The sequence below is a fragment of the Lactuca sativa genome, chromosome 3 (assembly GCF_002870075.4).
Source record: "Lactuca sativa cultivar Salinas chromosome 3, Lsat_Salinas_v11, whole genome shotgun sequence".
NCBI classification, from domain to species: domain Eukaryota; kingdom Viridiplantae; phylum Streptophyta; class Magnoliopsida; order Asterales; family Asteraceae; genus Lactuca; species Lactuca sativa.
In genome coordinates this window covers 173,346,377-173,418,465 of record NC_056625.2, presented here as the reverse complement: position 1 = coordinate 173,418,465, position 72,089 = coordinate 173,346,377, and the positions used below count along the sequence as shown (strand labels likewise).

The following is a 72,089-nucleotide window of genomic DNA, read 5'->3' as shown; positions in this document are numbered from 1 at the left end:
CCAAGAAGAGTTATCACACTAGTAAAGTCGAACGAAAGAAGCAAAGTCGTATCCCGATAGTGAAAGATTCTTTGGAATGCCAAGCGAGGACCTGAGTTCACTTAAGAACACGAGAGGCAAATAAAACTTCTATCCGTAGCATGACTATCAATTATGCTTAAACTCTAATTTCGGGACGAAATTCTCTCTAACGAGGGGATGATGTGACAACCTGATATTTAGAGACAATGTAATGTAAAACCAGTCAAATTTAGGTCGAAATATAACTTTTGTAAAATCTTATTTGGGTTAATTCAAGTGGTAGGAATCGTAACAAGGTTTTCATACATATAAAGAACACAAAAATCCGAGTTATAACGAAGAAGTTATAACCATTCTAAAATTCCCGACAAAACCGACAACACCGATTAAACGAAAAACGCGAAGTTTCAATACAATAGCTTTTAGCCGTAAGTATCTAAATGAATGTTTTAGATATCCCAAAACTACTAACATACGTAAAAAGAACGTCCAAATCTGACTTCGTAAGAGGAAGTTATGATTTTTCCAAGATCCCGTTATAGTAGTAGACAGCTAAAAACTCGAAATAGAGATCGAGAGGCTTTTGCCCGAAACAACCTAAATGAGAATCGAAGTTCTCAACAATAGTAGCGCAACGGCGAAAAGTCTAACGAACACAGACATCGAATGAAGAAGTTATGGATTTCTAACAGACTTTTCATGTCTAGGCCCGTTAAAAATAAATAATTAAAAATAAAGTCAAAATTTGCCGATGAAGTCTAAACGAAAGTTGTGGCGCATAATCTCACCTACACGTGCATATAAAGAATGTCAAAAACGGAGCTCGTACGCAGAAGTTACAGATTTTACAAGTTTGAGACACAAAATTCGAGGCTGTCAGGCTGGCCACGATGTGGCATAGTGACTGATGGGGTTTTCAGGCTTGGCAGAAGACGTCTCGTCCATGGAAGAGGATAAGGATCGACCCCACGACATGGAAACCTTATGGCAACAACGTGGGACTCCAAAAGTTTGCCTATAAATAGATTTCAAGGGTTTTCCGAGTTAGGTGCTCATCTCTTTCCATTTAAGTGTTGTTACTCTGCAAAATTACCTCGATAAACCATCCCGAAGCCCCGGTTTTTACATCAAGTCCCGAAGGAAGTTCTACACTCTTGAGAGTCCCGAGAATCCTGAGATTTTCCCGCGTTTTCAACTCTTCTTGTCGAAGTTCTGCTCGATTCTTCTCTCGACTACTTCAAATGAACCACTTCAATCAAGTGAGTTCATACCCCTATAATCTACACTTTTAAATGTTCTATAAATGTTTTTATATGCTTTTAAGGGGGGAATACAAGTAAACACACAGTTATCCCCGTGTGAAAGACATAAATCTTTGTTATACTTTTTGGTTATGTAATCAATCACATGTGATTTATAACTAACATACAATTGGACTTACTAAACTTTTAGCCGTTCCACCAAATAGAGTACTTCAAATAGCTTTCTTAAACAATTTTACATGTTAAAACACTTTTAGAAACTGTCTTACAAACTGTATGTTTCCTTTTTGAATCTGTTATACTTGTGCTTCAAACAAAGGTTTTCTCACACTTAAACTGTCTTGTCAACGGTTTTCGAATCGTTTTATAAACTGACATCAAGTCATAAATTCTTATTTATTAAACTTTTCAAAGGTTTTACAAAACTTCTTTTAGAATTTTATATTGTTAAATGCTTGCCTATATATGTATAGCTAAATAAGAAAGGTTTAAAAGACTTAAAACGGCTAGCTCGCCTTATTTCTTTTTCTGTTCTCGTTGGGATGTGGCCTTAGGGTATCAGTTATTCGTCCGAATGTCGTCTAAATATTAGTTATATAGATCATGTATACCTATATAGGCATAAAAGTTCCATCAGTTAGTTCAGTTCCGACACTCTTGGGTAGCAAGGGTGTATAAACCTACTTGGACACTCATCAATTACATTCCAATAAACTATTATAGGAATAGTTTAGGGGATACAAAAACATTATTCCTATTACAAGGAATTACACCAGAGTCAGTTCATTCATGAGTCTATACTACATGCTATATGAAGGGATACTCTTACAGAGATTCCTCTTACATGGATACATTTATAAGGATACTCTTACAGGGATACTTTTACATAGATACTATAAGGGGTTAACCACTCCTAGTACCTCTGTTAGCTACAGAGGTAAATGCACATCTACGGATGTCTATGGTTGATACCATTACAGGTATACTTAAGGGACTAACTATTCCTACACCCGGCTGTTAGAAACAGAGGTAAATTACTACTTTCAAAACAGTCAGGTCTTGGTAAAAGACTACTTTCAAAACATTCGGGTCTTGGTAGAAGACTACTTTTTATACTAGTAGGAAATATGGGATTTTCTAGGGTTTTCATACATATACTAAATGTTTCATCAAACATTCACCAGTCTTTCATAACAACTTTTCAAAGCAATAACATTAAAATACTTATGAATTCACCAGCTTTATTGTTGATACTCGCTTTCAAAATAACTTGTATTCTCAGGTTACAAATAGACAGGTACCGATGTAAGGTTTAGAGAAGACGGAGCAGTCAAGACTCGTCTTTTATTTTGAGTATTCATTATGTTGTTTTATACTATGAAAGAACACACATGTAAGAAGAATTATTCTATTAACGCAATGGATAATGTTGTTGTTTGTTTAGTACTTTACATTATTGTGATACATACATGACGTCCTCCACCCCATAACGTTTCCGCCATTCTCGGTTTTGGGGTGTGACAAGGACGAATGTGGTTATAGGGGGCTCCGGGGGTGCCATGGAACAGGTTCGTTTTTTCAAATTTTGATTTAATTTTTTCTTTTTTGTTTAATTGCAATAAATTCGATCATACTTGATCTTATTGTAACGACGTGAAAATTTAAAACAATTTTTCATTTTTAAAATGCATACTCTTCATAACATCTCGTATAAAAATCTCTTTTATTCAATTACAAAGCACAACTCCATTAATAATCCAGGATCCTCATAACTCTTTCTTTGGTGTGTACAATCAAGCCGGTGTCGTCCCGCGATTCCGAGAGGAAAACCTGAAACATATAACACATAACACGGTAAGCACGAAGCTTAGTGAGTTCCCCAAAATACCACACATAACACATACTAGCCACTCGAGGCTATAACTCTGTGGGCCCTCTGGCCCTAACTCTGTGGACCCTCTAGTCCTAGCTCTGTGAACCTTCCGGTTCTAACTCTGATACACACTGATATACACACAACATAAATCATATAGAAATAATGCAGTGCAACACATCACATAAATAGCATACAATAACTCTATCACATAACTCTAATTACCACTCAAGGTAAAGTATAGTGAGAAGACTCACCTCAGATGTCTCGGTAAAATCTCTGACTCGGTAGAAATATGGTCTAGCCTCTGCCTAATCATATAAAGTAAATACTCTCATAAATATAACTCTCGAGACTAGACTCAATCCTCTCTTGGCACCCTCAGAAGGGTAAAAGACCATTTTACCCCTCTCTTGACACAAAGACCCCAATGTTGACCAAACCCTCAAAGTCAACAAAAGTCAACGGTCAAACTTTGACCCGACTCGCCGAGTACATTTGGGCGACTTGGCGAGTCTCCACGTGTCCACTATCCCTCTAGTCTCACATGACACGTCGAGTCTTTCCCCTGCTCGACGGGTTACACCTGGCATGAATCGTGGGGCCACCCTGACTCAACTCGCCGAGTCCCATTATGAACTCGGCGAGTTCCGCCTTGAACTCCAATCCTTTATTTCCCTCTGACTCACCGAGTCATTCCACCAACTCGGCAAGGTCACTGAGTGAACTATGGGAAACCCTAGCCCTACTCGTCGAGTCTGTTCTTGGGACTCAACGATTTCATGCCATGCTCAAGCTCAAATGACCTCCAGAGGTCAGATCCGTTCCTCTAACCCATAGATCTGGCCTCCTTAAGCAATATAAACACATAAAGTATGGATCTTGATGCCCATGCAAAGACCCAATGGCTCTATTTGAAGAAATGGCCTCAATATGTCACCCTAAGCTCAGATTACCCAATGTCACCCCATAAAGATCAAGGAGTTAAGGTCTCTGGACCTCTTTGGATCCAGATCCGAAGCCTCAACACAAGAAGGGACCAATTGCACCATCATTCATACTCTAAATATGCTAGAAACCCTAACTCTCAAGGATTAACACCAAAAATTGAAGAAGGATCGAATATATACCTCAATATGAAGTCCTTAGGCTCTGAAATCCACAGAATAGCACCCTCTTCAGCTCCATCTTGCCTTGGTCACCTTCTTCTTGCAAAAATACCCACACAAGGATCAAAAATGGTCTCTTCTTCCTCACAAACGCGCTAGATCGCTTAGGGTTTCACTCAGGGGTCTGGTAGCCGCAATTGGTGGCTATAAGCCCCTTTAAATAGGTCTCAATCCCCGGGAATTAGGGCTTCATTAAACAGCACGGACTCGTCGATTCCACTACTCGACTCGCCGAGTCTGGTTATTAACCCGGATGGATTACGTGACTCTACTTGGCGAGTCTAAGCATCAACTCGCCGAGTCCCTCCAAAATCTCCAAAATAAAGAATAAATAATGTACCTGGGAATCCGGATGTTACAATTCTCCCCGACTAGAATCAGACTTCGTCCTCGAAGTCTTACTCTGAAAACAGTTCTGGATACTGCTCACGCATCTCTCGCTCCGGCTCCTAAGTCAGCTCGGACCATTTCCGATGTTGCCACTGGACCTGCACCAGGGGCACTTCCTTGTTCCTTAGAACCTTGATCTTCCGATCCATAATCGCCACCGGTCTCTCAACATAGTTCATGCTCGAATCCACCTGAATATCCTATAATGGTACCACTGCTGACTCGTCGGCAATACACTTCCTTAGCTGTGAAACGTGAAAGGTGTCATGAATTTGGCCCAACTTTGCAGGTAGCTCCAACCGGTAGGCTACCCGGCCTACCCTCGCAATCACTCGGAATGGACCAATATACTGGGGTCCCAGCTTGCCCCTCTTTCTATACCGGATCACTCCTTCCAAGGAGATACCCTCGGGAGTACAAAGTCACCAACTTGGAACTCGAGCTCTGACCGTCGTCTATCCGCATAACTCTTCTGACGGATTTGGGTCGTCAGTAACCTCTGCCTGACCTAGTGAATCTGCTCGGTCGTCTGAAGCACAATCTCTGTACTACCGATCACATGTTGCCCTACCTCTCCTCAGCAAATGGGATTCCGACACTTCCTCCCATACAACAGCTCAAAGGGTGGCATACCAATGCTCGAATGATGGTTGTTGTTATAGGAAAACTCAGCCAAGGGTAAATTATTGCCCTCAGACACAAGGGAAAAACCATACTCGTTCAGAAGTGTCCTCCGACATCACATTCGAAAGCCCAAACTTTGTTTCTCGTATCCCTTTTCAATACTGGGAACTAAGTCAACTCCTGACTCCACAGTTGCACCTCCAAAGGTCACCCATAACATGCCCCGAAATGTCTCACCGACTTCCTTCTCACACAACAATCTCGGCCCGGTGACACACAAGTGACGAAGCTCTCTTTACCCCCAACGAATAACACAAACCCACTAAATCATTTCACCCTCGACCTCTGTGGAACACTACTCCCAAGATACATGCGCCTCGTGGTACTTCCCGTACCCGAGTGTTGACCTACACAGGTCTAAGGCATCAGCTGTATAACAATACCTCTCAACTTGGGACCCATCTCAGAATCTAAAATCTCATCTCGCCTACTCAAGGCACCACTAGAGCCAAACTCAAACTCGAGAGTCTGGTCCGAACCAGAATTGGGACCACCCGTCCTTATGAACCACTCAACCCATGACTTATGACTCGTAGCCCATGCGTACGTCACTTCCCCAATTCCTTCTGATTGTAATTACTACACCTTAACTTTGTATATAACGATCCGTGATCATTAAGGAGACCACAGTCTCACTCCTGATCCGAACACCAGGTCCCCAAAAACTCAATAATAAGGCTACCCAAGCCTAATACTCCTTTGTGGCATGCTCTGACTTGCGAATAATACTGCTTCCTGTAGTACCACGATACCTTCTTGCTGACTAGTGAATACTACGGCTCCCCGCAGTATCACAACACCCTCTCACTGACTAGTGAGTACTACGACTCCCCGTAGTATCACAACACCCTCTCACTGACTAGTGAATACTACGGCTCCCCGTAGTATCACAACACCCTCTCGCTGGCTAGTGAGTACTACGGCTCCCCGCAGTATCACAACACCCTCTCGTTGACTAGTGAATACGACGGCTCCCCGTAGTATCACAACACCCTCTCGCTGACTAGTGAATACTACGGCTCCCCATAGTATCACAACAACCTCTCGCTGACTAGTGAGTACTACGGCTCTCCGTAGTATCACAACACCCCCTCACTGACTAGTGAATACTACGGCTCCTCGCAGTATCACAACACCCTCTCGCTGACTAGTGAGTACTACGGTTCCTCGCAGTATCACAACAGCCTCTCACTGACTAGCAGCGCTCCCTCTTATCATCCCACAGTCTCATACTCACGTTAACACCACACTATGTTGTCACACCCCAAAACCACGAACGGCGGAAACGTTCAGGGGTGGAGGACGTCATGTACAGTATCACAACAGTGTAATATAATAAACAAGCAACAACATCATCCATTGAATTATAAGTAAAGTTTAATACATGTGTGTTCTTTCATTGTAATAAGACACCAAAAATATACAATCAAAATAAAAGACGAGACTTGTCTGCTCCGTCTTCTCAAAACCTTGCCTCCGTACCTGTCTACTGATGACCTGAAAATACAAGTTATTTTGAAAGCGAGTATCAGCTTTAAAGCTGATGAATTCATAAGTATATAAGTGTCATTTCCTTGTGTGTGAAAATCTGTTATGAAAGCCATGTAAACCTTTAAATGAAAATGTTAAGGTAAGTATGAAATCCCTAGAAAAACCCTTATTTTCTATAAGTATGAAATGTAGCCTTCTACCAATACCCGAATGTTCTGTATGTATGAAGTGTAGTCTTCTACCAAGACCCGAATGTTTTCTAAGTATGAAGTGTGGTCTTCTACCAAGACTCGAATGTTCTGTTTGTAAAATGATAGTTTTTCCTTTGTGTTTACTAGTACTAAAAGTGCTTAATCTAACTCATCGTTTATGTGAATGTATCACAAAATAAAGTAAACAGGAAAAATGTAATATTGTAAGTGTTGTCACTGGGTACTAGGACCAACACAGCATCGCGTTAAGCGAAATATATAACCTAATGAACATCCAAAGATTGTCCAAAACAAGTATTAATGTAAGTGTCATCACTGGGTACTAGGAGTAACACAATCATCGCAATAAGCAAAAGGTATAACCTAATGAACATCCGAAGATTGTCCAATTGTCCTCTGTAGCAGCAGCAGGTGGGTGGAAGGGTTAGTCCCAAATCGATCTACCTAATATACGTAGTAACCTTAGACCTCCGTAGATGGTCATCGACCACTGGTGCTAATCAGTGGGGTTCGGAATGGTAAGTCCCGCCTAGCTATCCCATTGAACCGAGATAGGAAAGACAATTTACACAGTAAGTACTAATAAATCATCTTCGTAGTTCTAAGTACAAGTATCCAGGTAAGTGAATACAGGATAATGCACCTATGTAAAAGTGTTCCTGTATGGTATTCATGTATGTGTGTTCATGTAACAGGTAAATATATGTAAACATATTCATGTATCATGAAATCCTAAGTACGTGTACTCATGTATCATGTAAGGCATTAGTATAGACTCATGGATGAACTGACTCTGGTGTGATTCCTTATAATAGTAATAATGTTTGATATCTTCTGACTATCCCTATGATAATTAACTGGAAAGTAAGTGGTTGTTCAAGTAGATTTATGCACTCTTGCTACCCAAGAGTATTGGAAACTAAATGAAGGGTGAAAACTATAATCCCTAACATATATATATGAACGTATGTGCATAAGTATAGTTTAATTCAAGAAGGTAAAATAATGGTTTTGCAAGATATCTAGGAGTTTTGAACAATAATTAAGAATGACTTGATTTCATTTTAATAAACATTTCAAAACTAATACTTTTGTTATCCGGGTATTATAAGATAGAAAACCACTTCATGTGTCACCTTTTGAAATCTGTGAAATCTACCGAGTGAAAACACGGTTATAAAATACATAAGATTGATTTAATAACATACTGTTTTCTACTTGTATTCCCCTTCCCCCCCCCCCCCATTAAAGCATTTAAAATCATTTAAAACATTGATTTAGGGGTATGAACTCACCTGTAGTTGGTGATTGGGATGAACGAAGCGGTATAGGATTGCTAGGTGTCAAGCGAGGACTTGTACACACACTATGATCCTAATGAACATATAATCACACATATATGCACTCAATTAGACTCAAATGACTAATTGATAATGTTTAAGACATCCTAGACATAATTAACACTATATATAAGTGTTTTAAGCCTTAAGGATTTCATCTAAGCTATTGTGGGACAGGGTATTTGTGTTTAGGGTTTCCCAAGGACCCTATATGAGAGTTTACTCTCCATAAACCATCACACATGGAGTTTATGGTTGTAAACTCTTGAGTTTACGGTCGTAAACTCCCAAACATGTGTGTTTGGTGTGTTTTGAAGTCCCAAATGCTTTCTAGAATTATTCTAACTTAGTGGCTAAGTCCTTGGAAGGGTTTAAGGTCTAGAAGTACTCCAAATAGGAGTTTACGGCCTCAAGGCCATTCCCCTTGGAGTTTACGGCCGTAAACTCCCTTGGGGTGTTGTTTTTGTTGCTTTCAAGCCTCTTGCACTTGTGGTATATGTTCTAGACTTTTATTCCTAGCATATGAAGGCATTAGGCACACCTTAGTGCCCTCTTTAGGATTTTACGGCCCAAGAACCATGTCTTGGCCGTAAACTCACTTTGTTAAGTGATTTGGGTGAGTTTTGGTCCTTCAATTAAGTGGAAACAATTCCTTGTAAAGGTCTAGGGATTTAGGTGTCATGAAAACACCCCATATGTCCATTTATATGGAGTTTACGGCCTAAGATTCACTTGGGCCGTAAACTCACATCTATTTGTGTCTTTTGGTGTGTTTAAGACCTTATACCACTTGGGAAAATAGTCTAGATGCAAGCCTTAAAGTCCTAGAGTCCTTAAATCACCATTTAGTGTTAGAAAATGGAGTTTACGGCCTATGAGAGTCTTGGGCCGTAAACTCCCAATCTTGGGTGGATTTTGGCTTGTTTTCTTGTCCCTAACATGCATACATAAACATCTAAGGCCTTATCATAACACAAGTTTCGGTTTTGGCTTCGTTTCGGGAGTTTACCGCCCAAGAACACCTTGGGGAGTAAACTCCTAGATCTAATGATTTAGCCATCAAAATCATGTTATAAGCATCTAATAAGCATTCTAATACTACTAGAAAAGGGTACTCACAATCTGGGATAAAAACCGGAAGATCCGTCAGAGAGAAAATGGCTTTTCTCTAGTTGGAATTGTGAATAATGAATTAATTTAATTCAGAAAACTATTTATAGTCCTGAAATATTTTGACAGGAAATATTTTTATTCTCAAACTTGGACTGTAACATTATGAAACTTGGAATGTTCAAGTTTCACAAACCCAGGAGCATCCACTCTCCTGATATCTCCTTAAACGTAAACCCTAATGTACACAAACTTGTTCGGAAAAGTATGAAAATCACTGAAACTGGACTGGCTTCTATTGAATAGATATTGTTCGTACAAATAGAAATTTCGGGTTGTCACATCATCCCCCCGTTAGAAGGAATTTCGTCCCGAAATTAGAATTTAGTCAAGGAAGTATGCACGAATGATGGAGTCGTGAGGAGGAAACTTCCTAATTGATTTGTTCTAGCGCACTTAAGTGAAATCGGGTTCTCGGTTGGAATCCCAACGAACCTTCACTATCGGGCGATGGCGCTGCTTCGTCCGCTTGACCTCTCGGTCGAGGGTCACTACGATTCTAATACGAAGGCGAGGATCTCGACGAGTAGCCTTGCAAGAGTCCTAACAGAAAGGCATGGTTTCACGATCGAGACGCGAAGAGTAGGATGTATGTTACTGAGTTCGCGGAGTAGGTCTAGTTTGTGCGAGGCACAGGACCAATTCTAATAAGAATCTCGGAGGTCCTAACTATATTGGATTTTATCTTTCCACGCTTTACGAAGCGTATTAAGTCGTTCCCAGAGTGAGGTTTCCTAAAGAATTTGGTCTCTCACTTGGAATTCCAAATGTTCTTCCTCTCGCTTACTTCCCAGTCAAGGGCCATCCCTTGCTGGATCAAAGTCGAAAGGGATCCTGAAGTTTACGGGGAGTTCCGAATGGACTATGATAGTAGGTCTGTAAGACCTAGAATTTGGCGAATTTTCCGTCGGTGAATATGGTGCTGACAAATTCCCAACAGTTTTGGATAATTTGACAGAGTACTCAAGAATTCCCACAACACTAAAAGTGTGTCTCAGGAAATTTTGACTCTAAATTCCAAAACTCTTGTTCAGAGAACTTTGCGGAAAGTATCTCCGAGGGTAATGTTTCTATGGGTTCTTTCTTACTACGAGGGTGGATAAGTTGTCATTATATGGAGAAATGACGAACTGATCCCAGTAAGAAAGGCGTACTCTACTTATTCAGCTCATGAATACTATAAGCGTATTGGTCCTATCCGAGGGGTATCACTACGGACTCGAAGTGTCCGCATCGAGTTTGGAGGGTAGTCTTTAGGACATCCTTCCCTAACACTCGAACTGGTGATATTCGGATCTCAGGTCCATTTCTGAAGTAATTCTTTCCCTGTGCTTGCTCAATCGGTTCTTCTAAGCGAGGCAGAGATAACGATTTCTAAAGGAAATCTAAACGAAGTCTCTGGTCGTCGAGGTACATATGACGCCCTCCGTCGACTTGTGGTAAGAATAAGACCGGAGCTCTCAAGGGTGAGAAGCCTGGTCTTCTAATTCTATGGTTGAGTAGTTCGTTGTGTTGTCCGGGTTGTTCTTGTATCTTCTGTAGGTGTTTAGACTGAAGGCGGTCTGGTTCTAAGAGTCATACTGATTCTAAGTTTGTTCCTATGCCAATGCAATTACTCGTACTCCTGGACAGTCTCCGTCCTGAAGTTCATATTAGAATTCATGCGTGATTCATTGATCACAAGTTCGTGTATACGAGTCGTATATAATTAAGACTGAAAAGGTAGTCGAATAACTGATTCTTCCTTAATCTCACATCCCATCAAGGGAAAAGAAGTTAAAGTGGAATCATCAATTCTAAGCCTGTAGAACATTAATTATATATCATTCTCATGCATACATTCTTTAGTGGTAGATCAACCGTATGAATCCTGGAATTGAACTTGACGTACTGCACGAGCAATAATGTGGGGATTCCTTCGGAAAGGAAAAGAACTATAAGGTACTCCTTGTATGAGTACTTCGGTGTTCTGATATAACGGCTTTGCTAAAAGGCGATTTCTGAGAAAGAGATGTACTTATGAAGCTGGTATTTCGAGGATCAAATTTACTCGAGTCGTATGATAAAGTCGGAAACATATGGAAACTAAAGACATTAGATTTGAACATAAGGCGTTACAGACAAAACACAACAGTGCAACCATCAACAGAGTTACTGTACTTAGGATTTATTACAAGACTATTGCTGCTAAACAAGGTATACTACAAAAGACAAGTATACGCAGCACGAGAGTCCCTTAACGGACGGAATCTCGCAAAAGATTAGACTCTGGTTGCACTAGTTTTAAACATGTTTTTGTACATACAAAATACTGACGATTTGGAGGGAACCTATACTATATTAGGTTCCTTAACTGCCTTTTCGCATTCTGAGGTCAAACTCATCCGGATTTGCCGTTGTCCTTCTTCGATGGGCAGTTCCTCTTGAAGTGTCCCATGACGCCACATAGATGGCATATCTGAGAGGTTTGGACATTGGTGGTTGAGGAAATGTGTCGGATCTGGATCCTGCAGTGACTAGCAGTATGTCTGTTCCTGTTGCAGTGTGAGCACTGCATCTCCCTACAAGGTCCGTGGTGGTGATAATTGCATTTGATGCATTTTGGGAGTTTTCCAGCATAAAGTTTGGCTGGTTTGGGGACCATTGGGATTCCCGAAGGGATGGTAGTAGGAGGTACTGATGTCGTAGCTGTGAAGGGTGTTACTGGTGGTTGTTTCTTGTTCGCCTTTCGAAGCGACTTGTCCTTAGAGTTAGTCCAAGACTTTCGCTTGATACTTGGATTGGAATGATTGTTAACAATCCTGCTAACACATGCGGCGTTAGCGTTTAGGTGGGTCAGAATAGCTGACACGGCAGCCGAGACTGCAGCTTGAAAGGTAGCTGCATCAATCTGAAGAGTTGGTGTTTGGTTGATGGGCTGATCGCTTTTCTTGGGATTCATGATTCTGTTACACCGAAAGAAAAATGAATTTGTGAGCGAAAATGGTTGAATCTAAACGTAGTTCGATTGCTCATGTAAAGAATAGAAGTATGTTCTCTAAGGTTCGACCTACATCCCTATGATGCAGTCCTAGTATGGAATGGAAGTATGTTCACGAAGGTTTGACCTACATCCCTATGATGCAGTCCTAGCAAAGATTGGAAGTAAGTTCATGCAATGGTCTCAAGATGTTTGTCGTTCTTGCTGAGGTATCGGTGGTTGGTGAATGACGTGATCCAACCATTGAAAGAGACTTGGAGATGTCTCCGGAGTTAAATTGCTATAGTCCAATGACTTTGACTAGGGCATGTTTCAAATAGGCTCTAATAAAAGTACGATAAGAGTATTCGAATAGAGAACGACACAGAAGTTAGCCGACTGTCAAAACCTTTGATATTCATGACGTACAAGTTCGGGAAAATGACCTTATAAAAAGGTCTTACATCATAACCAGAGAAGATAGTTCCTGACAGTAAAAAGACCTAACTAAAGTACTTAAAGTACAAGATAGTTTCATAGAAAATGCCACATCGGGCATAGACAGGAACAAGTTTCCTTTCTAACAAGGAATATAACGTAACACGTCCACTACTGGCGACGGTCATCCCTCTGGTGAACTCTCAGTTTAGCCAGTTGGCGTTCCACCTCAAGTAGGTGTCTTTCGTACACTCTCTGGCGTACCCGAAGTTCCATGACTTCGGCTCGTGATTCAGCCAGTGCTTGCAGCAGGGTTTCATGGTCTCTCTCCGACCTCTCACGAGCATGTTCGAGGCGACTGGTGCGAAGCATATGAATTCCCCCATTTGTATCAACTTCCGCGATACGTTGTAGAGTTGTCCTGCCCTGAATTTCATTTCGGGCAACTCTTCGGATCAGAATTGGCATGATCCTGTTTGCTGAGCCCCCATTGCTCAGGTCATAGAAGCTTCGGTCACCATTAAATGGCATGGGCTGATCTTGTCCTTGGCTCCAAGTTTCCAAACATTCCACCCACTCAGGTGTCAGGCCATGAAAAGCCGGACGAGGGTTAGGAATCGGAAAGGGAGCTGCCTGGGGTAGGTTCTCAACCTCGGGTTCGGAGATGGCATCGTCTGAAAGGTCGTCAGCATGGTGATCATTCAGAGGGATTGGATGATCATTATCTGGTTCTTCTCCAAACCATCTAGCAATTACTTCGTTCGGAAGGAACAGGTTGTCGTGGGGATGGAATCCAGCCATGTTATCTACGCGAGAAAAGGGATATAAGAAATAGCTAAAATAGACGAACTAACTAAGCTAATTACAGTAAGATCAAATACCCCTATGGTGTTTCTTTATGGTTGTGTTGGTAAGTTTTTAGACTTGTTGCCATATCACAACCATTCTTGGGCATGTGCTAATCACCCTTTGGAACAGCATAGTTGATCAGGCTATGCCACTCCCAAGACTGACCATACATCCCCGAGCTTACCTGTGATATTCAACAATCGTAATACTTTTGTTCTTGTCATTGTGACACTGATTTTAGTATGAATGCAAGCACGTATACTTTGTTAAATATTTTATTATTTAAATGTATAAACTCTTAGGCAGAGTGTTTTAATCCCGATGTATTTATAGTTAGTATATCTTTTATGGGTTGATATACTTAATTCACTATAAACAATGCTCTGATACCAATCTGTCACACCCCAAAACCACGAACGGCGGAAACGTTCAGGGGTGGAGGACGTCATGTACAGTATCACAACAGTGTAATATAATAAACAAGCAACAACATCATCCATTGCATTATAAGTAAAGTTTAATACATGTGTGTTCTTTCATTGTAATAAGACACCAAAAATATACAATCAAAATAAAAGACGAGACTTGTCTGCTCCGTCTTCTCAAAACCTGGCCTTCGTACCTGTCTACTGATGACCTGAGAATACAAGTTATTTTGAAAGCGAGTATCAGCTTTAAAGCTGGTGAATTCATAAGTATATAAGTGTCATTGCCTTGTTTGTGAAAATCTGTTATGAAAGCCATGTAAACCTTTAAATGAAAATGTTAAGGTAAGTATGAAATCCATAGAAAAACCCTTATTTTCTATAAGTATGAAATGTAGCCTTCTACCAATACCCGAATGTTCTGTATGTATGTAGTGTAGTCTTCTACCAAGACCCGAATGTTTTCTAAGTATGAAGTGTAGTCTTCTACCAAGACTCGAATGTTCTGTTTGTAAAATGATAGTTTTTCCTTTGTGTTGACTAGTACTAAAAGTGCTTAATCTAACTCATCGTTTATGTGAATGTATCACAAAATAAAGTAAACAGGAAAAATGTAATATTGTAAGTGTTGTCACTGGGTACTAGGACCAACACAGCATCGCGTTAAGCGAAATATATAACCTAATGAACATCCAAAGATTGTCCAAAACAAGTATTAATGTAAGTGTCATCGCTGGGTACTAGGAGTAACACAATCATCGCAATAAGCAAAAGGTATAACCTAATGAACATCCGAAGATTGTCCAATTGTCCTCTGTAGCAGCAGCAGGTGGGTGGAAGGGTTAGTCCTAAATCGATCTACCTAATATACGTAGTAACCTTAGACCTCCGTAGATGGTCATCGACCACTGGTGCTAATCAGTGGGGTTCGGAATGGTAAGTCCCGCCTAGCTATCCCATTGAACCGAGATAGGAAAGACAATTTACACAGTAAGTACTAATAAATCATCTTCGTAGTTCTAAGTACAAGTATCCAGGTAAGTGAATACAGGATAATGCACCTATGTAAAAGTGTCCCTGTATGGTATTCATGTATGTGTGTTCATGTAACAGGTAAATATATGTAAACATATTCATGTATCATGAAATCCTAAGTACGTGTACTCATGTATCATGTAAGGCATTAGTATAGACTCATGGATGAACTGACTCTGGTGTGATTCCTTGTAATAGTAATAATGTTTGATATCTTCTGACTATCCCTATGATAATTAACTGGAAAGTAAGTGGTTGTTCAAGTAGATTTATGCACTCTTGCTACCCAAGAGTATTGGAAACTAAATGAAGGGTGAAAACTATAATCCCTAACATATATATGAACGTATGTGCATAAGTATAGTTTGATTCAAGAAGGTAAAATAATGGTTTTGCAAGATATCTAGGAGTTTTGAACAATAATTAAGAATGACTTGATGTCATTTTAATAAACATTTCAAAACTAATACTTTTGTTATCCAGGTATTTTAAGATAGAAAACAACTTCATGTGTCACCTTTTGAAATCTGTGAAATCTACCGAGTGAAAACACGGTTATAAAATACATAAGATTGATTTAATAACATACTGTTTTCTACTTGTATTCCCCCCCCCCATTAAAGCATTTAAAATCATTTAAAACATTGATTTAGGGGTATGAACTCACCTGTAGTTGGTGATTGGGATGAACGAAGCGGTATAGGATTGCTAGGTGTCAAGCGAGGACTTGTACACACACTATGATCCTAATGAACATATAATCACACATATATGCACTCAATTGGACTCAAATGACTAATTGATAATGTTTAAGACATCCTAGACATAATTAACACTTTATATAAGTGTTTTAAGCCTTAAGGATTTCATCTAAGCTATTGTGGGACAGGGTATTTGTGTTTAGGGTTTCCCAAGGACCCTATATGAGAGTTTACTCTCCATAAACCATCACACATGAAGTTTATGGTTGTAAACTCTTGAGTTTACGGCCGTAAACTCCCAAACATGTGTGTTTGGTGTGTTTTGAAGTCCCAAATGCTTTCTAGAATTATTCTAACTTAGTGGCTAAGTTCTTGGAAGGGTTTAAGGTCTAGAAGTACTCCAAATAGGAGTTTACGGCCTCAAGGCCATTCCCCTTGGAGTTTACGGCCGTAAACTCCCTTGGGGTGCTGTTTTTGTTGCTTTCAAGCCTCTTACACTTGTGGTATATGTTCTAGACTTTTATTCCTAGCATATGAAGGCATTAGGCACACCTTAGTTCCCTCTTTAGGAGTTTACGGCCCAAGAACCATGTCTTGGCCGTAAACTCACTTTGTTAAGTGATTTGGGTGAGTTTTGGTCCTTCAATTAAGTGGAAACAATTCCTTGTAAAGGTCTAGGGCTTTAGGTGTCATGAAAACACCCCATATGTCCATTTATATGGAGTTTACGGCCTAAGATTCACTTGGGCCGTAAACTCACATCTATTTGTGTCTTTTGGTGTGTTTAAGACCTATACCACTTGGGAAAATAGTCTAGATGCAAGCCTTAAAGTCCTAGAGTCATTAAATCACCATTTAGTGTTAGAAAATGGAGTTTATGGCCTATGAGAGTCTTGGGCCGTAAACTCCCAATCTTGGGTGGATTTTGGCTTGTTTTCTTGTCCCTAACATGCATACATAAACATCTAAGGCCTTATCATAACACAAGTTTCGGGAGTTTACCGCCCAAGAACACCTTGGGGAGTAAACTCCTAGATCTAATGATTTAGCCATCTAAATCATGTTATAAGCATCTAATAAGTATTCTAATACTACTAGAAAAGGGTACTCACAATCTGGGATAAAAACCGGAAGATCCGTCAGAGAGAAAATGGCTTTTCTCTAGTTGGAATTGTGAATAATGAATTAATTTAATTCAGAAAACTATTTATAGTCCTGAAATATTTTGACAGGAAATATTTTTATTCTCGAACTTGGACTGTAACATTATGAAACTTGGAATGTTCAAGTTTCACAAACCCAGGAGCATCCACTCTCCTGATATCTCCTTAAACGTAAACCCTAATGTACACAAACTTGTTCGGAAAAGTCTGAAAATCACTGAAACTGGACTGGCTTCTATTGAATAGATATTGTTCGTACAAATAGAAATTTTGGGTTGTCACATGTGTCCTCTAACTCATGCTCCGTGGACTATCATAGATAGGTACCCACACTCATCCAACTTACGCATCATAATATCTGACGACAACCGCCATAACAAAACACCTTTCCCTGATGCAATCTACCTTCTTAAATGATTCCTCTTTATGTCAATACCCGAAGGGCTCCCACTGGAACTGTAGATACTTAATTTACCACTTGCCGCCTCAAACTCACGACTCTAAAATAATTCGGAATCCAGGGCATCACACTCGGATACCCCGAAAACACCATCGCAGAACATCACGATGTCCTGCCTCAACCACCTGTCCCATACTTACAACACCATACACGGATACCTCAAAGAATTCCCTCAGGATATCATAACTATCCTTCATTTCACACAACGCGCAACTTCAGAGTATCCCAACTCTCAAACGAAACACTGACGAATCGACAATGACTCGGAACATGAGGACAACCATCCGAAACTCCCTCCTCTATTGCTCAAAACTCATGCAAGAACACACTAACCGACCCTAGGGTTGGTCGTCTCATTTCATATCTGCTCTTCCCAAACTACATATAACAGCCCATACATCGGACTGGAATTTCCCAACCGCCGAACTAACCTTACTAGCCAAACTACCTCGAAGAATTTCCAACCACCACAAGTTCCCTGACTAACGGCCACCGACCGTGGTGACACTCATCCCTTCATGAGCACGAGCCTCATGCATAAACTTTTAACCCCAATAACGCTGGTATTCTGAATCCGTACCATAGGTCTCTATATCTAGTTCTCTAACCGCTCTTGAACGAACCTCTGATTCTCTCATTAGAATACCCGGTTCTCCCCCACTTAGTATTTGAACCATCATCATTTGACGCATCAACAATCTATCCCACAGACTGTTCCCACCAGAAACATCGCACCTACTCCTGGAAGGTGCTATGCACGATCGATGATCTCCTGACAGAGATCAAGAAACCACAAATAATCCCAATCTCAGATGAAATTTTCAGAACCTCCCATCATGACTGTCCCTAGTCATTCAGAAACTCACACCCTCCCATCACCGGACCTCCCTAACTGTCCAGTATTAACTCTGAATCTTAGCCTGGAAATAATGAACTATCATTCTCTTCATCCTCGACTCCTCAACCACACTCTAACACATCTCCCATCATAAGAGCAGAGACTCCACTTCCATTCTCGATACCTATCATAGACAAAAAGAGTCACTGCCCTGATATACTCCTCTTGATCGTTCCATGCTGCAGCTAACACATTCCCTACCATGCTCAAATAGAGTGTATCATGGTCCTTGACCATCTCAGTCCCCACTGACAACCTGCTCACGCTATATCATTCCCTCGCGACAAACCTACTGTCAACTACTCTGATTGAAGATCATCATCAATGCGATCCCACAGGGCTCACCGCCAACTCAGAAACTGAAATCTCAACACCTCTTACGTCTCTCTCAAGAAACGAAAATAGCACTACTCGGGTCACAAAGTGACATCTCTACTATCGGTCGGCTGCCCAGCCCAGACCGTATTCTTCCATAACGCACCGTCCCTGCTCAACTCTGAGTCTTGCGACTCTACTGGCATGTCACCAACAATCCCTTGGAGCTAACCCAAATCTCTTCTCAAGGTATATATCGTTGAAACTCGTTCAACATGGCCCTCTGGCCCCATATTCTATCGCATCCGATCATAGAATAACCCAAACACGACAAGATAATTGGAAAAAGCACAAACACCTTCCGCTACGAGTCTCCACGTGTCCACTATCCCTCTAGTCTCGCATGACACATCGACTCTTTCCCCTGCTTGACGGGTTACACCTGGCATGAATCGTGGGGCCACCCCGACTCAACTCGCCGAGTCCCATTATGAACTCGGCAAGTTTCGCCTTGAACTCCAGTCCTCTATTTCCCTCTAACTCACCGATTCATTCCCCCAAATCGGCAAGTTACTCAATGAGTGAACTATGGGAAACCCTAGCCCTACTCGTCGAGTCTGTTCTTGGGACTCGGCGAGTTCATGCCATGCTCAAGCTCAAATGACCTCCTGAGGTCAGATCCGTTCCTCTAACCCATAGATCTGGCCTCCTTAAGCAATATAAGCACGTAAAGTCTGGATCTTGATGCCCATGCAAAGACCCAATGGCTCTATCTGAAGAAATGGCCTCAATATGTCACCCTAAGCTCATATTACCCAATTTCACCCCATAAAGATCAAGGAGTTAAGGTCTCTGGACCTCTTTGGATCCAGATCCGAAGCCTCAACACAAGAAGGGACCAATTGCACCATCATTCATACTCTAAATGGGCTAGAAACCCTAACTCTCAAGGATTAACACCCAAAACTGAAGAAGGATCGAATATATACCTCAATATGAAGTCCTTAGGCTCTGAAATCCATAGAATAGCACCCTCTTCAGCTCCTTCTTGCCTTGGTCACCTTCTTCTTGCAAAAATACCCACACAAGGATCAACAATGGCCTCTTCTTCCTCACAAACGCTCTAGATCGCTTAGGGTTTCACTCAGGGGTCTGGTAGCCGCAATTGGTGGCTATAAGCCCCTTTAAATAAGTCTCAATCCCCAGGAATTGGGGCTTCATTAAACAGCGCGGACTCGCCGAGTCCACTACTCGACTCGCCGAGTCCGGTCATTAACCCGGATGGAATTCGCGACTCTACTCGGCGAGTCTAAGCATCAACTCGCCGAGTCCCTCCAAAATCTCCAAAATAAAGAATAAATAATGTATCTGGGAATCCGGATGTTACACTTATTGTGTTTCTGTTTAGGTTTTATATGTAGGGCTTCTGTACATACCTAGGTGTTCAACTAACATCCTATTTGATCGCATCTATTAGTAAAACTGTCTTCTAGATTCCTGTGAGCTCTACTAGAATGGAATCTTGAATTCTGATTCTGTCAGAATAGAAACGATAGATATCAAAGCAAAACAGGGTACATATGAAACTTACAACATTCTACTGGAATGGAATCTTGAATTTTGATTCTGTCAGAATAGTATCTTGAAGATGAATATTGTATGGGATGAAGATGAACAATGACCACCAATCTTCCAACAAAAATGGATTATTCTAGCAGAATAATATATAATATTATGAAAAAATATATATGTAATAGTATAATCTGGTAGAATGATTAATATATTGTATTTCTTTGTTATTAATAAGTGTAACATTCTTATAGAATAGTATGTAAATTTTTTCCTTTTCTAAGAATGTAATGAATTTTTTTTTTTAACTTGAAACAACCCAAAAATATGACCCAAAAAGCTTTGTTTAAATATTACTAAAAATCACAACATCGAATGTCATATATAATAAGAACCATGGAATGAGTAACTCAAAAGTCATAGTAATTGTGTCAAAACAAAACTGTATCAATCATATCAAAATATCTGAATAAAACTCCCAGGATAAAACTGAAGTTGTGGTATGTGCGATGCCATCAACTCGAGCTTTTCCCTTTGCTAGCGGAAGTACCTGAAACCAAAATTGAAAGCTGTAAGCACAAAGCTTAGTGAGCTCCCCCAAACTACCACATACCATGCAATAACATATAAACAACTATTGGGCCTTGCCCACTGCATCGGACCGAGTCCGGAAACTACATCGGACCGAAGTCCGGAACTGACTGGGACCCCGTCCCCTGCATCGAACCAAAGTCTTGAACTAACTGCATTGGACCGAAGTCCGGAACTGACTAGGACGCCGTCCCTTGCATCGGACCGAAGTCCGTAACTAACTGCATCGGACCGAAGTCCGGAACTGACTGAACATAGCATAGCATAAACATATCAACTAGCATGAATACATATGTTGCATACTGCATCGGACCAGAGTCCGGAACACATAACACAAAACATGCTTGAATCACAAAGACATCACGCACTCTAACTACTGCATCGGACGAGGTCCGGAACTACTGCTAACTAAATGGTCCGGCATTGTGTCCGTAGACCCGTTCTTACTGGAAGGAAATTCACCTTGCAACGCTGACTGCTTAGATGCTAGATCTGAAACTGTCTGACTGCTGCTCCGGAACTCCCCGTCTACAAATCCCATAAACACTAAATCAAATAATGATAACAAATCTTAGGGTAAAATGACTATTTACCCCTGGACAAGTCAACTTCCAGGTCAAAGTCAACTTTCAGTTGACCAGACTTGCCGAGTTGGACCGCCAACTCACCGAGTCCCCATCATCCATTCCAATCCTCTACTCGCTTCTACTCGTCGAGTTGGGCAAAGACTCGACGGGTTCTTCTTCGATACTAACATCAAGTCTAATCTTCATTCGACTCGCCGAGTTGTATGAACAACTCGTCGAGTTCCCTTTCAAAAGAAGAACACACCCAGTCTTTGACTCGGCGAGTCGTATGAACAACTCGTCGAGTCCGACTGCTTCCAGATACAAGTCTTAACTCACTGAGTCCTTACTCTACTCACTGATTCACCCTAAACTCTCAAATCGGGGAAAAACCGAGGACTCACGATTCGACTCGCCGAGTCCCAAGCATGCCATTTCTATACAGTCGATTTCTCTTGATTCCTAAGCATCCAATTCCTAGATTTGGGCTCCTAGGACTGATTTCACACGTAAAGTTTCAAACTTTAAGTTAATGCATGCTCATAATAAGCTAAAATACCCTATAAGGAGCTAAAAGAGGAGATCTAGGTTTGGAATGGATGTTTAGCTCAATAAAGGTGGCAACCTTGAGCTTAAGGAGTCCTGAAATGCTTAGATCTGAAACCCATTCATCTTAACCAACCATAAATCGACCTCAAAGTCTAGAAAATGCTCAAAAATAACCCTAGCAAGCTTTTAAGGAGATCTACATAATGACAAGCAAAGATTTGAGCTTTATACCTTAATGGAAGCTGGAATGACACACAAAAAACTCAGATCTTCTTTGCTTCTCTTGAGAACCCCACTTCTCTCTTCTTCTTCTAACTTCAAAATGCATCAAAATCCTCCATAAAATGAGAAATACTCCAAGAATGCTTAAAAGGAGGCTAGGATTTAGTAAGGGACGTTCTGAGGGTGATGGAGGTTGGTTTGGGGCGCAAACTGATGTTTAAATAGGGTGCAAACCCTTGAAATTAGGGTTTCATCCAGACTAGCAGACTCGTCGAGTCCAAAAATATGGACTCGTCGAGTAGCCAGCTTAAAACACGGGCATAACCCATCCCTACTCGACGAGTTGGGGTACAGACTAGTCGAGTACCCCTCTAGAATTGAAACTTACTTTATTTAAATCACATACCAGAAATGGGGCATTACATAACTTGTATCCAAAATTTTGTTATTCTTCAAGAATTTCATTAAATCAAAATATATATTATTTCAGAATGTCTATTCTTGTATGGTTCAATCATATTTGTTATTTTTCAATATATTTATAAACATATTCCGTCAGAATTTTACGAATTAAGAGAATTATCATCCATACAATCAGATTTTTAATATTAATAGAATCTATTTTCCCTTAAAATATGCAAATTTATGTTATTAAATCTATATTAATTGACTAAAATACCCTTCTAGTTAGAATAGATGGAATTTTTTAATTATATTTAATTCGATAATATGTAATAATAACTTACTTAAAATAAGTAAAATTGATTGGCCCACATTTATTCATACAATAACACAATAATTAATTTGAATAGAATAACCTAAGCTTATATATATATATATATATATATATATATATATATATATATATATATATATATATATATATATATATATATATATATATATATATATATATATATAAGAATAATGTGGTGTATTATGTACTCGTTTTTCATATCTTTACGTTTTTATCAAAACGTTGTATGTAAAAATATACGAGGTTGGTAGTAAAGTCGTTTCATGTATTTAACACTTTTCGTAAGAATAGTAAATAAATGTATTTAAATGTTTGCGTTTTAACGTAAATTTTCTTGTGTGTTACTTTTATCCCCCCTAAAACATAGAAAAAGTTTTAAAAAATGTAGGGGTATGAACTCACCTTATGCGTGTTTGCGGCTAGAAAACGATGATCTTCGAGTTAGATTACGTGACGGTGTTTGAATCCTATGAATTTTAAACACATGATAATGTGTGTAAATTAGTTAAATTATTAAGAACATGTTGTAAAACACTAGATAATAAGAAGTATTTACAACAAATATTTAGGAACTATCTTGAAGAATTTGTTTACTGGGAATGTTTGAAGGTGAACTTAGAGAGAAAATGAGCTTGATCTTTTGAGGGAATATGTGATGAAATTGTAGGTGAACTTGGAGTGAAAATGAGCTTGATCTTTTAGAGAATATGTGATGAAATTGTTTAACTTTGAATGAGGATGGTGAAGGAGTTCTAATTGTGGTTTATAAAGGAGGATAAGAGGTGTAAGAGAAGTGACATGTACGTTGGAATGTGTAATATATCACATTGATAACTTAATCCACCAAACAAGTGGCACAATATCTAGATATTTAGGAGGGTTTTCGGCCTAACTATGGGTGATTTCGGTCAAGGCATGACCGAAATCATCTTGTACACCACTCACAATGTAGATTTCGGTTTTAGTATTACTCAAGAAATAGATTTTGGTCCATGCAAGGGTGATTTCGGTCTTAATGGGCCTTCAACATGTGTTTTCGGTCTAGACGGTATTCATATGAGGGTGATTCCGGTCCTAGTCAACCGAAATCTCAAAGATAAAGGCCTTACAACCGAAAACTCAAGGCATGGCACAAGTACATGCTTTAAGTCCTAACTATTTGACTTTTGTTGACTCCTTTGATTCCTTGATGGTTTGTTGACTTTATTTGACTTTCAAAGGTTTAGTACAACATAACTTTCAAAGTGTATATATATTAACTTATATAAGCATGCTCTCTTGGTTTTCAAACTTCTGTTGCATCAAGTTACGTTGTGAATTCAATAGTACACGGTTAGAATTTAGACCTTGCTTGTTCTAAAATTTTCCAGTTGTCACACATCAATGTCTTCAACTATGACTATATAATGATTCAATTCAAGATGATGGAAACAAAGACTAATTTGATATCTATCTAACGAACCGGTTTTCATTTTCACAAAAGATATAAAATCACTATAACTAATATACTCGGAAAATATCAAAGCGAATTCAAAAATACATCCCTATGGACATAAATATTCAAGATTTGTTTCCACAACTTCCCACCGATTACAACGCAAACCAAATATTCAATCATTTTATTAGAGAGTTTTTAAACAATTTTTCTAAAGAAATAACAACTAAAATGATAATTTTTTGCAAGACTTTATATATAATATGGTTGTTTCGTAGTCAAACCCTATCAATTTCTAAGTCAAAATAAAAAACAAATAAATAAATAAATTTGTGCAAAATCGCAGATGAACTAAGTTCATCTGCGATGGTAGTGTCGTGTGAGGGAATTTATAACGGAAAAACTAAAAAAAAAACATTTGCAAATGTACAACTATCAATGCATGTTCACGCTTTAAACATTTGTATATTCACAGATCAATGACCAAAATCACAGGTGACTCTAATCCATCTGCGATTTTGATGGTTATTTATGTAATGTTAAGTTTTTTTGGCTATGTTATGCAAAAAGGTAATTGACTATTTTTGTAATCTTCTCAATATATATTTTTTTTCAAAAACACCATTTTGATCAAAAACTCGAGTTGGCTTTTAAAAATACAGTCTTTTATAAAGATTATTGGCTTTAAAATGATAATTCAAAATAGTGATTAACTTTTTTTTCATGTTTAGTCATCTTTTATTACCATATACCATTCAATTTGATATTGTTGACATATTGCTCTTGTGATCGGGTATTATAGGTTTTTTTTAGAACGGCGGAATAAAATAAGACTAGCAAGAAGCTAGAAAGAGAATTACATCAAAATAGTAGCAGAACTAGGATTATGAAGTCAAGAGGACCAACTAATCTTGGCTTTACTACACCTACTAGAAATCCAAACATAAGACTTATGAACAAGATCATCAAAAATCATAGATTTCTTAGGCATATCCGCTCTGAAAATCACACCGTTCCTGAAGTTCCAAATGCACCAGAAGGCAGTCAAGATAACAGCATCAAAAGCTTTGCGCTGACCAATACGCCAGATGCTAGTGTCAGCCCATTTGAGAAGAGAATCCACAGTCAACTGAGAAGGGCAGTTAACACCCCCACCAAATCGCAATACGGGACCATAGAGCACAAAATTCAGAGCAATCAGCAAAAATATGATCAACACTCTCCACTCTAGAAGAACAAACAGGGCAAAGAATAGAATCCACCATGATGCCCCTATATGATAGGCGTTCTCTAATAGGGATACTAGACAATCTAATTCTCCAAATAAGAATGTTAATCTTAATTGGAACCCAATTATTCCAATGGGTTGAAATACCTCCGTTATTAAGCGTATAGCCATCCAAGAGTCTTCGAGCCTAAGAAATAGAAAAATTGTCTGACACATCAATAACCCAACCAAGTCTATCTGGGACCGGCCTGAGATGGAATTCTTGTAAGAAACGAATAAGAGTACTCCATTGTTCCTGTTCCGCTCCACCTCTAGGATCACGTCTAAGAGTATTAATACCCAAACCCAAGGACAACCTATCTGAAATAGAAGCATGTTTATGTAGATCCAGCGCATAGATTCTAGGGAAAGAGACAGACAGAGGCATATCATCTCTCCAAACATCGTGCCAGAAAGAAGTGCGAGTACCGTCGCCAACTCTAATAGGGCAAAGGGATTGAAGATCAATATCTTTCTGGCGTAACTGAGAAAACATTCGAACGACCCCTCTCCAAGAACCATGGCCAATAATAGGGTATCTTAAGTTCCTGCAAGCACCATCCAAACCATATATAGATTTTATCACTCTAACCCAAAGAAGATCAGGGCAATGATAAAACCTCCACCACCAACGAAAAATCAAAGCTCTATTAAAGGAGAAAAGACTACCAATCCCCAAACCTCCATCATCTCTGGAAGTTAAAACTCTGTCCCATCTAACCCAATGCATGCGACGCTCATCAATATCAGCACCCCAAAAAAATCTTGCCCTCAAGCTTTCAAGAACCTTCAAAACCGAAATAGGAGCAAGGAAAGCAGACATCAGGTAACTCCCTAAAGAGCCCAGGACAGACTTCACCAAAGTAAGACGACCTCCAACCGAGAGACGTTTAGCCTTCCAGTTCGAGAGTTTGGAACAAAACCTATCAATCAAGGGGGCCCAAAGGGAGTTTCAAGTCATAGGCTGACCTACCGGGATACCAAGATGAGAAAAAGGGAGCATAGAAGCTGCACAACCAATCCTGTTAGCCACCACAAGAATATTGGAAAAAGAAATTCCAACACCAATCAATTTACTTTTAAGTAAGTTGATTTTAAGCCCAGAAGCTAAATAAAAACATCTCAGGATACGAAGGAGACGATTGGCGTTCTCGGGATCCCAAGGAGTAATCAACATAACATCATCTGCATAAAGGAGATGTGAAATCTCAATTCCAGAAATAGAGACCCCTCTAAGAGCATTCCCAGCACGAGCCCTCATTAGAGCAATATGAAGACCCTCCATAGCCAAAATAAACAAAAAAGGGGATAAGGGATCACCCTGTCTCAACCCACGGTGAATTTGAAATTCACCAGTCGGGGAACCATTAACCAGCACAGAAGCCCTACCAGTCGACAAAAGCTCCTTAATCCACCGACACCACGTGGACCCAAAACCCATAATGGACATAATTTCCAATAAGTAATCCCAAGATAAGGAGTCAAAAGCCTTCTCAAAGTCGACCTTGAAAAGCATCAAAGGGTTATTGGAAGACTTACTCCAAGCATAATATAGGTTACAAGGATAATATATGAACAACTTCAACAAGTTGAATGATACATAATATACAAAACAAATAAATAAGTAAATAAACTAAACTAAACTAAACTAAACGTGGACAAAAACAAAAAGTTCATTATCCTCTTGAGTTATTTTCAAATAAAAAACATTACTACAAAAATTAAAATAAACAATTATAATTTTATATTCATAAATTATTATTAATTCAAACATTTTAATGGTATTTTATGAAAAATAAATAAGTAATTCGTTATTGTTTTATAGTATATTTAAATCAATGATACTTTATAAGCAAAATAAATACTTCGTTAATTTGTAAAATTAACACTTATAATGATAGTTATGTTTTAAGTAGGCTATTTTACCAAACATTGATGTAATAATTTATTATTTTTTTTTTATAATAATTTAAGAATAAAAATATCTAAAGGATATCATAAAAATGGTCGCATTCCAAAACGTCTTTATTGTTTTGAGCACCTTCTAGACAAATAGTTGCAATGGTGACAGATTTAAAAACCTTGTCTTTAGTAATAGATTATGCTTTATGAAACATTTTTTTGTTGACGAAAAATTGTTTTGAACTTACATATGGAAATCTAGTTTTAAATTGAATTTGTAAGAAATAGCTAGTTAATTTATTAAAATCTCCTTCTACTTCCCACACTTTTGCTTCCAAGTCGAGGTAAACCGTAATGTTACTCGAGATATATTTGATTCTTGGTTTGATGGCAATATGTCTTTAGTTGGTGCAATTATATTATAGATGTATTCGGTACGGAATGTTTGAGAACTTCTAGCGTTTGACAACACGTTCCGTTTTGAACAGAAAGTCTCGTTTGGCGCTACAAGCTTCTAGCGTTTAGTTTAAACAAAACGCTCCGAATCCAAATGCTACTTAATGTAGCTTTTAGCAAAACGCTACAAGCTACAAGCTACCCGCTACCTGCTACAAGTTACCCGCTACCAGCTAGTTTTTCCGAACACACCCTATGTACCGTAACATGTGTCATAATGATATGATAGGTCCTTACACTTAAATAAATGTAATATGGTCCGTATGACATTTTGTGTATAACTTAAGGTACTAAATTTGTGTGTTTTTATAGCTTAAGGTATAATTGATTAATTAAACACATAATTATGAGAGAAAGCTATGAGTGGAGTATGACTTGATTCATCTCATCTAATATTCTCTCTATATAAACAACATAATCTTGTATGTATTTCCATCATCGGATTCGTCAATTAGTCATGGTTACGTGAAGTGAAAAAAAATTATTAAATCTCTGTCCTCAAAATCAAGGGGATGTCATCTTGGGCTTTTGATATTAAGTTACTTGAGTGTAACAAGTTTTGTCGGTTTTGTCTTTGTGATAATCTTTGATTCGTTAATGCCTAAAATTTGCCAAATTTTATTTTTATTTTTGCCGTTGTTACAAATCTTTTATGTTTTTATCCCAAGTATGTTTTTCAAATTAAAAATAAAAAAATAAAAAAAAAAAAAAAAAAACCTTAAGTTTAAAGATCTTTTATGTTTCTATTCCCTAAGTATGTTTTTCAAAATTGACGTAAACGTCCTTAAGTTTATCAAATTTTGTTGATCTTGTCACTAGAAACATGTTATTATAGGTAACGAGGGAAAAAAACTTTACAAACTTCGGGCGTTAACAAAAAAATGATCGTCACATGAACAAAGCTGACAAAACTTGTCAAACTTATAGACTTTTATATTAAAAGCCATATCATCTTCTCTAAGTATGGTCATGTTTGTTTACTTCTTAATTGCAAAATTAAGAGGCAATGTCTTAGATATTTAGATTCAGATTGTTTGTTTACATTTTATTTTTTACCTCTTAAAGTTGTAAATGCCTCCTAATTTTTCAGATATAAACAAAGTCTGAATTTTTAAAAAAGACACGTGTTTCATATTGTGCCATAAAGGATCAAGCCTTCACCAAAACAGCGCCTCCTCTTCTCCTCCATCTTCCTTGTGTGGTCTTCTTCCCTTCACCGCCTATCCTCCAATGATGTCGCCGCACCCCAACACCGCCGCCTCCGACGTCGCCACCTGCAACAACACCTCCTCCGATTCCGACAAACCAGGTTCGTTTCTTCCCTCTTTCCCCCCAAAACTCGATTTTTTTTTCAATTTTTATGAATGGGTTGGTCTGAAATAAACGAATTCAGCTTTCTCTTCTTCATCTGAAAATCAAATTCTCTTAAACTCGAGTTCAAATCGATAACTTTTTCTATTTTTATGTTCAAATCAGATTTTTTTTATTTTGTCTTTTTTTTATGTTCAAATCTGTTTTGTTGTTTTTATGCTCGATTATTATGTGTTCAATGGATATGATATTTGTAAAAAATTGGTATGATTTGTTGAAATCGAATTTGTGTTATGTTGAAATGTTGAATCAGATTTGTTGTTAATGTTATGCTGAAATGTTGAAGTTGAAATCAGATTTGTGTTTGATGTTAAGTTGAAATCATATATGTTCTTGCTGTTTATCATGAAATATGCATTAGTTTTGTTGAATTGTGCCATTTGTTTTGTTGAAATTGTTGTTGAATTGTGCATTTTTTTTGTTGAAATTGTTGCTGAAAACGTGCCTTCGTGTTGCTTAAATTGTTGCTGAAAATGTGCATTTGCAATGCTTAAATTGTTGCTAAAACATGTATTTGTTTGTTAAATTGTTGCTAAAACATGCAGTTGTGTTGCTTATATCTTATATGTTGTTAATATAATTTTTATGCATTTTCAAATTAACAGATTGCCTATGGATTCGGATGAAGAAATTGCATTTTTCATTTTACTATGTTGCTATTGGTTGAATTTAACATCCAATAGAATCGGAACGGCAATCGATAACGATTCAAAAATGAGCGGTCATCAATATACACAAGAATTGCTACATGGGACTTCTGCACAATGTCATGAGCTGATGCGTCTTTCACGTGAAGTGTATGTACTTTTTGTTGGATTAGTGTCTAAGTCCATAACTATTTTGGTATGTACTTGACCCGATGGTGCATGGTCCTTTTGGGTTGCCTTCACCAAAGCAACTTGATAGGATGAATTATGGAGAGAGAGAATTAATTATGATTTATTAATATATTATGAGAATAATATATTAAAGGAGAAATCATATTGTTTAATTAATATTATTCAAGAATTAATAAGAATTAAGTTTGTGGCTAAAAGACATTAATTAAACTTAAGGGACTAGAACTGTCAATTGTGTGATAGTTGAATATTGGGCTAATGGACTCCCTATTAGAGGGGTGGACGAATTCTATGGGGAAACCCATTAGAAATCGTCCTAGGCCTCTAAGGAAGGAGTCCATGAGTTGCTTAGGGCCTAAGCATCCAAATTAGGGTTTCCTTGTTAGATAACCCTAATAGCCTCACTATTTAAAGGACCCTTGAGACTCAAAAACGTGGTGAACTTGTTCATTAGGGTTTCCACACATTTTGGGCAGCCTCCACTCTCCTTATTCTTCATCCTCTTGCTCTTGGTGTTTGTGAACCATTAGAGGAGTGACATTTGTGACTCTAAGCTTTCTAAAGTCATTACAAGGAGGATTTGAGATTGTTATTGCTACATAACAATCAAGGTAAGATCTAAGACCCCATTCTTAAGTTCATATGATTAATTGTATGCTAGATCTAGGGTTTAAAGTCTTGGATGAATTGCATGTACAATAGAGAAACCTAGATCCAAGCATTAGGGTTTGTATGAGCACATAGGATGTTCTTATGGCTAAAACCCATCAGTGGTATCAGAGACTTGATTGGTTTCTATTGTATTGATGCATATTTGATCGAAATCAGCACTGAAAATTGAAATTTTTTGCTTCTGAGTGTTTGACTCGCCGAGTCACTTGGTGAACTCGCCGAGTCAACTGTACTCGACGAGTCCAGGTCCAGACTCGACGAGTCAAAGCGTCTGACAGCTCATATTCGCGATTTTCTTCCTGTTTTGGCTTTGGATAATTACCATAAACGTGTTTTTGTTATAAAATCCGAATTTTATCAATATTTGGTGATTATCCTTACCAAAATAGAAGATAATTGTCAAAATTTAGATAATCATTTGTTTTATTAGATAAAGTTTGATTATTTGTAATTTAGATTTGAATTATCTTGTGAAAAAGTTCCAATTTTTCCCCTTTAGGTTTTATAGCTTAAATTTGAACTTAAAAGTTTTGTTTTTGAAATTTAAATAGTTGAAACCCTAATGTTTTGAAATGTTTCAAAACTTGTCCCCAAGTTTTTGGAATTTAAAAGTTGATTAAAAGTTAATTTAGAAATGTTAAATTCTAAAACCCTAGTATTGTTTTGAAAAAGTTCAAATCACACCCTTATGGTTTTATTAATTAATTAAAGTGTATAATTAAAAAAGGTTTAATAAATCCATAAAAGTTTTAGTTTACAATTTAATTGAATTAAAGGTATAATTGTTAAATTTGACCACCTAGTATTTTAAAAGTGTAAAATACACCCTATACTATATATATCATTAAAAGTCTAACATTATATATATGTATGAGTAAAAGTCAGTCTTACCGTTAGTAGGCCTCATTCAGGAAGCTGGTCTATAAGAGGTGTTTAAGGAAATTGCCTATAAAATGGCGATTGAATGGGTATCCACTCTTACCCACCGCACTCTTGACTAGTGGAGGGTCATTAGCCGAACGGGTAGGATAGGACAGAAACCTTCCATTATAAGTATAATGAAGTACAAAAGTAACTAAATGTTTTACAAATTCCCAATCTTAGTTACTTTAGGCAAAAGTGAATTGATGCAATTCCATGAAATTACACTTTGTACCCTTGCAAAGACGTTAGTGGAGCGTGTGTGGTTAACCGGCACACTAAATGGTTCTAATCAAAGGTAGCAAAGGGTGACTCAATGTTTTTCATAGTTCGGTGGAGCGTGTGTGGTTAACCGACACATCGAATAGGTGACTGTAACATGTGGGGGCACCATGTAAGTTTGCATGGTTATTCACACCCTGTTTTGTGATCCTCGGCATCCCAGTTACAAATCGAGGGGCATATCGAGATTTAAACATGCCATTGAAAAGTCCAATGAATCTCAAAGGATCTATGAGTTTTCAAAGCATTTAAAACTTAATCGGTTTTTCGTTTTTCATGGTGGAAAATTAGTGAATCGTCATTCACTTACCTTCAAATATTCTGCAACTAGATTACGGCATCCCTTTTCTAGGTTGTAGTGTATTGTGTTGGGTCCTAGCCTTAATATCTCATTTTGGTGATTTATTAAGGACTCAATCAATCAACTAACTTGAATTTGTTTTCTTCCATTTTGTAGATGTCAAAATATGACAACTATGGTATTCCCAAATCCCGTGGAACAAGCTTTCCACATGAAGATGATATTCCACGATTCGATCGAGGAACAAGAGATCATGCTTCATTTCCTCCACCTCCTCCAATTATTCTCCCTAACCCACAAGTTCGAAGGCTTGAAAAGTTCAAGCTCACTAAAGCCCTTTTGGCTAGTAAACATGAAGAAGGAAAGTTAGTGTGTTAACACATCCTAGAGATGAAGTCACACATTGATAGATTAAGAATGTTGGGATCTGTTGTCTGTGAGGAGCTGGCTGTTGACCGGGTTATTCGGTCACTTCCTAACTCGTATAGTGAGTTCGTAAGAGAGTACTATATGCTGAACCGCGATGTGACCCTTATAGATCTCACCTATATGCTTATTGCTGCTGAATCAGCAATGGTTTGGCGCAAAGGAAAAGCAAAGTTGATTGGTGAATCTACCTTCCAAACCTCTGTGGATATAGGCAATGGCAACGAAAGGCATGCCATGATCGAAAAGTTTGATCATAAGAGAAAGGCAATGTCTGAAGTAGTTCCATGTGCTGTTCCAAAAGAGTCAATTTGCTTTTATTGCTAAGAGAAGGGGCATTGGAGACGAAGCTGCCCTATTTACCTAAGAGATCTAAGAGATGGGAGAGTCAAAACGTATGACTCTGCTTTAGGTAAAATCCATTAACTAACTCTTTTAAGTTCCTATTCTAGATTCTTAATACATGATGTGATAAGATTACATTTCGATGTCTTGTGGGATCGAAGAAAAGAGAGGAATCTTAAGGGAAGAAGTGAGCGGAATCTAATCGTGAAGAAATGGATTATGATCGCATTACTTGAAGATTAGAATCTTAAGCTACTACTTGGAGTTAGAATAGATTGCTTAGGAATATGTAACAACATAGTTTTTCAGTTAAATTGCATTGTAAGGACAAATTTTTCGGCAATAAAATAAATTTTGATTTTTTTATTATTTATTTATCCTTGCAATGGCATGTATGAAAAAATTGATGTTTGAATGCAATAATGGATTTGATTCTTAATTATGTGGAAATGTCGAGAGTTTACCAAATAGGGAGAGTTTCTCATCGCCCAAGTTTCAATTGGACAGAAACTTGGAATCATGCAACTTAGTTGCATGGTGAATGAGAAATTTCATATTTGGAAATTAGACTAATTCGTTGACAAAGTGTCAAGTGAAGGACTAGGAGATCGAGTACACAAAGTTGTGTGTTGATCAAGTCCACCACAAGAGTAACAAAGATATTCGTCATGATTTACTAAAGGTTTAGTAAATATGATTATACTTATAAGATTAAGTGTAATTCTGAATTGATTGAAAAGGTTTAAATCAATAGCAGAATGAATAAGAAGAATCAAGTAGGCAGAAATATAAAAGTTTCTCTATTCTAAGAAGAAGGGAGAGTACCTTTGTTATGTTTTATGATAGGTCTTAATGATTAAGAACCATATCTCAATTGATCCTCTAAGTGAGTCTTAGTGCAATTGTATGTTTGAGAAGAGGAATCAAGAATTGAAGAAATGGTTAAATCAAGAAGTCAATCATACTTCGTTCCAAAACAAGTCTTAGAGTTAAGATTGTGACATTGAGTGACAAGTCTTAAGAAGGTTTATAGCATTCATCAAATGTAGAATTTGGAAAAAGGTTTTCTTATTCTTGCACATTTGAAATTGGTAAGTTGTGATGTCTTGGATTAGACAAAGACCAACGAGGACCAATTTGTGAAGTGTTTCGTATTGATAAAAGTTACACTAACTCTTGAATATTTGTTTATCAAGAAATGTTTATTGAAAAGAGAATCTTATATGTCAAGGAGTCAGTGGGAGTCTTAATGGTCTTGAAAAGTTTCAATAACTAATCAAGAATAAACCTTATCGATCATCACTAGCACACGACTTGAGGTTTACAACCTATCGTGTTGACACTATCTTGGTTCTGTGTTGTTCCGATTGAGTTAATTATGCATGTAAGTTCTATGAGTTCTCATTTGAACGCATAAAAGGCAAGCACCTTGATCAATGAAAAGTACATTGATAAGAAAGGGTGAGCTGCTTAACAACTTGGAAGACATGGTGGGCAGCCGTGTTACCATAAGGCAAGAAATCAAGATTGAGAAGGTTCGGTCCATATGAGTTTGAATTTGTCGTAAACTTTGGTTTTGACAAATTCACATGGATAGGAACACATACACCATTAAAATCTGAGTGTCATAAGATTCCCTCCTTCATGAAAATGACTGTGAGGAAATGCTTTCACTAAGAGAGATTTTAAGAAGATAGTGATTGTGAAAATTGGATTCTCAAATTCGATTATGGTTATGGTATCCCTTTCCATGATTCGAATTGTGAGATTTGGCAATTAGTCTAAATTGTTTAGACACACATCTAAACTATCTAAGGCAAAGGTGTATAAGAATGAGAAGCTTAGATAAAGGATTATCAAAGCATTAGAAATATGAACTTAAGAAATTTAATAGGAATTGTTTTCTGGAAGTTAAGCTGTTTCTGAATACATGTCAAAGCTAGTAGGAGCATAAGAGTTATGCTTATGAGATAATAATCATGATAGTAGGAGCATAAATGTTGTGCTTGTATGATTATTATGGCAAGTATTGCAAGTTAGCAATATTAATTATAGAAAACAAAAGTTACACTTTGCAAAGTCGTAATGGTTGAGTAGTTGTTTTGCTATAATTAAGGGAGAGAATATTATGCTTCATTTCAAATCTAAAGGCTTAGGTTGTGGAATGTTAATAAATTTAGTCAAGGATACATAGTGCGTTCTCAAGTTTCGATTATGATTATGGCATCCCTCTTCATAGTTCGAATTGTGAGAACGTGACACATAAAATATTATGGCAAAAAATTAATAAAGTATCGTATCTTTATGTACAACATTATGCATCGTGTCTCATACGCTTCGGGTATAGGATCAATTGCAAGGGCTGTAATATTTAACCATTCTATAATTTTCCAAATGTTTAACGCATTTAGAGGGAAAAAGGACAAGAATCGGTTTTGACTAAGATAATTAAACAACTATCAAAGGACGATCCAAAGCTCGTTGAGGATTGGTCGCTTGTGAGTAGTTGGAAGTATAGTATTGGATGGACCATATTGACATTATTATGAATGGAAAAGATTCTATTAAGAATGAGTTGTCATATAGCAAATATGGAAATGGTTCCATATTGGGAGTTGGATATTGAGAGTCTATGTCTAGATTAGAAAATTTTATGCAAAAGGAATGTACTTTGAGTGAGAGACATCACGTCTATGGAATTGTATTGTAACAATATCAAATAGAGGACTTTGTAATTTCATTGGCAATAGTCATTGTGACTTTTGTGCTATGACGTTACGAAAGGATCATTGCATAAAATGTTAGAATCTACCATATTCTATAAGTGGCAAGAATTTGATATTCTTTCACTTGTGAAAAGGATTGGGAGTTGTGAAATGAGTATGATTGAAAATGTGTTCATTTGATCTATTTCACAAAGTAAGAACCATAGGTAAACATTGTGTGCATGCTAAGAGCATGAGACAAGTATAGTAATAATTCAAGTATGAAGTTGATTACCCAAAACAACAATAATGAGTAATCGATATGGTGATAAATGAAAGGTGTTTTATTTATACTCAAAGGTTTGAGGCCATATGGGATTAGTATTATTCTTGTGTTTCACTTTGCATGTTTTGAATTCCTAAATAATTTAATTGGTTCAGAACAGTCAAATTATTCGAACGGGCCACAGTCGTTCATATGTTGGAAGTAGATATGAATGAAGACTGTCGTGAATTCGTGTGTGGATTGTCTAAAGAGTATTAGACATAAGCAAATGGTTGCTGCAACGTTCATAAGTGCTTATGAATATGATTTGAGCATTGGATTAAATCCACGCTCATTTGGATCACTTCATGGATTTTATCACGAGTGATTGGTGAGACGATAACATCTTATATTCTTGAAACCGAGATGTGTGAGTTGTATCTTGCGAGTCGGTTGCACATTGATAATATGTAAACGCACCAGTAACTTGGTGTTATAAAACATATTGTTGTGTGTGATTCGGTAAGTGAGTGCAAGCGAGCATTGAGTCAAAGTTTATCCCTTCCTTTTATCCAAAGTAGGATAAAAGTGATATCTTTGGGCCCCTCGATGATTTAGTGATGGCACCTAAGCGCTTGGCCAAGCCGGGACTAATTTGATGTGTTCAATTGTAGTCTGTTGTCAGTCGTCATAAATCGGAAGTCGGGAAATAGTATAGAGAGAATGATTAAGTTCATGTCTCATATCTATAAGATATCTAGAATGGAGGAATATATGATCCCTTATCTAAAGGACACACGTATCTGATAAGATCAGAGTTGACAGCGGCTTTGGAAAGCTACGATTGCAAATCAGGATCTGAAGTCATACGCAGAATAATTATTAGACTTATCCAAGTAGGAGACTGTTGGATTAGTGTCTAAGTCCATAACTATTTTGGTATGTACTTGACCCGATGGTGCATGGTCCTTTTGGATTGCCTTCACCAAAGCAACTTGATAGGATGAATTATGGAGAGAGAGAATTAATTATGATTTATTAATATATTATGAGAATAATATATTAAAGGAGAAATCATATTGTTTAATTAATATTATTCAAGAATTAATAAGAATTAAGTTTGTGGCTAAAAGACATTAATTAAACTTAAGGGACTAGAACTGTCAATTGTGTGATAGTTGAATATTGGGCTAATGGACTCCCTATTAGAGGGGTGGACGAATTCTATGGGGAAACCCATTAGAAATCGTCCTAGGCCTCTAAGGAAGGAGTCCATGGGTTGCTTAGGGCCTAAGCATCCAAATTAGGGTTTCCTTGTTAGATAACCCTAATAGCCTCACTATTTAAAGGACCCTTGAGACTCAAAAACGTGGTGAACTTGTTCATTAGGGTTTCCACACGTTTTGGGCATCCTCCACTCTCCTTATTCTTCATCCTCTTGCTCTTGGTGTTTGTGAACCATTAGAGGAGTGACATTTGTGACTCTAAGCTTTCTAAAGTCATTACAAGGAGGATTTGAGATTGTTATTGCTACATAACAATCAAGGTAAGATCTAAGACCCCATTCTTAAGTTAATATGATTAATTGTATGCTAGATCTAGGGTTTAAAGTTTTGGATGAATTGCATGTACAATAGAGAAACCTAGATCCAAGCATTAGGGTTTGTATGAGCACATAGGATGTTCTTATGGCTAAAACCCATCACTTTTATGCAATCATTTTAGACGAAACAATTGGTTGCAAAGTAGTAGGCATATAAGTGTTGAAGAAAAGATGGCTATGTTCTGGACAACTATAGTACATAATAAACTGTTCAGGATTATCAAACGAAGGTTTCAACAGTCCACATAAACTCTTCATAGATGCTTTCATGAGATGCTAAATGCAATGATAATTTTTGCAAAAGAAGTTATAGTGCCAACACATTCTAATGCAACTGTGAATTCCTTAGAACGACATCGTAGGCTAAAAGAAATATTTCCTTGAGCAATAGGTGCGTTAGATGAAACTCTTGTACATGCAGTCGTGCCTGTTGATCAACAAACTCGCTACAGGGGAAGAGGAAAAGGTGAATGCTTTCAAAATGTTTTAGGAATTTGTGATTTTGATATGATATTCACATTCGTATGGGCCGGTTGGGAGGGTACAACACATGATTCGTGGGTTTTGAAAGAAGTTGCATTTAACCTGACTTCAGGCTTTCCGTTCCCTCCTCCAGGTTTGTAATTATTTATAAATTTATTCTAAAATGCGATTTAAAATTTCTATATATAATACTTCCTTCACTCATGTGTATAGATAAATATTACCTTTGCGATGCTACATACACCGACACTCGTGCATTTATGACTCCTTACCGTAACATGAGGTATTGGTTATTCGATTATCGACAACGACATGCGTTAACTAAGGAAGAGAAATTCAATCATGCACATGCACAACTCAAAAAAATTTATTGAACGCACTTACGATGTTTTGAAGGCGATATTCTCAATCCTAAAGCAAATGGCTCCTTTTCCTTTTTCAGTGCAAAGAGACATAGTCGTTGCATGTTTTGCAGTTCATAATTTCATAAGGAAATGCAATATTCATGATGAGTTATTTATGGGGTTCGAGAAAAACAATAGTCAAGCACAAGGGGGAGAGAATGATGGCCAAAACGTACACTATATGGAATGGGGTTCACAAGGCAATGAATACATGGATAATTTGCGTGACCATATTGCAATTCAATTGGGGTCAAATTAAATTTGTAGGAATTTTTTTTTGGACTTTAGTATGATTTTGTTGATTTAAAAATATTTATGTTTGATTTGGATTTGTTTTTAATTTGGATTTATGCTAAATTTGGATTTTATATGGTGTTTATATTTTTCTTTATATTTATTTAAGAAATTGATTAGGTTATTTTATAAACAAACACTTGAATTAAATAAAAAATAAAACAGAAGGGTAAAATAGTCATTTTAATAATTCAGCACAACAATTCAGAAGCCCTAGCCAAATAGCATGTTAAACATTCAGCTCTTAAAATTTCAGACCATCTTATAAATTCAGATATCTTAAAAATTCAGATCCTGCCAAACAGCCTCTATGTGTTCTTCATTTGATTTAAGATTTATCAAATTTATGCTGAATTGATCTATAATTATGCCTACAAATTCAACATGTGGTATTAGAACATAGTTTAATTTAATAATTATCAAGCCATATTTTTTGTTTTTTATAAACAACAATTTCATACACTAAGAAAAACTCTAACCATACCACTAAAAAAACACTAAATTGGTTTATTTTAACATCAAAATATTTTTCTACTCCAACCACACTAAAAGTTTACACAAAAGACATATTTTAATATTATAATATAAACTATAACAATTATTAAAATAATAAACAATTATAAAAACTAACCAAAATAGTATTAAACAATTCAAAAATATGTTTGGTGTGATGAATAGTATTACACAAAATATAGAGGCCACTATTCAATCACACAATTTTTGTGTTAAGTTTAGTGGTTTACTAGAATGCATTTTCACACCAAAACACTAGTTTTGTGTATCTGTTGCAGCCAGAATAAATGTAACAATGATTCTGTAACATCCCGAAATTCAGGTAAGCTATTTAACCTTCCATTTTATCAAGTTGTCAAGATTGGTCCCTTGAGAGAGTTCTTGTAGCAAATGAGTACGTTGGGTATACTGGGGAGTACGCTGCGCGTACTCATGCACTTAATTTGGACGCGGACTCGCCTGGGTACGCTGGGCGTACCCAGGGTTACGTTGGGCGTAACGGTTCCAGATGCAAACCCTAAATGTTTGGCTTGTGCACTATCTAAAGGATGCTAAGGCTCATTTCTCAGCCTCCATATCAGAGAGTGAAACCCTAAGAGAGAGCCTTCCATCATCCTTAGCTTGTGTGTGTGTTTTGGAGCTAAAAGTGTCTTGGTGTGTTAGTGAAGAAGAAGGAGAAGAGCTTGTGGAGGCTAGGGCTTGAAGTGCAAGTTTGGATCTGATATCTACAGAGAAAAGAGCTTCATCTAGAGGTATAAAGTTCAAAACTTTCCTCTTTATTTGGTTAGATGATTGCATGGGCAATTTCTAGGGTTAAAAGTCCCAAAGGTGGAGACTTTATGAGTGTAATGTACTCCATGGACCTAGATTTGTCCCATTTCAGTGATATTTGTGTTATAGATCCATAAAGTTTCCATCTTGGTCGTTTTTATGAGGTCATGCTTGAGTTATGAGCTTTCTAGAGTTGGGAAATGGAATGTTATGGGTGTTAGTGACTTGTCCAGCCATGCAAAGGCTTAAAGTCACCAACTTTATGGATTAAGAGGCTTAGAAATGGTCAGATCTAGAAGTTGGACGTGAGTCTTAACTGTTTAAGACCTCAAGAGCTTAGAGTCTGAAACTGGGAGTTACGCGGGGTGTAATCCCAGTACGCGCGGCGTAAGGGCTCGCGCACCCCGTTTCTATGAGAACACCGGGTATGCCCAACGTACATGTTTGGTAAGCGCAGCGTAACCCGGAGAGATGACTTTTGTTGACTTTTAAGGTTGGGTCAACTTTAGGGTATTTGAGCCATGAGGGGGGTAAAATGGTCTTTTACCCTTCTGAGAGTACTAAGAGAAGGAATAGTCTAGCCTTGAGAGATGTATTGATTTAGAGTGTTTATTTCATATGATTAGGCGGAGCTAGACCCGATTTTACAGCGTTCGAGATTTACCGAGTTACCCGAGGTGAGCCTTCTCACTATACTTTACCTAGAGTGGTAATTAGAGTTATGTGACATAGTATTTTGTATGCTTTTGCATGATGTGATTTCTATGTGATTTATGCTATGTATGTTACAGAGTTAGGACCGGAAGGTCCACAGAGTTAGGGCCAGAGGGCCCACAGAGTTATAGGACTAGAGGGTCCCACTAAGACATATTGACCGGAGGGTCAAACAGAGTTATAGCCTCGAGTGGCTAATATGTGTTGTGTGTGATATTTTGGGGAACTCACTAAGCATTTATGCTTACAGTGTTGTGTTATGTGTCTCAGGTACCAGTGAGGACCGCGGGAAGGAGTCGGCTTGATCAGTACACACAAGAGGAGTTTTTACATTTTTATGATCTTGGGATGTGATGTTATGAACTGATTATGTGAGACAATGATATTTTTATAACCATTACGAATGAAAGTGTGTTTTTAAAATGTGAAAAATTATTCGAAAATTTGGGTGTTACAGATTCCATGTTGCCTTTGGAATTGAAAATTTGAAATCCATATCTATTTGGGCGTTTGACTTCTAATCAACAAGAGGCTTGGCAAGGAGATTGTGGATTTGTGTCTAGACCGGATTTGAAAGCTTTATGATATCTAAAGTGAAAATTTGAAATCCATATCTATTTGGGCGTTTGACTTCTAACCAATAAGATTTCACAATTCCTCTCATCCTGAATTTGCATGTCAATTAAAGAAGTCCTTATACGGTTTCAAGCAAGTTCCACAACTTTGGCATAAAATATTTGAAAATTTTGTTTCTTTTATTAGGTTCATTCATAGCAAATATAACCAGTTTCTTTTTATATTTTCATATGGTCTAGATGTAGCATATTTATTACTATATATAGATGACATCATCCTTGGTTCTTTGCTACTTTGTCCCATACCTTATGACACTCACAAATGGACCTTTTGGAGAAATACTTTGTTATGAAAGACAGTTTCATACTTTGTTATTTCTTGGGTATCATCGTTCATCGCCATCATAATGGTATGTTTCTTCATGAAACCTAATATGCAAAATATTTGAACGATTGAGCCACAATGACATCTTGTAAACGATCAATACACCTCGTTGACACAAACATTAAATTGGGATCCTAAAATGATGATCCTTTTCCCAGTCCCATATTCTATTGAAGTATGGTTGGTTCACTTCAATATCTTATTTTTTACTCTCCTCGTTGTTACTTATGCACTTTGCTACTTATGTAATGTAATATTTGGCTCCATATACAAAATCTACAAACCTGTCAAAATGAATACACGTGAATGCATTATATGGTGTTTACAAAGCAATCTTAAGCACGAATTACAATTATCAAAATATGTCTCATCTAATTTACTTTGTTCCATAGATGTGGTTTGGGGCAGGTGCCCAATTACTTGGACATCATCCTTCTAATATTGTATTTTTCTCAATGAAAACTTTATCTCAAGACCCTGTAAATGACAACCAACTCTTTTTTTAATCAACTACGAAGGCCGAATACAATGGCATTGCAAATGTCATTTTCGAACCTTGTTGGCTTCGCAACTTATTGCTTGAATTACATTTGCCTAAAAAAGACACTATTGTGTACAATGGCAATATAGTGTTGTTTTCCTTTCGGAAAACATGGTTAAACATCAACATACTAATCACATTGATATGGGTATACTCTTTGTGACAACCCAAGTTGTCCCGTTACATTTCCCCGTTACCGTTAACGGAATATTCCACTGTATAAAAGTTTCATTAATTAGAGGGAGTCAATCTAATAAACATTCCATTGGGTTACATTTAGCACGCCATTAAGTCGTGATAAAAGGAAATAAAAACACAGGACACACATTTCCATTTATTGGGAAAATGTCAAGTTTTATTATTACGACCACTAAATCGGGTGCGATCAAAAGCCCCGTTTAACGGCAGTATCGGGTAAAATTCCACTGAGCCCCGACTGTGAAACCTATATAAGGGTGAGTGGAGTCCATTGGAGACTTTTTACACTCTCTCTCTAGACCCGTTTTCACCCCGAATCCGCAACCAAACGCTTCCAAATTGTAAGTCCGCTTACCCTAGCCTATTCTAAACATATTGATTCATGGTTATGGACCAAAATTCGGAATTAGAAGCAATGGAAAAGGAGTTTACGGCCTAAGCTCTTTCTTAGGCCGTAAACACCTAAAACAAGGCCAAAACGACCCAAACTTGCCCCCAATGGCTAGGAAATAAATTGAGGTAATAGCCTAGGAGTGTTTAAACACTAAAATGCATGGATTTAGGACTCAAAGAAGAGTTTACGGCCCAAGCACTTGCTTAGGCCGTAAACCCCTCAAGTCATGGTCCCAAATGTGCACCAAACTCATCCTAGGGCTTCATACATAATTTAGGGACTTATCCTCTTGAGTTTAGACCCTTGAAACACTCCAAAATGATTTATTGAAGGGAGTTTACGGCCCAGACAAGGGTCAAGGCCGTAAACACCCTTAAACATGCCCAAAATAATTGTTTTGCCCCCCAAATGGCCTTATACATTTACCATAAAATACTAGGAGGGGATTTAAGGGCTTAAACTCAAGGAAATGAGGGATGACTTGGAGTTTACAGCCCAAGCATTTATCTAGGCCGTAAACTCCCCAAAACCCACTCAAATGTTGGTTTTAATCCCCTAAATTAGCACCAAACTTCATAAGAAAATTTTAGAAAGGCAATAGGGGCTTTAAACTTCCCAAAACTCTAAGGATTAGAGTTTACGGCCGTAAACTCCCTTAGGAGTGGTCCCTTGGCCGTAAACTCATAGAACATGCCCTTAGAGGCCTCAAACCCACTCATGCCTTTTGGGAAAAGTGCTTAGAATAAATCAATGAGCAAGCTAGAAGCATAAAACACCCAAGAATATGACCTTGGGAGTTTACGGCCATAAACTCCCTTAGGTTGGGCCGTAAACTCCAAGATTGGTCCATGTTAATGCTTTAAATCCATCCATACACTTGATATTTGAGTTTAGCAAAGTTCCACAACTGATAGGAGACCCTTAGCACCCTTAAACGCTACCGGGGACCCCAAACACTCAACCAAAAGTGTTTTTCCGCTCCTTTGAGTGTGTATAATTGTTTAATTAGTATTAAATATACTAATTGTATGTGAACATATGTTATCATATGTTATAGAGGTCATTGAGTGTGTTCGAGTCCTTACGTGGCACCGAACGCCCAAACGACACCTTCGTCGGACCTACTTACACCAGGTGAGTTCATACCCCTGAATGAACCTTTTTAAATGCTTTTAAATGTTTTTATAGGGGGGGGATTACAACTTAAACATGCCAGTTATCATATCAATCACATGTGATTGATAACCCGCATGCACAAGATTTTACCACACTTTACACTGTCTTACCGAGTAGGACACTATAATGATATTTATTTGTTTTAAAACTTTTACTTGCACTGATTTATCTGAATTCAATCTAAACTGGTTTATGAAGGATTTCCAAGGAATTTTAAACATATTTTACGAAAGAATACAATTTGTGAATTTTTCTGTTCATAAAGGCTTTTCGTCAAAAATTCCCTTTTTCGACGTATATTTTTACTTGTTAATTACTGCCGCTTCGCTTATACTTATTTCATATTCCTACTCGGTAGCGCTTCCACTTATACTGGTAGACGCTTATACCTGATGGACGCTTATACTTATTCATGCTCTTACTTAGGAATACAATTCTAGTTCACTTATACTTGATATCGACTCTACTTCACTTATACTTGATACGCCCTCGTTTCAATTATTGTCGTCACTGTTTCGTGATACGCTTATACTTATTCGACACTTCTACTTCACTTGCGACCGCTTTTACTTCACTTGTTAGGCGCTACTACTTCACAAGGATCACTTCTACTTGATTCACACTCAGCCGTAGATAGATGTATGTCCGTGCTTATATAAATACACATAAGTAACGATTGAAAGACTTAGGAAGGCTCATCCACCCTATTTCCTTTTCTTCATTTAGATGTGGTCTGGTGGGATCGGGTGGCCGTCCGAAGGTCGTTTGGTTCAGTGGTTATATACTATGTATATGAGTATGGACATACATGAAATTCTCTAGTCGAGTCAGTTAAGAGTCTCTACCTCTAGTCTATGCTTACTTTAGAAACACACTACCCACTGTTTGGAAGTCTCTACCTCTAGTATATCACTTGCATTAGAAACCCACTCCCCTCAAGAAACACACTACCCTCTATTTGGGATGCATCTTCGGGACGCGGCCTTCTCCGTCGTGTAGTTGGTAACCAGAGTCTCCTGTAAGGAGAGCGGACATTATGTGTATAGATCTATACGGGATTGACAACCCCGCGCCCTGACTGCTAGCTACAGTCCCGGCCTACCAAGCAAACGAGTGACAAATGTCACATTATATAGATGCTTGTAGGGCGTCTGAAACTCTAGTCAGTATGGTTACGAGTATCCCGGGTTACCTTATAATTCATGGCTTTAAGGTAACGGTATTTTCGTCAGCAATTTACACTGTATGCTGATGTCACTTTTCAGAGTCACACTGTTTTGACCTTGCTAGACGTATCTTTCATTTGATACTGTTTGGGGTCTGTAGTCTCTGTTTTGACCTTGCTAGACGTATCTTTCATTTGATACTGTCTGGGGTATGTAGTCTTTGTTTTGACCTTGCGAGATGTACCTTTCATTTGGTATCGTCTTCGGTCTATATTCACTGTTTTAGACCTTACCAGCTGTACCTTTCATTTGGTACCTTCTGGGGTCTGTGTCTCCATTTATTAGGCTGAACCGGGCGTGTCGTTAGCTCGATACTCTCCGGGAGTCTATGATTCTTTTGCCTTAGTCAGCAGTCCTCACTGCTGAGGCATATGTTATTCCCTGGTGTCCCTTGCTTTCTTAATAATCAAATTCAGTATTTTGATAATGATAATGAATAGGGGAAAACTACTTTTACCACTTAACACTGACCAGTCTTGGTAGAAGGCTGCTCTATTAAAGAAAATATGAGATTTTCTGGAAAGAACTCTAATATACAGAAAACACTTAAACTACTACTTATTAAAGTAATTTGATTGAAACGTCACTTAATACTTATGGACTCACCAGCATTTGTAAAAATGCTGATACTCGCTTTTCAAATAACTTGTAATCTCAGGTCAGCAGTTAGACAGGTACATCCCCGGAGCTGCTGATGAAGATGGCTTAGTACCTTGCTGTACTTATTATGTTTGATGTATTACTTTGATACTATGTAATGTAAACCTTGTAAAATTATTACTATTAATGCAATGTTTTGTTGTACTTTGATTACTATATTCATGTGTTGTGATACTTTACATGACGTCATCCACCCCAGAACGTTTCCGCCGTTCCGGTTTTGGGGTGTGATACTCTTTGTCCTTGAAAATGTCATGTGAGGCGATGCCCGAGTTCTCTATGTACCCTCACATTACCATTTAGTCGATGTCTTCACCAAAGGGTCACCTTGAGTTCTTTTAGATAATTTTCAACATAGTCTCAACATTCATTCACCTCAAGCTTCGTCTGCACATGGAAATATTATATATACTTATCTAATCATTTTTGTAAGCAATTAGTCATTAGTCATTACTGTAATTATCTAGTAATAGTTTCCATTATCATACATATACACAGTCGACTAGGTTTCTATTTTCCATATAGGGTAGTTATTTGTGTGTATATATTGCACCCTTGATTAATGAGTGAGATCAAACGATTATAACATCTTACAATGTTAAAATTGTTTTTAGTGATAATGATTGTCTTTGTTTCACATTCATCCTTCAAATAAAGTATACTCGAAAGAAAAAAGATAAATCTTAAATTATTTCTTCATCATAAACAAATAAAATTAAACATACGTTAAAATGATTGAACCTAGTAAACGGCCCATGTATTAGTTTGATGAATTATCTTATATTAAAAACGTATGAATTTGAACACAATATACATTTGATCTCATAGTTTTTATGCTACTAATCTTGTGTTTAATGTAAATGATTGATTTTAATGTAAATGATTGATTTTAAAATCCTAAAATTTATGTTGAGTTTACATTACTAATCTTGTTGAATGTACAATATATTACATTTTACTATTTTAGCCTCATTCAGATCCAATCCACCCAAATTAGTCCAATCATGACTTCCATTCCTCCAGCCCAATAGCAGCCCAAGAAGAAATAAACCCGGTCCAATAAAAATGTTGAAATCCAACGATTCAAATTCAAATTTCAAAACGAATTTCGACCTTCGTGTATCCATAACGGTCATCAAATCAAATAAATGCCAGCTGTCTTCCATTTCAAATTTCAAACTTTACCCCAACTCTATTCCTAAATCCTACTCCTATATATAAAATTAAAAAAATACTCCTATTTCCTCAATTCTCAATCCCCAATTCCAAATCCTTCTTCTTCTTCTTCTCGATCTCCGGCAGCCTACAGACGTCTTCGTATACGTCTCCGGCGAACGCCATCCCAAAAACAAAAATGAGAGAGTGCATTTCAGTCCACATCGGTCAAGCCGGAATCCAGGTCGGAAACTCCTGCTGGGAGCTCTACTGTCTCGAACATGGCCTTCAGCCCGACGGACAAATGCCCGGTGACAAAACCGTCGGAGGCGGCGACGACGCCTTCAACACCTTCTTCAGCGAAACCGGCGCCGGGAAACACGTCCCTAGAGCAGTGTTTGTCGACTTGGAACCCACCGTCATCGACGAGGTCCGTACCGGTACCTACCGCCAGCTCTTCCACCCGGAACAACTCATCAGCGGCAAAGAAGACGCCGCTAATAACTTCGCCAGAGGTCATTACACAAGTAAGTAATCTAAACATAATCAGATTTCATAAAAAAAGATACCCTTTTGGTGTTTAACTCTTTGAGACATTTCGTCGAACAGTTGGAAAGGAGATTGTGGACTTATGTCTAGACCGGATTCGGAAGCTTGCTGATAACTGCACCGGTCTACAAGGGTTCTTGATTTTTCACGCTGTGGGAGGTGGAACCGGGTCGGGTCTCGGGTCTTTGTTACTTGAGAGGTTGTCAGTCGATTACGGGAAGAAGTCGAAACTCGGGTTCACCATTTACCCGTCGCCGCAAGTTTCAACGTCGGTGGTGGAGCCGTACAACTCGGTGCTTTCAACTCACTCACTTCTCGAACACACCGACGTTTCAGTCCTTCTCGACAACGAAGCAATCTACGATATATGCCGGAAGTCGTTGGATATTGAAAGACCGACGTACACGAACCTGAACCGGCTTGTTTCTCAGGTGATTTCTTCCCTCACGGCGTCGCTCCGGTTCGACGGAGCATTGAACGTCGACGTGACGGAGTTTCAGACAAATCTTGTTCCATACCCGAGGATTCATTTCATGTTGTCTTCATACGCGCCTGTGATATCCGCAGAGAAAGCTTACCATGAACAGTTATCAGTTGCAGAGATAACCAACAGTGCGTTCGAGCCATCTGCGATGATGGCGAAGTGTGATCCACGTCATGGGAAATTCATGGCGTGTTGTTTGATGTACAGAGGCGATGTGGTTCCGAAAGATGTGAACGCCGCCGTGGCCACCATTAAAACGAAGAGGACGATTCAGTTTGTGGATTGGTGTCCGACGGGGTTTAAGTGTGGGATTAATTATCAGCCGCCTACGGTGGTTCCTGGTGGTGATTTGGCGAAGGTTCAGAGAGCTGTTTGTATGATTTCGAATTCAACGAGTGTTGCGGAGGTGTTTTCGAGGATTGATCATAAGTTTGATTTGATGTATGCGAAGCGAGCTTTTGTGCATTGGTATGTTGGTGAGGGAATGGAGGAAGGTGAGTTTTCGGAAGCTAGAGAGGATTTGGCTGCACTTGAGAAGGATTATGAAGAAGTTGGGCTTGAATCTGGTGATAATGAGGAAGACGATGGTGATGAGTATTAGATAGTTTTTGGTGCCCTAATTGTGGAATCCAATGGACTCATTGGTTTTGATCGGAATTAATTTTTCATTTGTAATGTCTTCCTTTTATCATTAAATGAAAATTGCAACTAGAACTGCAAATTTATTCTCAATTACATGCATCTTTCTTCCTATAACTTGAAAACTAACATGATGATAAATTAAACTATGATTGCAGAAGCATTGAACTAAATGGTGAATTTCAATTTCAGATGTGTAGATAATAATTACAGAAAGCTTCGAGTGATTGTACAAAACTTGTTAATTAGGGTAAAATTAGGGAAAATACATTTTGATGCTAAAATTAGATAGGATTGATAAAAAACGAGAGTGAAGCATGAATAACAAATACGCAAAGGAAGAAGAGAAGAAGAACGAACGTGTTTCGTTTTGTTTTACTGAACATTGATCCTTGTTGCAGCAACCTTGCCGCTTAGAGGTGAAGAAGCTCTGGAGAAAATCACAACATCCACGAGATGATGACCGGAGCTTGAAACATTAGCGATTAAACACTCGCCGATATGCTCTCCTAGATGTGAATCCTCGGCTCTAATCCTCTCAATCTGGTTACGAATCCGACGGCTAAAAACATAAACGTTGACGTCCTTCACTGCCGCCGGCGACTTTCTGACCATCGAGACCACCGATTTCGGAGAATAGGTTTCCATATCTTCCGACGATGATCTGTAACTCTCCGGATCTGTATCAAACTTTTCAAATCTACATCGACTTTTTCCGATCATCATTTCTTCGGATATCTCCGGTAACTGTAGATTTATTCATTGCAGTCATGGCGATCAAGGTAAGCCGACGATTATGTGTATGTATTAGAGGAGTTTGAATGCGGCGAAAGCTCAAGGTAAGTCGACGATTATTTGTATGTGTATGGGTATATATAGCGTGGGCTTGAGAGGAGGACACGTGTCGGTGGTCAAACTTGGAACACGTAAATTGACATAAAGAACGTATGGAAATGTACAATCATATATGTTGATGTTGAAAGAGTTAACTGATAGTTTAACAATTTTTTTTTTTTTTTTAAATTACATGTACGATAATTATAAAACGGGTTTACTCAGAAACTTTTATCATCGTTTTACGTTTTGAATTGTTATATTGTGTGATATTTTCAGTGCTTTTTACTGGCAAATCTAATCTATTCCTAAGCTAACACCTATTACACCTATGTCCACGACAGGACTTGAACCCTCGACCTCAAAAAGGGAGACACCGCCTGATACCATTGGGCTACAAGCCCTTTGGTGGGCTTACTCTTAAGTGCTGAATTTTGAACTCCAAGTTGTTTTCTTAATACATTATCATAATCTTTCGTTTTGATAAAGCTCTAATGGTTGTTTCTTTGAAGTCGTTTTTTTACAGCAAGAATCAAATAGGGTGAAAAAAACTTACAAACATTTGTTTATGCATATTGACTATTGAGTGAGTTATTCTTATTGATTTGAAATCACTATATTTGTAATTTTGTTGTAAAGCGAATGTTGTATTTAGAATCTCAAAAACCATTATACAATTGTGCTATACCGAGTAGGGCTGTAAACGAGCCGAACGAAACGAACGAGACTTGTTCATGTTCGTTTATTTAAATTAGCCGAACAAATGAACGAACACAAGCAGATCAACGAATGAGTTTTTTTGTTCATGTTCGTTTGTTTAACAAATCATATTGTTCATGTTCTTTCGTTTATGTTCGTAAACATTCTAAACAAACATAAACAAACGAACATAAATGAACAAAGATAAAACAAACATAATTGAAGATATATAAACATAAATGAACATATAATACACTAATATAATCAAACACAATTAAACATATGTGAACATAAAATGAACTTATATGAATGAACATAAACGAACGTAAACGAACAACATAAACGAATGTTTACGAACATATCTGAATGAATGAGATCATTGTTCATGTTCGTCCGTTTAACTAAACGAACGATAATTTGTGTTTATGTTCGTTTATTTATTAAATTAACGAACTTCCCGCCAAACGGTTCATGAACAATTCGCTGAACGTTCAGTCAAATCTGTTACTCATAAAGGGTTAATAAATTTGAGTTCAAAACTAATTCTGAAGGATCTACTTCATCTACCAGAATGTAAATGCAATATATCGTCAGTAAGAGCTCTTGCTAATACTGCACAAATTGCATTCACATTTTATACAATAGTAATATTGTTGATTCTTGTATTTATTCATGTAAAGATTCTAAGAACATAAATCTTGAAACATGTAATGTCGTTAGAGATACAAATAATTATGTGGTTTCTATTTGGCATCAACGATTGGGACATTCATCTCCTGATGTAACGAGTCATTTGGATTTCATTTCAGTCAAATGTTTTAGGAAGAATAAGCCTTGCATTCTTTGTCATCAAGAAAAGAAACATATATTTCCATTTGAAAATAGTGAATCAACAACAAATGGTACTTTTCAGTTGATACATGTAGATATTTGGGGTCCTTACAAGTCACAAACTGTTACAAGAGCTTCTTTCTTTCTAACAATAGTTGATGATTATTCAAGAGCCATATAGACATTTCTTTTGAATGATAAAACCTAAAACTTCTTGACACTTTCCAATTTCTTTGCTTACACCTCTAATCAATTGCAAACTTCAGTCAAAACCATTATAATAGACAATGGGACGGAGCTTTTAAAAATAATTGCTTAAACTATTTTCTTCATTAGGTATCATACACCAGAAAACAGTACCTTACAGTCCCCAACAAAATGGAAAAGTTGAAAGGAAACATCAAAATTTGTTACACGTTGCAAGGGAATTCATGGTACATTCAAAAATATTGATTTGGAAAACACCATTTGATAAGTCATATAATAAATCTCCTTCTTATTCAAACTTAAACATTTTTGGATGCTTAGATTTTGCAATAAATGTCATGCCACATAAAACAAAGTTTGAATTTAAAGTTATTATGTGTTGTTTTATTGGATATAATATGGGTCAAAAATCATACAAACTATATGATCTCAATGAGAAAATGATCATTATTTCTAGGGATGTGGTATTCTATGTATCTTATTTTCCATTCAAAAGAATAAAAAGCAATCGGAACAAGAACACAAATGTACTTCCCAATATTGATATGGAAGAAATGGAATTTCAAATCAATCATCAAGATTTTTACCTCCCATTGATTATAATTCATATCTGATTGATATGGAACAAGAATGAGAATAAGAAATACAACAAGAGGCATAAGAATAAATACAACAGATTGCACCACAAAATGATCAACAAGAAAACAATCAAGCTAATGTTAGAGTTAGTACCCGTGAAAGAAAGAACCCATCTTGGTGTAAAGACTATGTTATTCACTATAATGCATCATCTGTTTTTCATGAAACAGATAACAAGTCATATACTTCATCACATTTACCTTATATATTTCCATTTATAAAATCTCCCATTCTTACTCAACATCATAAATTCTTTCTAACTTTAGTTGCTTCACTTACTGAACCAACTTCCTATGAACAAGCATCAGAATATGATGAATGGGTTAAGGCTATGAACAAATAACTTCAAGCCTTAGAATAAAATCATACTTGGAAAATTATGCCCCTGTCGATTAATAAAAAAAACCCCATTAGTTCCAAATGAGTTTACAAGGTGAAAATGAATCCAGATGGCACAATTGAAAGATATAAAGCAAGGTTGGTAGCAAAAGGCTACAATCAAAAGTATGGAACTGATTATGTTGATAGCTTCTCTCCATTGGCAAATATTATCACTGTACGAATTTTACTTTCTTTATCAACATCAAACAATTAGTGTTTACATCAATTAGACATAAATAATGCATTTTTTAATGGTTATTTGAATGAAAAAGTTTATCTAATACCTCCAGAAGGATATAAAAAAGCAAATAAGGGAGAAGTTTGTTAACTCAGTAAATCCTTATATGGATTAAAGAAAGCTAACAGACAATGACACATTGAATTTTGTAACAAATTTCTAAACTTTGGGTTCAAGTAATTGGCACATGACCATTGTTTGTTTACAAAATGAGAAGATGAAAGCTTTATTGCATTATTGGTCTATGTGGATGATCTCTTAATTGTAGGACCAGATAAAGACAGTATCAAAGAAGTTAAGAATATGCTTCATGAAGCTTTTACAATCAAAGATCTAGGACAAGAAAGTTATTTCCTTGGAATTGAGTTAATCAAAATAGAAAAGGGGCTTTATGTTCATAAATAGAAATATATCCTAGACATCATATCATAAGCATGTCTTATTGGAGCTAAACCAACAAATACACATTTGATCAAGAATATGCAACTATATTCTGATCAAGGCAAAATCATTAATGGTCTAGAAAAATATAGAAAATTAGTAGGAAGGCTACGATATCTTAATTTTACTCAGCATGATATAAGTTATGTTGTTTAACGGCTGAGCTAGTTCTTTCAGCATCCCACATAAATACTTTAGAAGGCTGCAATTCATGTGCTGAAATACTTGAAAGGTTGTCCATCAAAAGGTTTATTCTTTGAAAAAGGAGCTCCACCAATAACTATAATAGCATATAGTGATTCAGCTTGGGCGACTTGCAGAGATACTAGAAGATCCTTAACTAGTTACTGTATATTCATGCGATCATCATTAATTTCATGGAAAACAAAGAAAAAATAGACCGTGTCTAGATCTTCATGTGAAGCAGAATATAGGAGTATAACAACCATGGTATGTGAACTTTTATGGATAAGTTATGTACTTAGAGATCTAAAAGTGAAGTTAAAGATACCAACTTCTCTTTGGTGTGACAATAAATCTGCACTACATATCACAAAGAATCCAATTTTCCATGAAAGAACTAAGCATTTAGACATAGATTGTCATTTTGTATGTGATAAATACAAGCTTGGCTTTATTCAACCGAAACACATCCTAACTAACAAACAGTTAGCTGATCTTTTCACAAAGGTTCTATGTGGGACTCAATTTCAGTTTTTAATGTCCTAGATGAATCTTCGTGATGTTCACTAGATTTCATTTTGAGGGGAGGATGTTGCAATATTGTACATGTTTCATTAAGTAGTTAGATCAGTTAATTTTTTATTTAAGCCATTTAGTTGGATGTTAGCTTATAGAGTTAAACAAGCAATGTAATTCTGTTGTATATATCCATTTCAATCATAATGAACAGATACTTTTCAGCCATTTCATTCTATTACTTTGTTAGAATTCTATCGTGTATATAGTGCATGGTCTAACTAGTTCCTTGTTGCTTGTTGTATCACTTAAAATGGAAACACAAGCAATTCTATCGTGTATATAATGCATGGTCTAACTAGTTCCTTGTTGCTTGTTGTATCATTTAAAACAGAAACACAAGCATAGAAAAAAAATGAAATTGACTATGGGGTAGTTTATAAGAGGCATTATTGTATTTTAATTCGTTATATATATATATATATATATATATATATATATATATATATATATATATATATATATATATATATATGTATATATATATATATGTATGTATATATGTATGTATGTATGTATGTATGTATGTATGTATGTATGTATTTTGTTAGCTATAAATGATGTTATGTAAGAAGTAATATATAAGAACATTATTGAGGTTTATAAAGGTTTAAACCAAGGTTTGCAAAATCAAGATTCTACATAGAATCGGTTTTGGGTTTGCAAAATTATGATCGTAAAATCGAATCGGAATCGTAAGATTCTATTAAAAACAACGTAATTATAAGTTTCAAACATGCAAAATATCACTTCATCCATCTGTTGATTGTCCACAAATTCTAGAAAGTTCAAAACATTTGTGATGGTTAATATATATCATTTCCAATCTAATCGAACATATCATTTATCTCTTTTAAATCTATATCATCTTCTTCTCCCAAGTCTATTACACCACCAACATGTACTTGAGGCTAACTTGAACTTGAACCATCAAAAAAGTTTATCCACTATTCATTTGAATTACGATTAAAAGATTTTTCTTCGATAATTCACTCGTCATTGGAACTTACATAATCAAGATTCAATGCATCAAGTCCTGTTATCTGATGCTTTTTCCCTTAATTTTGTTCTCTTCCCGTCAATTTCACGTTGCAAATCACTTACACAAGATCGCTCATCTTTTTTTTGATGTAATTGATTTCTTCTCTTAGAATGTACCTAAATAAAAAATAAAGGAATAATTAGATAACAATATAATAAATTAGCATTAAAGCAATAATGTTGAAAATTCTAAGTTACCACCTCAAAAGCACTCCAATATCTCTCACATCCAGATGGGGAACATGTCAAACTCAGTATTTTGATGGCAAATTCTCTCAACTCGGTTTTCTCAGCTCCATATGAATTCCACTAACCAATTAGACTCTTTTCTTTCCTTGTATTCTTGGCTAATTTAAGGCCAAATAGCCCTCTTGCATTTGTGAATTGATCAAATTTCAAGTCAATCATCGTTGTTAGGTTATCACAAGGGCACATTCTTTCAAGACACATATATAATCCAATCTTGACAGAAGTTAAATTCTCAAAATTGGGGCTATATTGCATCAATGGATTCAAGAAATAACCTGCCACCTAGAGTGCCCTATTTAGTTGACCATACCATCGCCAATCAATGATTCAAAAAATAGTTTTGTACCTAATATATATATATATATATATATATATATATATATATATATATATATACCAACAAGAAGTATGATATTGTTTTATATTAAGACCTAAGCATATATGCAAAGAAATAAAGAATTATTCAAAATACCTTGATTAAATATCTTCAAAGTTTTCTTTAATGTATTTCTTTGCTAAGACCATGTATTGGTAATAAAACCCATAGCCAAATTGGATTCTGAATCAACCATTCGAAGAACTTTCATAAGGTCATGTGCAATCCTAAGACATGTTTAAAGCTGATGGCTAAAATCCTACATGATTAATAATTATATCCTCAATAGCCTTTCCAGCATCGTATTTTGCATAATTTGTAGCTTGCCAGTGTTCATAGGAAAACATCATGATGAATGCAAGAAAACTGCATAATTTGTAGCTGACCATAGTCCACCGATGCTAAAAAATAGTTCGTTTCAGACTACTTACAATAACATTTCAATTTGAACGATTCATTCTATCACTCCAGCCATCACTCATCAATGTGCAACCCATTTTCCCCTCATTCTTATAGTCTTCAAGTAAAGACTTGGTCTATTCAACTTCTTTTTTCCACATCAGAACTCGTATTTCATGGAAAGAAGGTAGATTAAGCCCTATCCCAAATTCGCCAACCATTTGGATAATCTTATGAAACTTAGGATTGTTTACACAATTAAAAGGTTATAACTTTTGTAAAAAATCTCGTGATTTTTTGGCAAAATCTTTATCTTTTGTATTTATTGAATATCAAATTTAATGTGCTTTAAACACCCTTCCCCTTCTTTGTAACAAAATTTTGCATATTTCCACTATCATTCTTTTTCATAGGTATCTTCATCTTCATCGATTACAAATGCACCTATTTTTTTAACGACACATTATTTTCTTCCAACAATGCAATAAATTGAACTATTAACATTTTTGGGGACCTTTTGACAAGGTGCGATAATGTCTCTTGTTCCCGCTAAGTGATGTTTTAATCGGTAGATACCACCATTTAATGTTGAATTATAATGTATACACATAACTTTCTTGTTACCCACTTCCTTACCATGCTCCTAACCAATATCCATTCTAGGTCATGGAACATGTTTGCTCATCCATTTACTGCTTGTACTTGATGATGTAGAAGTAGTTAAAGGTGTTGATCTAGAATTACTATTCATCATTGATGTTACGAGGTATGAACTAAGAAAAATAAGAAACTAAATAAGCAAAAGAAACTTATTGCAATTTGAATTCAAATCTAAGAATAATATGATTTTAAAGCTAAATGTTACAAGTTGATGAAAACTTGATAAACTCATATAAGGAACCTGGTTCAAGCCTTTAAAGCAGACAAATTGCGTAAAAATACAATCTAATATGATTAAAAGAATTTGATGAAAGGCTATAAATCACTAATTTATGTTTAAACTTTTAAGAACTTGATCATATAGGACAACCAAACAAAGTGCATTAAGAACAAAAATCCAATATTTTAACTTCTACCTTCTCACACACATGGAAATATTAAGAACAAAAATATTACTTAAAGTTCAACTACATTAAACTATTAAATTGATACCAGATAGCAGTCTAGCACATTACTTTTTGAAGAAACCCTAAAAAATTGAGTACTGATGTGTTATTTTTATACCACTAGTTTTAAATTAAAAAATCCTATCGAATCTTAACTAGTTTTAAGACAAAATTAGGCAGTGTACCTAGTTGTGAGGTAATATAGTATAAGGCAAGAAAGGGTGTCGAAATATCAGGGAACATGCATGATTTTGAATCAAATTAATAAGAAAATAATTAAACTAAAGAAAATTCTTTAAATGGGTAAATAATCATCCAGTTACTTCAGAGTCAAATAAAATGCAGAACAATATAGTGTGTGTGATGCGATCATCCCGATGTCTTCCCCTTCGATCCGGAAGTACCTGAAACATAAACTGAAACTTTAAACATGAAGCTTAGTGAGTTCCCCAAAATACCACATACCATACATAAGAAAGTGAATGCTATGGGCCAAATCATAGTCTTATAATCATTTCCTGCAATGGGCCAAATCATTTTCTTTCCTTGATATGTCGAGGGCCGTATCTTTGTCTTACATACAAGTGTCATGCAACTACCAGGGGCTAGATCCTGGTCTTTCATACAATTGCTAGGGGCCAGATCCTGGTATTTCATGCAAGTATCACAGAGAAAAGTAGCATTCTACACAAAAAAGTAATGGGCCAACATTGGTGCCTTTGACCCACGGATATAGTGAGAAAACTCACCTTAATTGCTGAAACAACCAGATAAATGCTCGGACTGTTGATCCAGAAAATCCCCATGCTAACCAATCATATAAAATCCCAATTAATAATTGGGCCATAAACCATAACGAGGAGTCTCATTCATATGTCTAACTCCCAGGTTGAAAGACCAATTTACCGTTTTCTTGCTTGGCCCAATAACCGGGGCCCAACCCAATGGCTCCAAAAGCCCAATATGGCCCAATCTCATAACTAAAGCCCACAACCCATTATGGGCCTAAATCCAACAGGGCCTAAACTCTAATAATGTTCCAAAGTCAGAAAGACTATTGGCCCAACAATGCTAAAAACCCTAATAGTATAAAATAATGGCCCAAAACACAAAAGTCAACCAAAAGTCAAGTTGCTCGGTACGCTCGGTGTACTCAGACTTATGCCCAGCGTACTCCCTTCAGGGCCAGTATGCATAACATACGAGCTGGGTACACCCAATGTACTCCACAGACAACCAAACTTTCCATTAAGCACTTAATCGGTTAAGCCACTAAGCCAAACTATCATATCTGATCCTAAATGGTGTCTTAACACATAACGTTGGAAACTTTACACCCTTTCATGACTTAATGGGGAACAAGACTAAAAAAGAACCATAAGAACAACTCTAACTCATGCATGGGCCAAAATGACTTATCAAGATTGCATTTTTATGAACAAGGGACCTCACAAAAACCAAGATCTACGATCCGTAGCTTCTGGAGTAGCTCATACTCACAAGATTGGCTTAGAGGACTATAAAAAGCATAAAACAGGTCCTAACTAGATCTAGTCAAATGATCCATCAAGTTAAGAGCTTTATACCTCAAATAACTTGCAAGGTTGATGAAGATTCTGGATCTTCAAGCTCCAAGTCCACCAAAGCTCCAATACCAAGCTTCACCTCCTTCAAGTCACAAAAATACCTCAAGGTTACAATAATGGCTCACAAACACTCGAATGAAGGCTAGGGTTTCATTCTTAGGGTTTTGAGAGATGGAGTGTAACATCCCAAAAATACAGCCAAAAAATTCGTTTTTAACTCATCAATAAAACCATACTTATCTTTCAACATATAAAAATCATAAACGGTGTATCTCAAGAATAACATAACATATGTCAAATATATCAGAGTATAAACATCCCAGGATGAACAAATGGTGTGTGCACTGCAATCTTCCCGGGCCCCTCTTTTGAAAAATGAGTACCTGAAACCAAAATTGAAAACCGTAAACATGAAGCTTAGTGAGCTCCCCCAAACTACCACATACCATACAAGCACATATACCTAATAACATAACTTTGTGACTACTCCCACTGCATCGGGACGAATCCCGACATCGGCTTACCCGACATCAGACTCATGTCCTGCATCAGGCTCATCCCAGCATCCGACTGCATTGGGCATCGGGCTCACCCTGGCATCGGGCTTGCCCCGACATCAGGCTTACCCCGGCACATACATAATATAATTACATAATCTGCATCGGGCTTGCCCAGACATCGGACCGAAGCCCAAAACAAACAACATATAACACATAATCTATCATACATCGGGCTTGCCCCGAAATATATAATACATGGCATAATGACTAACATACATCGGGCTTGCCCCGACATCAGGCCCAATTTGCTACATTGGATAAAATGGACCGATTAGGTGATGCACTAGATTGGACTACTTAATGCTCAAATACTACATGCTTTGTGATTTTAGGGACCCCACTGGTTTCAGCTAACTATTAAGCAAATACATTACATTATACGTTGTGGGGATTAGATAATTTTAGAAGGTTAGGTCCACCCCTATTGCACAGATCTTGTTTGAGTCCAACCATTGTAGGGTGGGACCTAGCAGTCGAAGAATTCTCTGGTGCCAATGACATGTACTTTATTCATGAATTAGTTAGAAGGTATTGGAGGGAGTCTCTTCTGCAGTTGATTGCAGAGAGTGGTGGGGAAGGGAACCCTAAGAAAGCATCGGATATGTTTTAGCGCATAAGTTACTCTATAATTCAAGTCAATTAATTGATGTAGGGAAGTGAGTTAGAGGATGTTAGGCAGTCCTTGAGGAAGGTATATATGGGTTTGGAAGGTAGTATTTGGCCCGTACTACTGAAAGCACAAGATCTATATCAAAGATATAGAAGGCTTTGATGATTTCAAGAAACTTTGAGGGTGTGAAATTGTTCGTACATGTACTGATTGTTTATGTATTATGTTTCAGCATGGTGATGATACACGGTGGAGGAAGAGGTTTAGGATCTGGATCTGGTCCCAACGTTGACACCAGTGGTGATGACCCCACTTGTGTCAGCTACCTATTAAGAGAATACATTAAATTATATGTTGTGGGGATTAGATAGTTTTAGAAGGTTAGGTCCAACCCTATTGCATAGATCTTGTTTGAGTCCAGCCTTTGTAGTGTGGGACCTAGCGGTCAAAGAATTCTCTGGTGCCAATGACATGTAATTGTATTCGTGAAGTAGTTAGAAGGTATTGGAGGGAGTCTCTTCTATAGCTGATGACAGAGAGTGGTGGGGAAGGGAACCCTAGGAAAGCCTAGGATATGTTTTAGCGCATAAGGTACTCTATAATGCAAGTCAAGTAATTGATGTAGGGAAGTGACTTGGAGGATTTGACGCAGTCCTTGAGGAAGGTATAGATAGGTGTGGAAGGTAGTATTAGGCCCGTACTACTGAAAGCACATGATTTATACCCAATACGTAGAAGGTTTTGATTACTACAAGAATCTTTGAGAGTGTGAACCTATTCATACATCTACTGATTGTTTATGTATTATGTTTCAACATGGTGATGACACACGGTGGAGGAAGAGGTTTAGGATCTGGATCTGGTCCTAGTGTTGGCACTAAACCAATTGACAAGGGACTATGCCAGTTCATCACGTCTGAGATTATGCGAGGTATCCTTTATGAGACCATGATGATGTTCGGGACGATCAAGGAGGGTATCATTGAGATGATGGAGGAGCTCTTTCAGGCTTTCAGAGCCGAGTTGGTTGTCGGGAAGTACGAATCTCGCATGCTCTCCTTCAATGATTTCAAGAGATGTGGGGCGCCAGAGTTCCTTGGGTTGAAAGACTCGATTTCCGCCAGGAGGTGGATAAAAAACATGGAGAGCACCCAGATGACTAGCTTCTTCCCCAAGGAGTCAAAGGTAAGGTTCCCTATAAGTTTCCTGAGGGAGCGACCCTGAGATCAGTGGGAGGAGGTTGGATATGCTCTGGAAGCACCAACCATTCAGGCCATGACCTCTCCTGACTTTGTATCCCCATTTGGAGCGGAGTTTGCATCGGTTGTCGAGGTGCAACAATTGGCAAGGGAGTTCTAGGACCTATGCCACGTAACTGAGACTATGACGGAGATCACCGCCAAGTTCCGGGAGAGAGCGTTATTGGTTCTATAGTATGCTACAGATGAGGAGATGAAGAAGACACAATACCATGACATGCTGAGAGCGGATATCAGGGAGTTTGTTGGCTTTATAGCATGTCAGACATTAGAGGATATGATAGCCAGATCCTGGTAATGGGAGATTGATTTGGAGCACCTCGGGAAGAGGAATACAAAGCAAGTGCGTAGATTTGGGGGTCCCGTGAATAGACCCAATACTTCTTATCATCGATCGAGGGGCTAGCAGGGTTGAGGCTATTGTGTCATGTGCGGCAAGACACACGACAGTTTTTGTAGGGTGGGTGGTTCGGGTTGCTATATGTGCGAAAATATTGGTCATTTCAGCAGTGATTGCACATCCACCACCCGTGTATCGAGTCTAATTTGCTTTCATTGGAATTAGAAGGGCCACAAGAAGGATAATTGTCCGAGTTTGACAAATGGAACGGTAACAGAACTTGCTCCAGTGACATTATGGATTACTGATGGTCGGCAAGGCCAGGCAGAGACGCTAGTTGTGAGGAGTCGAGCTTTCCAGCTGATAGCCGAGGAGGCTCGAGCAACACCAAACATGGTTACTGGTATGTATCTCTTCCTTATCTCCTTTATTGATATATTGTTTATGCTTAATGTGTATAGGATTGTTTAGGGACGTTCTTGGTGAACGATGTTTTGGCCCTGGTCTTTTTTGATTCGGGCGCCACTCGATCGTTTGTGTCTCTTGCTCTTAGCAAGAGGTTTGGTGATGCTCCTGGGGAGCTTGATTATCCGTTGGAGGTGGAGATCATTGACGATCATCCTATGAGAGTATCGAGGGTTCATCGGGGTTGTACCCTTGAGTTGTTCTGAGAGAGATATCATACTGATTTGGTCTCTTTTCCTTTGCACGAGAGTAAGGTTATTATGGGGATGGATTGACTGAGCCTCAATGGGGTAATGATTGACTATGAGCACTAGTTGGTACGATTTCGAACCCCAAGTGGGGGAGAACTAATTATTCATGGAGAGGGTGCTTAGCATGGACCAACTCTTTGTTCCGCCACGAGAGCTAGGATATATCTATAGTTTCATGGCCTATGTGATGGATGTTAGAGATGAAAAGAATAGGAAAGCTGATGATGTGTCGACCGTCTTGGATTATTCTTATGTATTTACTGAGGATCTGCCTAGGTTGCCTCCAGAGTGGCAAGTTGAGTTTTGGATTGACTTTGTACTCGATGCGGCTCTAATAGCCAAGGAACCTTATCGGTTAGAACCACCAGAGATGCAAGAGTTGTTAGACAAAGGTTTTATTAGGCCAAGTAGTTCACCATGGGGAGCACTAATACTGTTTTTCAATAAGAAGGATGGTTCCCACAGGATGTGCATCGAAAATTGAGAGTTGAACAAGTTAACATTGAAGTACCGCTATCCACTTCTGATAATTGATGACTTATTTGATTAGCTAGAGGGTGTATATTCATTTTACAATATTGATCTACGTTTGGGCTACCATTAGATGAGGGTTCGGGGTAAGGATGTTCAAAAGACAGCTTTCAGAACTCGGTACGGGCATTACGAGTTCGTGGTGATACCTTTTGGGCTCACCAAAACACCGGCGACGTTCATGGATCTCATGAACCAAGTTTGTCAACCAATGTTGGATCGGTTGGTGACCGTTTTCATTAATGATATATTTGTCTATAATAAGACCAAGGAGAAGCATGAGGATCACCTGTGGGAGGTTCTAAAGACTTTGAGAAGAGAGAGGCTTTATGTTAAATTCTCCAAATGTAAGCTCTGGTTGCATGAGCTATAGTTCTTGGAGCACCTCGTCAATTAGAATGGTATATTGGTCAATACGGCCAAAATCAAGGTCATGATGCAATGGGAGGTTTAGAGGTCTTCATCCGAGATTTGGAGTTTCCTTAGTTTAGCAAGGTATTACTGGTGGTTCATTGAGAATTTCTCCAAGATCACAATTCTGTTGCCCAGTTTGACAAAGAAGACAGTTACCTTCCGTTGGGGGGCTAAGCAGTAGGAAGCTTTTGAGACCCTGAGACAGAGATTGTGTGAGGCTCTGATCCTGACTTTGCCCAAGGCCGTTGATGACTTTGTGGTTATTGTGTTGCATCAATCACAACATTGGGTGTAGTACTTATCCAACGGGGTTAGGTGATCATCTATGCGTCGATGCAGCTGAAGTCTCAGGTGAATTACCCTATGCATGATCTAGAGTCGGAGGATGTAGTTTTCGCTCTCAAGAATCAACGACATTACCTATACGGGCTCTGTTCTACCATTTATTTGAGTCACAAGACCTTGAGGTAGGTGATTGATCAACCGAATCTGAATATGAATTAGCATAGGTGGTTGGATGTAGTGAAGGACAATGACTATGAGATTTCATACAACTCTGGGAAGGCCAACGTGGTGAACGATACGCTGACTCGCAAGGTGAATAGCATGTCTACCAAGATCTGTGTTTGAGGATAACAATGATTACCCCATTACTTGAGCGGATTCGCGAGGCTCAAGTCGAGGCCATGAAAGTGGAGCACCACAAGAGTGAGCGCATTATGGGGAAATTGTCCTCTTTTGATTATGACAGTAAGGGAATATTGACCCTACACCGGGTGGTTTGGGTTTCGTATTACGGTGGTGCATGATAGGTACTGATGGAAGAAGCACACAAGTCGAAGTTCTCTATTCATATAGGTGCTACGAAGATGTATAGAGATCTCATACCAGACTATTAGTGGCCCTGAATGAAGAGAGATGTGTCTTGGTACGTAGAGACATGCTTGACTTGTAGGAAAGTCCTACAAGTCAAGGCCGAGCATCAACGCCTCACATAAAGATGGAGCTGTTGGGTATACCTGTTTAGAAATTGGAGGAGATCACGATGGACTTCATCACGAAGTTACCATGGATAGCGTGAGGGTCGGATTTGATTTGGGTCATCGTGGATCGATTGACCAAAAGTACACACTTTATCCCCATTAAGGAGAACAACTCTACGGAGAAATTGGCAGATGTTTATATCCAAGAGGTTGTGGCACGACATGGGGTTCTGGTATCAATGGTCTCAAATCGGGATGTTCAATTCACTTCCAGATTCTGGAAGAAGTTCCACGAGGAGTTGGGTACTCAAGTGCACTTTAGCACAGCTTTACACCTGCAGACATACAGTCAGAGTGAGAGGAATGTCCAGACATTGGAGGATATGCTTCGGGCATGTGTACTAGATTTTGGTGGGAGTTGGGATACATATTTTCCATTGGTCGAGTTCTCCTACAAAAATAATTATCATGCTAGCATTGACCGACCTCCTTTTGAGATACTTTGTGGGAGGAAGTATCAGATCCCGATTTGTTGGGGCAAGGTGGGACATCGAGTCATGGGGAGTACCGAGGTGGTACTCAAGACCACCGAGATGATTTAACATGTGTGTAGGAGACTCCAGACTGCTTAGAGTCGTCAAAAGAGTTATACATACAGACGTCGTTTGGACCTTGAGTTTTAGGTCGAGGATTTTGTTTTCCTGAAGGTATCACCTTGGAAAGGCGTCATCCTATTCAGGAGGCGGGGCAAGTGGGGCCCCCGATTCATTAGTCCTTTCGGGATCCTCGCCCCAAGTGTAGAAGTGCCTGGCCGACGATTCCACAGTGGTTTTGTTGGATGATATTCAAGTGGATGAGCGCCTGAACTATGTCGAAATACTAGTGGTGATACTTGACATAAATACCAAGCCCTTGCGCAACAAGTTGATGGAGTTGGTTAAGGTGCAATGGCAGCACTGGAAGGGTAGTGAATGGACATGGGAATCCGATGAGGAGATGAAGGAGCACTGCCCTGAGCAATTTGCAGCAGCGGACTTCGAGGATGAAGTCTGATTTAAGTGGGTGAGATTTGTTACATCCGGATCTTTGAGGTATGAAAACATAACAATTTGTTTTTGGATTTGAGATTGGTCACGACATGAGGATAGCCCTCTCACGCCGTCAAATTGTAACATCCCGAATCCTAGGTATGAATTTCAAGAATTTTTATGCATCACATAAGTCCTACTCGATGAGTTGAAGGCCCCGACTCATCGTGTAGAAAGTATTGAGGCCGTGTGGTTTATGGATCCTACTCAACGAGTTAGAGGACCCCAACTCGACGAGTTGAGGGTGTGCATGAAAACCCTAATTTTTAGGGTTTGCACCCTAATTAAAAGACCTTAAGTCCCCTCACTAGTCTCCCTTACCACCTTATCATCCAGAGAAAACCCTAGTTCGAGCCTTATATCGTCTTGAGTGTGTGAGAGCTTTGGAGAGTGATTTTGGTGTGGTTTTGAAGAAACTTGGAGCTTCAAGAGGTTGGAGCAAAAGGGAGAAGCAGTAGATCCGACATCTACAAGGTTTTGGCTACCATCTTGAGGTATAAAGTTGATACCTTGACTTTTTATTTTTTAGACCTCCTCTTATGAAAGTATATGGTCATTTTGTAGTTTGGATCCTTGGAGTCAACTAGGAAGGGCTGAACACGCTATGACAGGAAAAATCGACGAGTTTCTTAGCCAACTCGATGAGTTGGATAGGGTTTACTCACTTTTTGGATACTAAGTGGACTCGACGAGTGGGTGAGATGAGTCAACGAGTTGACTAGGGCTTTCTCGGTCTTTTAAACACTGAAGAACTCGACGAGTTACTGGTGTAAATCGGCGAGTTGTCTCGAGCTTTTCATGATCTTTCGAGATATGAAGGAACTCGACGAGTTAGGTCAACATGGACTGTTGACCCTGACCGTTGACTATGAATTTGATAGTGGTTGACCAAGTTTGACTTATGAGGGTATTTTGGTAATTTTGGATTCTAATGGAATTAGTTATATGGTGGCTACAGGCAGCTGAGTTTGGAGCAGTGAGTTGGGATTCAATGTATCGATTCAACACTACTTGTGAGGTGAGTTTCCTCACTACACTAACAGGGTGAAGGCACCAATGCCCGCCCTTTTTGGATTGTTATCTTGGTTATCGCATGATGATATGCTTAGTGATCTGTTAGATCTGTATCCTGGTATATAGGATGATGTTATGTTTAGTGACCTGGTAGGTTGGTATCTTGGTATATAGGATAATTCTATGATTAGTGATCTGTTAGATCGGTCTGATTGTTTGTACATGCTAGCTAGCGTTTAATATCTATGTGATTGATTGTGTGTTTGGGGGTAGGTTGAGGCGGTCCTGCTTTGTGCTCTAGGCCAGCATACCCAGGGCGGACTGGATAGACAGAAGGCCCAATGGGGCGTACCAGTTAGGCTGAAGGCCTGGAGAACGGTCCAAACAGGCTGAAGTCCCGGTAGGGTGGACCCGACATGCTGAAGGTTCTGAGAGTGGGCCAGACAGACTGAAGGCCCCGAGAAGGTGGTCCATTCATACTGTAGACTCTATATGCATGTTGTTTGTTATGATATTGTTTTGGTTTGTATTGCGTTGGTATTTTGGGAGAACTCACTAAGCTTCGGGCTTATAGTTTTGGATTTTGTTTCAGGTACTTTAGACGATCGATGGAAGGTGAAGGCTTGATCATGCACCTCCTCACATTTTATGATTTTTATTTCTGGGATTCTCTGGAATGAAACTATTTTGAAAACATATTGTAATAAATAATGGTTTTTGGATGCTTGAAAAAGTTTTAAATTTTCATGAATTTTAGGGATGTTACAAGTTGGTATCAAAGCCTTGGTTTGAGCAAATTGGAGGAACACTCGTGTGAATCCAGTCTCAAAATAAAGAAAAGATTTGCAAATGGTTTTCAAAATATTAAAGGTGGATGCAGAGTGTATGATCAGTCGGAGCCAGTAAGTAGACCCCAAAATACCATACGGTTATTTGATATTGTGATATATTAGAACAACATGCTGGTGATAGGCTAGTGATCTCAGGAATTGCATGATAGAATTGCCTGATTATATGATGCCTGACAGCCTAGGGTTTTCCTTATATGAAATTAACATCATTATTGTAGTTGCTTAGTGTATGCATCAATGTTGTACATAATTAAGATCTTATAGCCTGAGAATGTTTGGTTTGGCCTTATTTCCCGTTCTTGTTTGATGAAGGGCTTACGGTAGGATCAAATATCGAATGTTTATAGGGTACAACATTACTTATGGCTAGCATGCACGAGTGCTTCAGGGTTGGTGTAAGTTTCTTGGATGAGTTGTGTGGGGTCAGTCGGCCAGTTGTTCGATGTTTAGCCTTCCTCTTGGAGTGAGCATTGAGCGCTCGCCTATACTTATGTACACTGTTAAGGTGTTGTGATGATCCTTGAGACAAATATGGGTAGGCGTAGAAGGTAGTATGGGCATGTACTACTGAAAGCACATGACCCATATGTGTAGCAAGGAAGTCACAACTCCTAGGGATTTGTTGGGAATTGGTTCCCCGATTATTATATGGAATGTATGATATCTTCCTGGTATATTTTCAGCATGGTGGTTACGAGGCAATTTGTGACCGGATCCGGATCGAGATCAGGAGATGGCAGTCAGGGCAGACCAGCAAAGCTTGAGACTATTGGTCAGATGAGGCCAGATGAGTTGGACGCCATGATTAGGGAGATCTTGCATGATGAAGTTGCTACACTTTTGCGAGCTCAATTGCCGGAGATGTTTGGGTCTATTAAGACCGCTATGGTGGAGTAATTCGATGAGTGCTACACAGCCATTGCTGAGACGGCTGCCGCCGCAGCCTCCGTAGCCGTAGTAGTTGCAGTTATGGGAACATGTCAGGATTTTCAATACCTGGTCTTCTATAACACGAAGCCGCCGACTTTTGATGGGATTCAGGACCCGATTATAGCCATGAGGTGGCTATCTGACGTTGAGGGATGCTTTTTCACATGCTCATGTCCTACTGACCAGAAGGTAAAGGGTGCTTTGAACTTGTAGAGGTCCGGAACAAAGGACTGGGGGAGATTGATGGCAAGTTTGTATTTTGATGAGCAAAGAGTTGTGGTTACTTGGGATCAGTTTAGGGAGATGTTCTGCGCTCTCTATATTCCATGGGTTGAGCGAGAGCGGTTGGCACAGGAGTTTTTTGGATTTAAGACAAGGTTTGGAGTCGGTGACGGACATCACCCGTATGTTTACTAAGAGGTGATGTTTTGACCGGATTTTGCTTCCGACCTGGCTCAGATGACTCGTTATCTGAGCATGCTCAAGACCGACATCAGACAATTTATTGCTACCTAATGTTGTGATATGTCACACCCCCAAACCAAGGATGGCGGAAACGTTCGAGGGTGGAGGACTTCATGTAGAGTATCACAACAATGAGTATAATAGTGCTCAAAGTAAATACAACCATCATAAATATAACTGAAAAAGTTACACCAATGTATATGTTTACATGATTCGAATCAATTACATTATGAAACAAAATGAACTATTTGACAATTTATCGTCCCATCCTCAAAACGTTGTTGGTTTCCTGTTTTCACTGAATTCCTGAGAATACAAGTAGTTTTGAAAAGTGTCAACACAAAGGTTGGTGAGTTCATAAGAGATTTTATTGGAGAAATAGACCGGTTTCCTTGTAAAAATGATATGATATGTATTCAGAAAATCCGATATTTTCTTTATAAAGTTTATGTAATGTAGTCTCATAACCGACGACCAAAATGTATAAGTAACCTTTCTTATTAAAGGAAAATAAAATGTGCTTAAATTGACATAAACGCACTTGAATTAAATGATGTTCCCGAAACTTCTATTGTTTGTTAATACTTGATGTATATGTAGTCCTAAGTCTTAGGACCGAGAAAATAACAAGTATCGCCTATACTTAAAGCTATAAATGTGGTTTCAAATGATGTGTAGACATAAATACCAAAAACCGAATGTAGACAGAATATCGGTACTTATTGAGATAAAAGTGATTTTAAAATCGACATAAAAACCCATTAAAGTTTTATAAAAACCCCGTAAACTTTGTGTATTGTTATATCCTTATGTGAGCCGCTATAATCATACTTAAGACTAATGAACCTGCCACGACGTTTCTCAGGCGTCGATTAACTGAAATGACAATTATCACCCGTAGACCTGCAGGTCCAACTGTAGCTAGCAGCAAGGTGTGGGGTGTCAATCCCAATATAGATCTATATACAACTATCACGTTCTCCATCCGGGAGACTCTGATTATAACGTACAGGATTTTATATTCCGCACGCGGACGTACGGAAAGAGAATGTCTCACAATCTAGGTTAACAAGTTTACAAGTTGTATGCGGGAGTGTAAAACCTTTCTGTATGAATGTACCCCTTTTCGTACGTGTGTGTTATGTGATGTATCGAAAACTATACCTATTATAGTTTTATCCAAAACGTTTGTAATATATAAGAACTCTTTTATGAAAAAGCGTTAGGATTATGAAATCCATTAAACTATGCTTATTATAGTTTATATATATACATGTTCTAAATGAATGAATAATCTTATTATGAATGACTTATTTTCAGTTTATGATGATAAAATTTACAACGTATCACATTCAATACTTAGAACTTGACCTTATACACTTTGCTCAACATAATACAAAATGTTGTAAAAATTACAAGCTGTTAACAAATTTTCAGCCTTCCTACACTGTTTTTGAAAATTTATAGAAAAACCATACGAAGTCGAAAACTAAATCCGTAAATTCTGGGAGTTTCCAAAATGTGTCTAGTTTACTCATAATTTTTACCATGATTTTTAATGACCTGTAACCTAGGTGAAAAAGTCCACAATCACAGACTGGTCCGGATTGGTGTTTGAAATGATAGGCAGTTTTGTAAAAATCACCATAAATTGTAGAAAAATCGTATGGAGATGTGCAAGTAGTCATTTTAAAGCTAAGAAGTGTAACTACATGCACCTAAAACAGTTTTGAAAACTATAATGTTTAGGGTGTCCAAAACAGTCCGTGAATGGAGTCCAACTTTTCTGATGAAAGCTGTTAGAAAGTTTTAGTTATGTTCTTGGTGTTTTAACTTGTATTCCCCCCCTAAAAACTTAAGAAAACATGAAAATGTAGGGGTATGAACTCACCTTGTGTGATTTCAGTAGATAGGTGTTGAAGAAGAGAAGTGTTCAACCCAAGAACACTTGAAGAATCGCTTGAAGATTCGAAGCTCTAACACAAATATAATGGAGTTTGTGTAAGATACCCATGATTTGAGTGGAAATAATTGAGATAATCTTAAAGGAAATGGATTATGCTTACCAAAGGTGGAGGAAACTCTCAAGATCAGCCCTTGAATCTCGGGTTTCCAGAGAGAGAAAGTGAGAGAGAAAGGAGTTTGATCTTCTTGTGAAATGAGAACAAATGAGAGAAAATGAGGAGAGAGGATGAATATCCAGCTCTCAAAAACGTGGGAAGGAGTGATGATTGAGTGGAAAGGACATTGATGTGACTTAGGTAAGGTGGGGAGGTATGGCTGGTCATAGAGTGGGTGTGGGAGTGGTTGCTTGTGTCATAAAGTAAGGTAAAGTCAACACTCTTCTTTTTGTACCTTTACCCACTTGCTTTTATTATTTAGATAGAGATTTTTATGAATTTATGATTAAATTGTGAATATTTAGGGTTTATTATGTTAAAATATGATTTTGGGTGAAAACCCCGCGTTAAAATAATTAAAAACGGGCTTTAAACGCAAAATTACTCGAAAACCGGAAGAAAAAGGCTTCCCAGCGAGGCCTCTCGGTCCTAGGCCGAGGTTCGGTCCCTAGGCCGAGGTTCGGTCAGGAGAATGCTGATTCGGAGGCGAGACGCGCGAGCCAGAGGCGAGAAGCGAAGGGACGAGGGTTCGGTCCGAAGGCTCGGTCCGAAGTCAGAAGGGAAGCTTCGGTCCTCGGTCTGGAGATAAGAGGCTAGAATGTCAAAACCGAACGAACTGTAGTGAACAGTAATAAACAGTAACTTCGGTTCGGACCTTCCTTCTATGCGAGGCTCGGTTCGGACCTTCCTTCTATGCGCGGTTCGGCTCGGATGAACAGTACTCTCGGTTCGGTTGATGAACAGTACTCTCGGTTCGGTTGATGAACAGTACTCTCGGTTCGGTTGATGAATAGTACTTTCGGTTCGGAGGGTTCGGTTCCTAAGAGGGGTTTCGGTTCCTAAGAGGGGTTTCGGTTCCTAAGGTCCGTTTTTCGCGTAGACTTCCGTTTTTGGGCTATTTTCGCCAAATTCGAGGGTCGGGATGCCCCGAGTGATTATAGAAAGTTGGGAGAGATTTCGAGAGAGATTTGAGAGAGATTCCTCGTTCTGAGAGAGATTTGGGAGAGATTTGACGTACTTGGAGAGATTTCACATACAAAGAGATACGTGAGAGAGATTTCACATACTTAGAGAGATTTTGGAGAGATTTGACATTCTTAGAGAGATTTGGGAGAGATTTGACATTCTTGGAGAGATTTCTCATTCAGAGAGAGATTTGGGAGAGATTTCACATACTTAGAGAGATTTGGGAGAGATTTGACATTCTTGGAGAGATTTCTCATTCAGAGAGAGATTTGGGAGAGATTTGACATTCTTAGAGAGATTTGGGAGAGATTTGACATACTTGGAGAGATTTCTCATACAAAGAGATATTTGGGAGAGATTTCACATACTTAGAGAGATTTTGGAGAGATTTGACAT

The 72,089-nt window shown here is 38.0% G+C and overlaps 2 protein-coding genes across 2 annotated transcripts; one reads left to right on the top strand and one right to left on the bottom strand.

The window, feature by feature from the left end:
• Positions 1-25,959: 25,959 nt before the first annotated feature.
• LOC128132862 (uncharacterized) lies at positions 25,960-27,252 on the bottom strand. The gene is made up of 2 exons (XM_052769856.1): positions 26,785-27,252; positions 25,960-26,706 (listed from the first exon to the last, which is right to left on the bottom strand). The coding sequence occupies exons 1-2, from the start codon at positions 27,250-27,252 to the stop codon at positions 25,960-25,962; spliced, it is 1,215 nt and encodes a 404-aa protein (XP_052625816.1).
• Positions 27,253-47,455: 20,203 nt separating this feature from the next.
• On the top strand, positions 47,456-49,153 carry LOC111885307 (tubulin alpha chain). The gene is made up of 2 exons (XM_023881570.3): positions 47,456-47,915; positions 47,998-49,153. Exons 1-2 carry the CDS (start codon positions 47,588-47,590, stop codon positions 49,020-49,022), a joined length of 1,353 nt encoding a protein of 450 aa, XP_023737338.1. The 5' UTR covers positions 47,456-47,587; the 3' UTR covers positions 49,023-49,153.
• Positions 49,154-72,089: the final 22,936 nt, after the last annotated feature.

What these genes read in the sequence shown, in the direction of transcription:
- LOC111885307 (XM_023881570.3), top strand. Translation starts at nt 47,588, where the DNA reads ATGAGAGAGTGCATTTCAGTCCACATCGGTCAAGCCGGAATCCAGGTC. An exon ending in CGCCAGAGGTCATTACACAA is followed by an intron (nt 47,916 to 47,997) that starts GTAAGTAATCTA and finishes TTCGTCGAACAG; the next exon opens with TTGGAAAGGAGATTGTGGAC.
- LOC128132862 (XM_052769856.1), bottom strand. Translation starts at nt 27,252, where the DNA reads ATGGGTTTTGGGTCCACGTGGTGTCGGTGGATTAAGGAGCTTTTGTCG. An exon ending in TTTCTCATCTTGGTATCCCG is followed by an intron (nt 26,707 to 26,784) that starts GTAGGTCAGCCT and finishes TCGAACTGGAAG; the next exon opens with GCTAAACGTCTCTCGGTTGG.